The sequence below is a fragment of the Mytilus galloprovincialis genome, chromosome 11 (assembly GCF_965363235.1).
Source record: "Mytilus galloprovincialis chromosome 11, xbMytGall1.hap1.1, whole genome shotgun sequence".
Classification (NCBI taxonomy): domain Eukaryota; kingdom Metazoa; phylum Mollusca; class Bivalvia; order Mytilida; family Mytilidae; genus Mytilus; species Mytilus galloprovincialis.
The window spans coordinates 64,636,593-64,708,681 of record NC_134848.1 but is presented as its reverse complement, the minus strand read 5'-3'; the positions used below and the strand labels follow the sequence as shown (position 1 = coordinate 64,708,681).

General features: G+C 31.5%; 3 protein-coding genes across 5 annotated transcripts; 2 read left to right on the top strand and 1 right to left on the bottom strand.

The window, feature by feature from the left end:
* Positions 1 to 15,472: 15,472 nt before the first annotated feature.
* LOC143051311 (uncharacterized) lies at positions 15,473 to 18,443 on the top strand. Its single transcript, XM_076224255.1, has 2 exons — positions 15,473 to 15,528; positions 16,729 to 18,443. Exon 2 carries the CDS (start codon positions 17,054 to 17,056, stop codon positions 18,383 to 18,385), a length of 1,332 nt encoding a protein of 443 aa, XP_076080370.1. The 5' UTR covers positions 15,473 to 15,528; positions 16,729 to 17,053; the 3' UTR covers positions 18,386 to 18,443.
* Positions 18,444 to 38,998: 20,555 nt separating this feature from the next.
* LOC143051310 (uncharacterized) lies at positions 38,999 to 53,631 on the top strand. The gene is made up of 7 exons (XM_076224254.1): positions 38,999 to 39,125; positions 46,626 to 47,003; positions 50,335 to 50,544; positions 50,992 to 51,066; positions 52,082 to 52,162; positions 52,784 to 52,900; positions 53,449 to 53,631. Exons 2-7 carry the CDS (start codon positions 46,705 to 46,707, stop codon positions 53,477 to 53,479), a joined length of 813 nt encoding a protein of 270 aa, XP_076080369.1. The 5' UTR covers positions 38,999 to 39,125; positions 46,626 to 46,704; the 3' UTR covers positions 53,480 to 53,631.
* A 5,815-nt stretch (positions 53,632 to 59,446) lies between these two features.
* On the bottom strand, positions 59,447 to 70,833 carry LOC143052607 (perlwapin-like protein). Of its 3 annotated transcripts, none has more exons than XR_012971170.1 (4): positions 61,801 to 61,956; positions 61,085 to 61,193; positions 60,254 to 60,322; positions 59,447 to 59,653 (listed from the first exon to the last, which is right to left on the bottom strand). XR_012971170.1 is itself a non-coding variant. In XM_076225675.1 (4 exons), exons 1-4 carry the CDS (start codon positions 70,739 to 70,741, stop codon positions 59,502 to 59,504), a joined length of 387 nt encoding a protein of 128 aa, XP_076081790.1. In that variant the 5' UTR covers positions 70,742 to 70,833; the 3' UTR covers positions 59,447 to 59,501. The 3 variants fall into 3 exon arrangements, 2 of the variants coding, with proteins under 2 accessions (XP_076081790.1, XP_076081791.1); XM_076225675.1 differs by lacking the exons at positions 60,254 to 60,322; positions 61,085 to 61,193; positions 61,801 to 61,956 and adding exons at positions 68,095 to 68,163; positions 68,755 to 68,863; positions 70,685 to 70,833; XM_076225676.1 differs by lacking the exons at positions 59,447 to 59,653; positions 60,254 to 60,322; positions 61,085 to 61,193; positions 61,801 to 61,956 and adding exons at positions 67,246 to 67,500; positions 68,095 to 68,163; positions 68,755 to 68,863; positions 70,685 to 70,831.
* Positions 70,834 to 72,089: the final 1,256 nt, after the last annotated feature.

Below are 72,089 nucleotides of genomic sequence, written 5' to 3'. Positions count from 1 at the left end.
AACACATGGGATCTTTTTATAATATTGCAAGATAACTGCATAATTTTCTTTACATTTTTCAATATCTAAACCTAAGAGGTATATAGAAAAAGGTGACTCTAAAATATCACATAGTTTAAGCTGAAAATTTTATATTATGTTTAAATACGTTTTCAAAAGAGCCAAAAGTAATGAATGCACTTTTTGCATCACGTTTTCTTGTCTTGAAGAAATTACTATCATATTCTTTAAAAAAAAATGTATATTCATATGACTATTTTTCAAAACGAAATGTTGATGCAACTCATAGACAGTAAGACGTGAGGATCCATGGTTTTCTGATTTGAGTAATTATGTCCTCACTTGCTTATAGTTATCAAAGGTACCAGGATTATAATCTAATACGCCATACGCGCGTTTCGTCTACATAAGACTCATCAGTGACGGTCAGATCAAAATATTATAAAGCCAAACAAGCACAAAGTTGAAGAGCATTGAGGACCCAAAATTCCAAAAACTAAGATTTAGGTCAAAGTTTTATATAATGTATTAATTCAAATCGTTGCATGCGTGAGCATGCTAACTTTAATAGATGAGAATAAATGGAAAGTAGCAAGATGACCATTTCTCCGAGTTGCTTTAAATACTTGAAATGTACACAACTGTAACAATTTATAACCATTAGCAAAATATCTTTAAAAATTGGTTCATTTATAAATTATATTAAAATAATTTTGTAAAGGTGAAAATATTTTCACTAAAATCACTTTCTACATCTAAATGTATGAAATGTGCATTAATGTTCTCAAGCTAAAATGCCCATGCACATTAAAAAGCACATTAAAAAAAGGAGGTAATTTTTAAAGGAAATAAATTGATTATCTGACTCATAAGAAGGTGAATACAAATATAGTTAGTAAAAAGAAGATTCTTGCTCGAAGTATTTTCTCTTCTCACCAACAGGACAAAATTGATGCTAAATAATAAGATATTCATTTTTATTTTAGGACGTATTTTAATTAAAATAATGAATAAAAGATGTAACCAGTTGCTGCAACGTTCAATCGTTTACTTCATTACTTCATTTCCTTTTTATCTCGTTATTGATTCATTGAAATGGACATTTCTTAAATAATTTAGGCAAAATTCTGAAATTGATTGTTCGTGTTTTTGAATCTCATAGATAAATGTAAACAGAAACTGTAAAAATAAATAAGGTATTAAAATATAGATAGTTTCGGTATATATAAGTTAAATTCTTTTCACAATTATCCTGTGAGCCAAAGAATATTTTGAGTATAACTTTCAGAATAGTGCATATATCAATCCACAGTTGAACTATTTTTCTCATAACATTGAATACATAGTTCAAGGATATGCTTTCAATGTATGAAAAGGTTTGTGCATGAATTACCCTTATTATTTACTAATTGAATAACACTTCGCTTGAATTAAAGATCCGAGTGTAAACATATCTATATTAAATATAGAAATAACCATACAATATTTCCACAACTTTGACCTGAAACTAGAATTCACACATGTCTGCTACGCTTTGTAAACATAAATATATGTAGACATAGATAAATATGAACATTTGGAGATTATATGGGAACTTGTACTTTTATTTATAAAACTGCTGGCTTCAATTACAAAAATTACGGCAATATCAGTACACCTCTGCTCAGTAGTCATAATTTTATTAAGCAAAAACAAATCCGGGTTTCATTAACCTTGTTAACATTTAAACAACAATTATGAAGAACCTGCGTGTCAAACTAAATTTAAGATTTTCATTGTGATATTTGTAACGTATTGTTTTTGCATGAACCATTTAACCAAAGATAAAATTCCAATTTCGTTAATTTAAATTGTTTGAAGCAATATTTTGAATAATTTATAACATTCAATTTAAAATCAATTAAAGTTATTAGCAATCAGCCAATTGAAATGAATTGTTTGAAGTTTAATGATGTTTTGGAACTTTACACAGTGGAATTAAACTATATTAATTGTAAAGTGCTTTTTCATGCAGATATACAAAACAAATTTATAATTAAACTTGATTAGGCACATTGAAATTAAACATAGTTTTATTTCAGTAGTCAGAACCTCTATATTGACACAATTTATAATTGCCATAGTCATATTTATAAATTTACGTTTTTAATAAATCTATTGAAAATACTCGGGTTTTTTACCTCCAGGAAAATATTACCTTAGCTGTATTTGGAATAACCTTTTGAAATTGTTTCTCCTCAGTGCTCTTCAGTATCGTATTTTTGCCTTTTAACCTTTTTCATAAGAGCGTCACTGATGAGTCGTTTAGAGAAGAAAGGACTTCTGCCATTTACAAGTCAAACCACCTAATCATCATTTAGGTTTTCTTCTGAACCTATTGCAAGTAAAATCGAGCAGATAAAGAAAAAGAAATCTATAAAAGAAATACAGTTTCTGACTTACAGATTATTATTCAATAAACTTCTTACCCATTGCAACTTCTTTATTGTGCAAGTAAAACATTTAAACAAAACTAATGAATGTATTACCATAACAGCGTTATGCTTATGAACAAAAACATTGTTTATTATTACTAGTTGCGTTTTATTTGCATTTTCTCAAAGTGATGAGTCAAAGATGATTTGTGATAATTGTTCTTGTGTTTGGTGATGTTACCAAGCTGTCTTATGTAAGGGGAGGTTTGGATTTCGTAAACATGTTGAATACCGCCGCATGTGCATGTGCTTTTTAATAGTCTAGGGCCTGCAATATAGTGGTTGTAGTGTTTTGCTTAATATTCTATTTGTTTATCAGTAATTTGGTTGTACATACATCATGTTCTTTTTTAATTCGTTTTACAATTGCCATGAGCGATCTTTTATAGCTTGCCATGCGTCCTATGTTTTGCTCAGTGTTTAAGGTCGTACCATGACATTTGGTTGGTAAAATGCATGTCAATTGATCTATGGTTGAAAGTTTTGTAATCAGAGACTAACATACAACAGAGATGTTTATCTAGCTATAAAACCATGTCTGGTCCACCATTTTCTACATTAAACAATGCCTGTACCACGTCAGGAATATGACAATTGTTGTCCATCCGTGTGATTTATTTGCTATTATCATTTTGTAATTTGCTTAAGGACTTCCCGTTTGGTATATAACTCGGAGTTCGGTATTTTTGTTATTTTACTTTTTTCTGATAAATACGAACCGATTTAATTTGGGGACGAAGTCCCCAATAACAGTAGAAAAGTGAATAAAAAAATAATAAAAAAATTGGGAATATTTCATTGTACTAATGAACTCAAAATCGTTCAATTTTTATTATGTCATGTTTTGAATTCTCGCATCTGCACAGAAATCTACAATGTACTTCCTTTTTCCGGTCTCCTTTGTATGAAACTTTGAGTAAAATATATATTTATCAGTCTAGTATAAAATAGGAAGGAACGCAATACCAATTTCATTTTTAATATGAAAAAATGTTACCTGATGATAGCGTTTCTTTGTTTACATTGCATATGACGTCATAACCTTAAATAACGTCACAACTAAAATCACTAAAAACAGAACCAAAATCGGAAACGTTACGGTATTTCCGTTTCTTTTTTTTTAACAAATATTCAAGTTACAAAAAAATAATTCATACATACTTCGTCCCCATTTACAGGTAATGCCTGCCTCATATTACGAATAAGACGTTACAACTGAATTATTTTATCACCTTTAATTAAATCATAAGTTCCCATATCCGATTGAACGATAACACACGCAATTTTAATTCAGTAGATGATTAATTTGTCATATTAAAAAAATAATACCAATTGACCTATGTTGCAAGAAACCAAAACAATTTGAATTGTATAATATAAATAATAATCCTTAGGTAGGTTTTAAGCTGATCAGACATTGTATATTATACTTTGCAAACAACATTGTAACTACTAAATGAAAAAAAAATCTTATCTATTACTAGCATGAAGGTCCTATTCTATATGGCGTTTAACTGATTGTAACGCTCTATAACACAACTACTGAAAGGATAATTTACAAAAACAAATCTGTAAAAGTTAATTTCAATGTCAAAAACAAGGGATAATTATAGATTATCAGTGATCATCTCAACGAGATTGATTTTCTCGCTTGAGCCGGGACGGCGAAAGCGAGAAAGGCAATCGAGTTGAGATGAACAATGATAATCTTTTTATCGCTATTTTACCTTAGACGACGTTGTCAATTTCATGTCAATTTCGTTAGCAACGCCACGTGCATGCTTAGTTTCTATCGATAATTTTCCATCTCAAGCGAGAAGCATGATATGAAAATTATCACAAAAAAAGATCACAGGAAAAATGCACAAAATAGCGATAACAACTTTTAACCAAAATACTGATATAAGAAGTTACTGTCATGAGGGGTTATTTTGCATTGATTGTGATATGATGTCATTGTTCGGACTAAGTTCTATAAAAAATGAAAAAAATGTCATGTTTGTTTTGTAAAAATTGAGCACATTAGTTTTTCAATTATTTGAACTAAAAAAATCTGTAAAAGTTAATTTCAATGTCAAAAACAAGGGATAACACCTTTTAACCAAAATACTGATATAAAAAGTTACTGTCATGAGTGGTTATTTTGCATTGATTGTGATATGATGTCATTGTTCGGACTAAGTTCTATAAAAAATGAAAAAAATATCATGTTTGTTTTGAAAAAAATGAGCACAATTGTTTTTTAAATTTTTGATCTCAAAAAATAAAAAGAGAACAAACGAAACGAAACGAAATTCCAGGGTTTCAAAACGAAGAATTCCTTATCATATGGCAAATCGGAGGCTCAAACACATTAAATAAAGGCAACAGTAGTATACCGCTGTTCAAAACTCGTATATTGATAGAGAAAAAACAAATCCGGGTTAGAACTAAAACTGAGGAAAATGTATCAAATATAAGAGAACTTCGACATAACAGAGACACAACACCGAAATGTAACACACACAGAAACGAACTATAATGTAACAATGGCCATTTTCCTGACTTGGAACTGGGCATTTTATGAAAAAATGGTGGGTTGAACCTGTTTTGTGGCATGCCAAACCTCCCGCTTTAATGACAGTGTTAATTATAACATTAAAATGACAACATTACACGACAGGGTTACAATAAATAAACAGATAAATGGGACAAAATATAAGACAGAGAAACAAACGAATAATAGCCATTAAAAGGTAACAAGTTAAAAAAATATTTTTATACGCCAGACGCGCGCTTCGTCCACACAAAACTATGGTCAGATGTAAAAAGCTTGAAAGCCATAACAACTACAAAGTTGAAGATCGTCGAGGACCCAAAGTTTCAAAAATGTGCGAGGCCAGGGTAATCCGCCTGGGACAAAAATATCATAATTATCAAGAATAATACATAGTTTTGCAAACAGTAAATTTGATAAAATAACTATATATATAATAGATATACATGATTAAACTGAAGTGGTGACTAGCTATAGAATAAAAACGAATACATTACAAAATCACAGCCCTGTTAGCCATAGTTAATGCAACGCCCAAAGTGACGTCACATTTAAATTTCTAAAACGTGTTCCGAAAATGAAGAAAGAATTTGGATGAAATTCAAGATCAGATTTGTATGACTTGTCTTACTTACAATAAATAACAGTGAAAATTATAATACTAATTAATATTTAATTGTAGTAGTAATTAGATAATTAATTTTTTTATCTAGCTTTATTCTAGTATTATTCTAAATGAATGAAAAACAACTGTCATACTTCTATCTTGGAACAGACATTTCCTTATGTAGAAAATGGTGAATTAGCCCTGGCTTTATAACTAGATAAGTCTTTTACAAAATACGTACACATATTTGGTTGTTGAAAAAGCATAGACCTGAATATAAGTCATCCTTATTTTTGTAGGTATTTTAAAATCAACCAAAACTAGTTAACTCAGTCAAACTACATTTTAAGTATAGTGAGAAGTGTCGGAAGCCTGTGTCCAAAACCCAATGCCTCAAAGATTGACTGGAGAGTAAAACTATGGAAAGTATTGTTTAATTACAAATATATAGTACGTGATACGGGATGTAATTATAGATAATATTGCACTTTATTTCATAGTTGTCAAGTCAAATGAATGGATAGAAGTCTCAATATCATGTGATATTGGATACATGCATGAAGTACCCATATTGATGTTCCGTATTTACTTGTACCGTTATGACAGTAAATTCCTACCATACCATGTATTCTATCATACATAGAGAATTATAAATAAATTGAATCAAATTTCACAAAATCAATTTTTTAACTATTAAAACGGATTTAGAATTTAAAATAGTCCACGAAGTAGTCAATGTAAAACATGAAATTAACCATATATATTTAGTATATGTATTGTCCTATAACAGATATTCCATTACATAAAAATAAAGAAACATTTTTTATGGGGTTCAAACTAAATACAAAAAGTATGTTGTGTATATGTTTATGAAAAAAAACAAAAGTCATCATGTTGAACAATATACATATCTATAAGAGCTATGAACAGACCCTTGTCTAGACAATGTATCGTAAAATTTACAGAACGGAGCAATCAAAACTATGCTTTTAAAGATATACACGAGACTACATAAGATAAACACATAAAACCTGGGAAGTAGACACATTATTTTCATACGTTTCTATTGCAACTTGATGTCCGATGTTATTTGACTAAATAAAGTAACTGAAGCAGGTTGGGACGAATCTATAGATTAAAGGAAATGGCATTCAAATTTGCAATTGATTTTAAAGGTAGCGCCAATTACAAAAAAATGAAAGATAACACTTCATAATTTGGTACGCCAGACGCTCTCTTCTTTGACGCAAGACTTATAACATGTATAAGGGACGTACCGCTCGAATCAAAACAGTTGGAAGACTAAATCACATTAAAAGCTAAACTTGAAATAAGGGATAATACATATACAGCAATTCCGTTTCATATCTAAAGTTTTATCCTGCAATTAGGTGTCTTACTATACAGATACAGCCCTACATATATCTCTATGCTGTATCTGAATACTATCCAGATATCGCTTTACAGCTCCGCTCACTTCCGGACCAAGCTTGTGTTTTGCTTTTGACGAGTGTTGTATGAACTTGCGTTACCTCAGAATGTGTATTGCAGTCACATTTCAATGACGTATTGTTTGACTTGATGTGCACTAACGATTAGTTATACGTTTTTTTTTGGTTTCAAACATTAATTTCTTTAGAGCAATAAGTATTAAAACAAATTTCTGATTACAGACAAACATGAACAGCAGTTTTTCCTACTACGACAATCATCGATTTCAAAACTTGAATGTGTACATGTGTAATAAAATCAATCATGTCAATTGCAGCATATATGTTAAGTGAATGTCAAGTTCAGTTCAAAATTCTGAAGCGTAGGACAACTCATACACTTCTGTATCAAATTAGACAATGTTTTGTTATTTGTTTTTACTGTTGAAATAAGTTATTTTGTTAAAATAGATTATTATTCACCTTGAGCGATGTATTATTGTTGACCATTCGAGATTCTGTTTTTGCGAACCCGTCTTCCGTTAAATGTGATTTTAATATTACTACGCGGGCCTCAAGGGATTCTAAATCGGAAAAAAAATTGCAACAAATGTCAGTTTTTGTGACTTTCAAAGCACAAACAATATACAGAATTAAGTGCAGGATAAAGACAATAACTGTTTAGTGTCTTTAGGTATCAGCTGTATTTGTATTCGGCTCGAAACATGAGTAATAGCTCGCTAAAGCTCGCACTACACCTCTTCTTAGCCTTGTACAAATACAGCTGATATTTAAAGACACTAAACAGTTATTGGCTATATAATTTCGATTCTAATATGACGTTCTTCAAATGCGTTGAGTACAGACCCGTGGTAAAATATGAATGTATTGTTTCGGCTTATGCGATATTACACCCACGTTTTTATGAATGAGTTTCACGATGACGTAAGAAAATAAGAATGTAATGCAGGAATGTTAAACCGAAAGTCTTCAAAACAAGAAAACGTAAACAAACGATGAGAAAATGTATCATAAGTAATTTGTTTTTAAATATAATTAAATATTTTTTTTAATTCATCTAAATTCTTTATTGTAAATAGTTGAAGCATGTCACTAGCTGAGTTTGCTCCGTTCTTTCACGTGAATATAAAAGTGCATTTATTTACGGGAACGGCAAATAATTGACTTCAACTGGAGCGCTTTGATCCAAAAGAATTGCAGTATTTGTCATAATACAATAGAAATAATTCATAGGGGCTATTATTATTTCAAAAAAAAATTTAAAAGCAATAAAAGTTGTGAAAAATACGGTAAGGTAATAACCTAGGATACAACTGAAACCACTTTAATTACCTCAGATATTAACTCGACCATTTTAAAGTGGAAATCAGGTTTACAATTTGATTTAAATTGGAAAAGTTAATTATCGTCGATGCTTTATGAAACAGATGAAAAGCAAGAAAATATGTTAATCGATATTATAATTATAGAGGCTAACACAGATGAAGTTTTCAGTGTTTGTTAGCTAAACATCTTGTGGTATAAAAGTTGAACAAATAAAATGAAAATATACGTATAATACCTTAAATACAAATGAATGTCAATGTCTTAAGAAATAACGACCTTCAAAATAAAAATTCAAGGTCATCACACTTTACAAAGCCGGAGTTGCAATTTGTTTAAAACTTTGTATATCATTGCTTTACTTCAAAAGAAATCAGACATAAACATTAAAGATGAAAACGCTACTTTTGCCAAAAATGTTTTTCATGGCTTCTCACATTATTTTTAACGAAATCATTTAAATTATAAAACAAGTATCTATGTAAATAATATTCATTTGTATGTATTTGCACTTGGGTCATTTAATAAACCGAAGAAATCTAAAGTGTTTTAATTTTCGAAAAAATATAAAACGAGTTTGATTTATAGATATACATTTATCTTACTTGAATTGAATCGCTCGACTGCAGTTAGTCTGAATGCGATCACATCCTTACAAATGAGGGAAAAAATAGATTCGGGCCTCAAGGGATTCTAAATCGGAAAAAAAATTGCAACTAATGTCAGTTTTTGTGACTTTCAAAGCACAAACAATATACAGAATTAATTGCAGGATAAAGACAATAACTGTTTAGTGTCTTTAGGTATCAGCTGTATTTGTATTCGGCTCGAAACATGAGTAATAGCTCGCTAAAGCTCGCACTACACCTCTTCTTAGCCTTGTACAAATACAGCTGATATTTAAAGACACTAAACAGTTATTGGCTATATAATTTCGATTCTAATATGACGTTCTTCAAACGCGTTGAGTACATACCCGTGGTAAAATATGAATGTATTGTTTCGGCTTATGCGATATTACACCCACGTTTTTATGAATGAGTTTCACGAAGTCATTGAACGATGACGTAAGAAAATAAGAATGTAATGCAGGAATGTTAAACCGAAAGTCTTCAAAACAAGAAAACGTAAACAAACGATGAGAAAATGTATCATAAGTAATTTCTTTTTAAATATAATTAAATATTTTTTTTAATTCATCTAAATTCTTTATTGTAAATAGTTTAAGCATGTCACTAGCTGAGTTTGCTCCGTTCTTTCACGTGAATATAAAAGTGCATTTATTTACGAGAACGGCAAATAATTGACTTCAACTGGAGCGCTTTGATCCAAAAGAATTGCAGTATTTGTCATAATACAATAGAAATAATTCATAGGGGCTATTATTATTTCTAAAAAAAAATTTAAAAGCAATAAAAGTTGTGAAAAATACGGTAAGGTAATAACCTAGGATACAACTGAAACCACTTTAATTACCTCAGATATTAACTCGACCATTTTATAGTGGAAATCAGGTTTACAATTTGATTTAAATTGGAAAAGTTAATTATCGTCGATGCTTTATGAAACAGATGAAAAGCAAGAAAATATGTTAATCGATATTATAATTATAGAGGCTAACACAAATGAAGTTTTCAGTGTTTGTTAGCTAAACATCTTGTGGTATAAAAGTTGAACAAATTAAATGAAAATATACGTATAATACCTTAAATACAAATGAATGTCAATGTCTTAAGAAATAACGACCTTCAAAATAAAAATTCAAGGTCATCACACTTTACAAAGCCGGAGTTGCAATTTGTTTAAAACTTTGTATATCATTGCTTTACTTCAAAAGAAATCAGACATAAACATTAAAGATGAAAACGCTACTTTTGCCAAAAATGTTTTTCATGGCTTTTCACATTATTTTTAACGAAATCATTTAAATTATAAAACAAGTATCTATGTAAATAATATTCATTTGTATGTATTTGCACTTGGGTCATTTAATAAACCGAAGAAATCTAAAGTGTTTTAATTTTCGAAAAAATATAAAACGAGTTTGATTTATAGATATACATTTATCTTACTTGAATTGAATCGCTCGACTGCAGTTAGGCTGAATGCGATCACATCCTTACAAATGAGGGAAAAAAATAGATTCAAACTTAGAGATCAGTGTGAGAAAAACATATAAAGTACTAGTTATACTTACATTTTAAAATAGAAAATAATAATAAAAAAAAAACACCCATAACCACACCCACACCCACGCACATGAATAACGAAATTACTGACACAAAACCAACTCGATTAAAGGACATATGCACATACGTTTAAAATTTATATAAGATAAAGGTTGGAACAAAGGTTCTCTGAAGATCTATAAATTACCAGCAAAAATGAAATTCATCCATTGTCATCAATTTGTCTAGTTTTATGTTTGTTTTTTGCGTGATTTAAAAAATTGATGAGGCACATCGTAACTGAATATTTGAATTCCGAAAATAAAACCAGGTTTTCATCATATATCTTTATTTCTCTATTTTTTGCAACTTTGTGAACAAAGTTATATTCATAACATTTCAATATATAGGCACTATACATTCTTTTCGAATATAAGCATGAGAAGAAGATATAAGACAGCACTCAGCAAGAGACTTGTGTCACATACATTACATATTCTTGAACACCGTGTGGCCTTCAGCAATGAACAATCTGCATACCGCATATACTTTTGTTCTTTGCATATTGACATGCATAGATAAAGTGATATATGCATTCGAACAGATTATTTCATATCCGCAGTGTTCGACACTGAATATTTGAATTCCGAAAATAAAACCAGGTTTTGATCATGTTTTTTTTTCTCTTTTGTAAACAAAGTTATAATCATAACATTTCAATACAAAAGGACTATACATTCTTTTTGAATATAAACATGAGAAGATATAAGACAACACTCAGCAAGAGACTTGTGTCATAGAAATTAAATACTCTTGGTTAACGTGTGGCCTTCAACAATGAACAATCTGTTTACAACAAGGCCCCAACAAGACAAATATAAAACCATTAAAAGCATAGTATCGTACAACTATTGTAAGTAGATGATTTCAAACAAGAGTATGCTGCTCAGCTACCAGCTTATTGAAAAGCGACAACAATGTGATAATCTATTAATCGGAAATTTTCTAGGCAACCTACGTGACCGAGAAAGACCATATCACTGTAGAATTATGGCAGAATTATGGCATTAGAAATTTTAACACACAGATTTATCAAAGCAAAGTAAAGATAAGTTATTGCTCAACTGTCACGTAATAAATGCCAGCGATGCTAGAATGCAAATCATCCATATGTTTACACGCCCGTTATCAGGGTGTCTTTGTTGTCTTTATCCTTTAATGCTATTTTGAATGTATTGTATTGCTAAACATTGATTATTTACTTGTTTAATTTATTTTCGTATTTCAGATTTTTGTTTCTATCATCAAAGAAAAATCTTCTTCAAATGCATAATGGTTCATATATTAATGTGTCTTTTATTGTAGTTCTTTGTATTTGAATTGAAACTAATACAATACATGTATTCAACCAGCCAATAATCAATAATCTAATGAGCAGGAAGATCATATTAGAATATTTACTCATACGGAAAGTAATTATGTGCAGCAACCATTTCCATCAAAAGGATGAATTATATATGTAAAAGGTGTATGTTATTTATAAAACATTAACATGAATTAACCTTTGTGTTTTCACAATATAAACATTATCATTGATATGTTTGTAAATATGTAACATGTTGCTGGGGAGTTTATATTTTTTTTTTTATTAAATGGATGCAATATAATAATTTAAATTCACTTTTTCTGACGACGTTTCCGCCCAGATACGCAAGATATATTTTCTATTACATATACATTTTACGCCTTGTTTCCAATCGGAAATATATAATTTTCTTTAAGATGATGAAAATTTCGCAGTGATACTTTTCGATAGAAGATGGGTGAGTTACATTTTTACCTTTTCTAGTGTATATGTATTATATTCATTACATATTATTGAAAAGGCTATGTGAAATATGTTCAAAAGTCATTAACAACAAATGGTTGAACTATTATTCATCTTTATTATCTTTTTAAACAAAACTAACGATAGCATTTTTTGTGTTGTTTTCCAAATTATCATGTTTCACTCTAATAGATCTCTACGAAAGACTGCAACTCAGTGAATCATTTTAACATAAATAATTTTCTCACTCTCGAGGGATTTTTCTAGTTATTTATAAGATTCCTAACCTGGAAAGTCCGGGTTTATTTTGTAAAATAATTAGATTGGGAATAGATAACCAGTAAACGACCGCATGCTTTTTGAATCAACATATGTACTATGGCTTTTTTAACCATTTGAAACAATTATAATTCTATATTAAATATTGGATATAGTTAATATTATATCCGCTATATTGTAATTCAGACTTGTAAGTAGAAAAATAGAAAAAGTCTGAAGCGAAAATCCAATAGTGGACACATCAACCGAATCGATAACCACTGAATAAGTCTTGACCTTTTACAGGCATTTTCTAGTGTAGAAAACGGGGTGTTTAAGTTGGTTTTATAGCTAGTTATGTGACACGCGTAGAAAAAACTTCATTTAGCAAGTATATTAATTTACATTTTTTATTTATAGCACGGTTCGACACTAGAGAGGTTGATTGAAATATCACTAATGCTGTCATCTCTATGACTGAAATACACTGACAATACATGGAAAAATGTAACAAACGTTTAAAGAGCAACCAACATTTAAAACAAAAGAGAGACAAACGGAAACCCCATTAAAATCCAGGGTTGTTCTCAAGTTCAAAAACGAGTTAACACACCCTGTATCATATGCAACACCGAAATAGAAATCTTGTCTTTACAAATGTTTGTGTGGCCTGTATCACTGATTGAGTTGCCATAGTAGTAGATAAACGACTTCCGACAAACCGTGTCAGAAATCATACTTTAAAATTCATATTAAAGCAATCAAAAAGGAGAGAATATGAACGTGATGAAAAAGCAAAGTGATTACGAAAACCAACTAAAATATAGAAATTTCACCATAGTTTGTTATATTGAGCAATTTGAAATCAAATCACTGGATATTTACAAAAAACATAGGAAAATTAAAGTACAAGAATTTTATCAAACGCATATTTTAAAACAAAATCTCTTTTCTTTTCAGATTCCCACGGTATAAACATCTTGATTGGCTGCCTTGTTGGTGTTTTCGTAATCGCATTGATAATTATAATAATTGTGGCAGAATTTTGTCTACGACGACGGAAAATACGAAAAGCGAGAGCAAACAACAGAATGGATGTTAATGGCAGGTATAAAGGAAAATAGACAAAATATTACAAGGAAAATTTAAGACAGATACTCCTTTCTCATATGACAAAATCAAAACCTCAAACGCAACAAACAAATGGAAAACAACTGTCATATTTCACACTTGGTATATCCATATCATTATGTAGAAGATATTGGAATTAACCTGTTTTTGTTCAACATACACATCTTTTTTTGTTTTGATTCAACAAAGTTTATTTTTATTTTGTAACAATATTTTATTGTCACTTTCTACTATATAGACACTATTTAGTAAAATATATATATGAATTTAAACTTCGAATGTGTTCATTTTCACCCTAAAGCTTTGTCAAGTTAAACCAACACTCAAAAGAATAATACATATTGATGATTATTTTCAAAATATTGTATAAGAAAAAAAAATTGTTCATTGTACGCACACATTTTGCTCCATTCATTTATGAATATGACACTTTTTTGTAATGAAAATATGCATTTCTTTCAGTACAAATATAAAAGGATATCTTAAAGCACAGAAATTTATTCCTGCTAAAAAGTAAGTAATTTTCGGAAGGGAAGCTAGGGGTTGACATGATCTGAATATATATCATAGAAAGGTATGCAGAATAGGATGCAAACTATGCTCGATGCTTAAGGATGTCTGCTTGTCATGTTTTTGAATTTTTGTCAGATTTTCGGAATCCTCTGGTTTTATCCATTTGAATGCCTTAAAAATTGTTCCCCATGAACCCCCATTTTTCTTTTTATAAATCTTTTACATGTATGATTAAAAGTCATTTGTAAAAGTCTTATAAAATTTTATTTATTTTTTAATAGTACTTGAGATTTTTAACTGGTCAATGATGAAGCTATGAAAAATCAAGAGAGAACATTTTCCCGCCAAAATTCCAATGGTTAATATCTCGAAAACAAGCACATTGACCCCTATATTTTTTTGTTGTTTTGATTCCTCAATTAATTCCCTATCAATACATACTAGTTTTATGAAAAGTTATTTTTTTTTAAACTGAGCAGCAAACATCCTTAATTTGGTTTAGTCTTGACCTATCTACCTCGTTATAAAACTAACTTTAAATGTAACTCTGTCTTTCAAAATTCAAATTACATATGATAATATTCTACTTGTAATAATGAAAGTCTTTAAATAAACTAAAAAAAAACCGATGTGTTATCGTTGAAGACCCCGAAATTAACAGAACTTTAGAACAAACATAAACAAAATAATTTTTCAAGAAAAACCGACATAAAATAAGGTTTTTACCACATAAAACCTTTAGGCAAATAACCAATTTAATTAATTATTAAAAAAATCTAAATTGACTTAAGGCCTCCATTGCTTATCAAGAAATACACACTGTTGTTTTAATTCAATATAACAGAATTGTTAATTGACTACAGCCTAACCTTCACTCATCAATGAATAGTTGTAATCGCACTGTTGTTTTCAATTAATTATAAAGAATTGAACATTGACTTAAGGCGCTCCATCGCCTATCAACGTCTACACACTGATGTTCTTTAGATATAACAATAAGTCTATGATCTATATAAAAGATAATTTGGAATGTGATTGCAACCGATCCCTACGGATTAATGCAACCAAAATTCGGACGTTAATATTGTAGTTATGCATTTACATATCAATTTAAATTAGCGACAGCTTGCACATTCTATATCAATTGAATTATAATCGTCGGTATCTTATTCTTTTTAGACAAAGAAAATACAGACTGTTTCGTTACCTGAATTCCCTGAAAGCGAATCCAGGAAAGCGGTATGAATACCTTATGATTAAATGATTTTTAAGGGATGTGTACAAGTGTCGATGTGAATAAGATAGTACTATATATAAAGTAGATATTCAAAAGAAGATGTGAAATGATTGTAAATAAGACAATGTTATGAAAGAGACCAAATGACACAGAAATTACCATTTATAAGTCACCGTACGGTCTAAAAAAATAATATCTAGATTTTGATTATTTGCAACACATCCTTTTAGAAAAGCTTGATATATTCTTTTTTTTCCATTATTTTTTCTGCTCTGGTTCTGATTTAAATGATTGAATACAATTCCTCACATAGGATATCTTATCTTCCGTGTCAAGACAAAATCGGTCGGTGGAGATGTATGTTGTATAACAATTTCTAATAACATTTGAAAAAGATTCTCTATAACAGAACATTTTTAGTATAAATTTAGAAATAGATACAAAATATGGCTTCATCATTTAAAAACTGAACCTGATGATAGGTAATGGAAATAATTTTCAAACTTTCAATCCTTGATCAAATTTCGTAATCAAAAGAAAAATTAAAATAAATACCGAACTCCGACGTAAAGTACGTAATCAATTGGCAAGATCACATCAAACGAATTGATAAAAACTGTCATATTCCTAACTTTGTGGAGGCATTTTCCCATGTAGAAAATGGTGGATTAAAACTGGTTTTATAGCTAGCTAAAACGCTCAATTGTATGACAGTCGTAAACGGCACTATTACCACAATATGACTGTAAACATTCATTGTTTCGTTTATAGTTATATAATGCAACGTTATGTCCACGAAAGAAAAAAATATTGCACTTACAGTAATGCGTACCTTTGAAAGTACGCACGAAGAAGTAACCTGACAGTATATCAGTTATAGTCTAGGTCACAAATTCTTAAACTTTGTATCCATGCTGAGTTTATTTACGACCAATAAGTGGATGTTACTGCAGGTGGAGGTTTCATTTCTAGAGATATTCTAGAGATACTAATGAGTATTTAATCGATTGTCATTGCAACTTCCTACACTGTATTTAGGAAAATAATTTAATCGAATGCTTCTTTTCATTCTAAACATGATAATGATGTGTAAATAATGTATGTTACATAAACAATGGATTAAGTTCATACACATTGCATATTTAATACTGTATGTGAATTTATTATTGATGGTCTTGCAAATTTTTTGTTTTTATTTCTAGTACTCGTTTTGTTGAAGAGCAAACAGTTTCTACAACATTACAAAGTAGACAACTCAGCCAAAATAGTCTGGATTATCTTGCCACAAAACCAGTTCACACTAAACAGAATGGTATATCCTCCGTACGGTACTATGAAGTCGGAGATGGTAAACCATTGGCTGTTGAATACTATACTGTCAATCCATTGAATGCTGAAAAACTTCTCTATCAACCGGAAGGCCGACTTGTACAACCGAGTGATGAGCGAGATAACATAGAACAGACTATAGCGTACCCAACAAGTGAAATAGATGCTAGTTCTGACGATTCGTCTAATCAAGTGGATATGACTACACAAACACTAGATATTCCTTCTAATGTTTCTAATGAATATTCAATAACAGCGTTAGTTGAGAATAATCCTGTAACGATTATTGAACATGTTCAAAATAAAGTAATCAATTCAAGTTCATGTACACAAACTTTCCAAGCGGAAAATCAGGCTACTCAGACTTTTCAATCTGAATCTCAATTTACACAAACTGTTCCTATAGAAGTTCAGTCTACTCAAACAATACAAACAATACAGGAAGAACCACAACCTGAAAGGAAACCAGAACCAACAGTGACAACAACAAACACTCATACACCCTATTCAGTTTCATATCCATCAGATTCAGACCGTATAAAATCATCAGATAATTATCATCACGAAAAACAATATGAACAATGGATGGATTACTATTACGGCCCACATCAGGAATATCCTTACATGGAACCTTATCCGGCTGATATGATGCCTTTTATGTACCCAACAGACGAAGCATATCCATATTATTACGATCAGGATGTGTATTCAGTAGCATCTTCGGAATCGGAAAAACCTGTGAAGAAACGAAGAGAAAAAGTAGAAAAAACTAAAATTATTGAAAAGTATATCGTTATACAGCAACCTCCTCCCGTACAAACTATCGTGCGAGAAGATAATACTCAAAAGGTTGAAACGAATGTGACAAAATCATCCGCTGTTGATGTATATAAATCTAACAAGTACAAAGATTATTTCGGACAGTTTTCAAATAATGAAATTTCTCTTTCACGAATGAATGCAAAGAATCAATCAAAAGCCAATGGCGGACCTCGATCATCAGCAAATCAAGGACAAAATAAATCAAAATCTAGCGGTATGAAATATGGGAAAGCTCTTATTTCAGAAAAGGACTTGCATAGGATATGGAATACAAGACACCAAACTCGTCAACATGGATCTAATGGGTCCATTAAGTTAGAAGTACCACCTGACTACTTAAAGCAAGTTCGATATGACACTAATGTGCAAGAAATTCCACCAGCCGATTACGATACAAATGAATCAAATATCTACTCTGGTGAAAACGAAACTGGTGTTCTTCAGAGATATCTTAAAGATGTAAGTGACCACTCTGAACAAACAAACGTTAAGAATGGAGGACTATTAAATCAGTCATCGCATAGCCAGCCGAACAACGGAAGCACCCGGTTTTCTGGGATTATTTCTCATATGGGCTCTTACAGACCTGATGCTGATACTATGATGCACAGAAATCAGAGACTCCAACCACAAGTTGTAGATATTTTACCTGATGATGTACCTATGAGACCAGACGAACTTCATCGTTCTACAATGTATCCTAGCTAGTTTTCATGTACATGTATTTAAATTTTTACATTAAAGTCATATACGTCCGATATAAATATAATAATGTTTGTTTTAATATGATATGGCAGTAAAATTCATATACATAAAGTTTCCAAACATAAAAATTCACCAATTTAGAGTTGTTTTATGAATGGGTTACAAATGTTGACCCGGGTCAACATTTGTAACCCATTCATACCCATTCATACGCCGTGTCAATTGGCGTATAGGACATTATCGACCAGCCGGGTTTTTTTTTACGTTATTACTTATAACATTTTATGCCATAGTAAATTCCCGGAACAGTAGTTTACAAAAAATCGGATGCCAAATAGTAATTTGAATTTTTAAGCTAATCAAACAAATCATTATCCAGTTAAAGAAAGAAAACTCCTGATGAATTACTACTTGTAGAATAACATATGTTTTAATGATATGATAATAATGTGTCTTCATCGAGACAATATTGGCCCTACATGGATCAAGCATACATGTAACTGTTAGGTGGAAAAGTCGTTGTTCACTTTTGCAAATAGTATGGGTTTGCACCAGTTTTGTTTTAAGCGTCTCTGAATATTAAAGACAAATTAAAAGCCTACCATATTAAATCATAAGCTAGTATCTTAGATGAGTATATCTTTATTTTAATATGCAATTGATCTGAAAATTGTTTTAAAGGTTCAATATTTAGTATTTGTGTTTTTGTGATGGTAAATCGATACTTTGATAAATTTCACGTCCTAAGACAATTCCTTATTTCCTATTTTTCACTGAGTTTTAAAATCAAATTTCAGGGTAAAATCTTTTAACGAGTTTAGATGTTTACAGTCTTAAATGGTAGAAATATTAGTTCAATGGATATATAAACGAAATTAACTTTGATATTTATCAGTTATGGGCTTCGTCAATATGTTAAATATGAACCTGTTCATATTAAACGAGGACAAAGTCTGAGGTTTGATAGAATATAACATGTCAATATATAACGTATATAGCCTAGGTGGTCAAATAATGAAGCATCAATACAGTTTTCACTAATGAAAACCAACCACAATATATCCATTATAACAAAATCAAATGTAAAAAGGGAACCTTTTTGCATGGGGGAAATGAAAATATAGCCTTACATTTCACAATGAAATCCGTATTAAGTTTTGTACCTAATTGTTATAATTATGTTTTGGTTATGTAAAAACTTATAACACGGTTATATCGCCGTGGTTGAAATAGAGTAAAACATTTGCTGATTTATTCATATACACAGCACTTTACATTCGTATTTCTATGATTCCGTATATCAAAATACATGATTTAAATCCGTATGTTAAATTACATTTCTTTAAATTTATATGTACAAGACATGAATGTTTGTCAAAATATATACTTATTATACACTTACATAGAACATGAGGTTTGATTCCCAATGAAACAACCACCAAAAGACATCAAATAACGTACATGTAGATCTAAGCAACTATAGGTCATCATACGGCCGTCAACAACAAGAAACCATTTAACTTTTAACTTGCACTTAACCCAATGAAAAGTCAATTGACGATTTATGTTTTACATTTTTCATATTGCATTAAACTTCACCATTTAGTGTAGTTTTATGTTCAAAAGTTTTACTGGATATAATGCATCTCCCCTAACTCATTAGAAGCTTGACAGCAGGTGGTTATTTTCGTACTGTCATGATGTTACTGATGGATTTTGTCCTGATGCCTGGATCATTGTAAATCAAGCACTAAATTGTGTAAAGTGCTAGGGCTACAATAATAATACGCGTATATATCAAGGGCTACCTTTTATGGTATGTTTGGCTTGTTGTTATTTCACTTTTTAACGCATGTAGATTTCCACAATGTGGTTTCGAACACTTCCGCGAAATTAAATTGCATAATGACGATGCATATAAAATTTAGATGTGGTATGATTAGAGACTGATCATGCATACCAGTAATTTTTTTTTAATTGCGCCTGCTGCGCGTTTCGTATACAAAAGACTCATCAGTGACGTTTGAATAAAAAACAAGTTAAGAAGGCCAAATAAAGTACGAAGTTGAAGAGCATTGAGAACCAATCAAAATAATTATCATCTATTATCAGAATTCAAATGAAATAGATGTTAGCAACTAAAGTCAATAATACATGTCGGTATCATGTTCTGAAACTTTTATATCAAAATAGTGCAAATATTATCCTTGAAACAATAATATAATCATTAGTCTATTATGCAGGTAATCATATTAGAAACATTTATGCGCAACAACTTTGTTTATCAAATAAATGAATCATAATTTGAAAAAAAGATGTATGCTTTTATTACATAAATTTTTGTGAATTAACCTTTTAACACTCTTGAAAATATATGAATATTATCTACATGTATGGTTGTAAATACAGTCCTGATCAGTTCTAATCTCTCTCCACATCTGTCAGAAAGTTTGTTAAAGCTAAGGTCTTCCAGAGAAATGTTCAAGTTAAGACGGTTCAAGGGAAGAATCGTTAACACATGTATAGGATGGAACACATTGTGTTAGAGACTGTTCTGAAGGTCACAGGGCCATTCTAGATACTGTTTCAAAACAGTTCGATCGTCACATGTGTTAAGAAAGGCTATATTTGATTACAACTGTATATTACATGTTTCTGGTTTGTTTGTATTTTTTTAATAATAGGAAGTTATATTAACATTTAAATTCACTTATCATGTAATTAAGAAGTTTGTATTTCAAATTTTAAATAACACGCGTTTATCTTTCAAACGGAAATAAATAGCTATTTTTAAACGATGAAAATTTCGAAGTGATATTTTTCTAAAGACGATGGGTGAGTGAAAACGACAAATGATTTAAGTGTTACGCATTTTTTTCTACTGTAAATTCAGAAATTATTGCGTGCATTTACTATTGCGTTTTTGTTATTATAGACTTCAATGAGCTTTTAATTTTTACGATTTTGAGAAAAATTCAATTTAAAAAAAATGTAAAAATCACAAAAAATACTAAACTCCGAGGGAAATTCATAACGGAGAGTCCCTAGTCAAATGGCAAAATCGATTGACACATCGAACGAATGGACAACAATTAAGTTATATAAAATATTTCAAAATGCAAGTTTAAATTATTTCGTTTTTAACTCTTTCGCATTTTTCGCAATAATAAATACCTCGCGATAATTTCTAGTTTTACAGTACCTTTTTAAAAGAATAAATTCTGAAAATTTAAGTGTGTGTGTGAGCTTTTTTTGTTTGCATATTATATATTATTACATATATTTAAAACCCGATATATATAGATAATCGTTGATCATCTCAACGATATTGATTTTATCGCTTAAGTTGGTACGGCCGGCGAGAGAGAGAAAAGAAAACGAGTTGAGATGGCCAATGGTAATCCATTTAGCGCTATTTCACCTATCACGACGTTGTTAATTTCATTGGCAACGGACACTTGCTCCCTTAGTTTCTAGGGATAATTTTTGATATCACTCTACTGTGCTAAGAATGGAAATTATCAGTCAGTAAGATTAAGGAAAAAATCCGTAAAATAGCAACTGTACTATATCCTCAAATACTGGAGATCAAAAGAAAATAAATAGGATGTATACTATCATCGAGATTGGAAGAAACAATAGAAAAACTATTTCGCTTATCAATAAAGATAATGTAGAACGGAATCAATTTCAGTCATTTACTGATCATTAGATATGTAAATTCCACAAAACTTTCCATACAAATTTGTTGACTTTAATTGTAATTCAAATATTTGTACAATGCTTTAATTAGTGAGCTTGTTGTGGCGGAATATGTTTTGCATAAATAAATTCGCAGATCTTAACTTTTACAGCAAAAATTGTTTTCTGAAATCATAATTGCTCTGTTTTCTGAAATCATTATTGCTATGTTTTTCATTGTTGAATCATGAGTAAAATTAATTCTCGCAAAATTGTCTGAATTTTAATTTGAAGCTCATTGGCGATCATACGACATCTTCGTATTTTTTGTGTTAAAAATAGTGGTTAAGGACAAAATCATAACAATACTTTTATATTACACAAATTTCCTGCATTGAATTCTTGTTTTACAGATTTTAGCAACATGAAAATCATTGTCGGATGCCTTCTTGCTGTTTTTATACTTGCTTTGGTAGTTATAAAAATTATGACAGACTGTTCATTATGGCGACGGAGAATTAAAACCGATGATTCTGTCAATTGTCAAAAATTAGCGCTGAATCCATTATGTATCGAACAGTGTCGCAATCAGTCGACAGTCAGAAGTGTGAAAATAAGTGATCAGCGTATCAATGTAGAGCATATTCTTGAGTTCCCAACACGTGAGATGGAACACTCCACTTATGTATATCATCTCGTAGATAAATTCACACAGACCCATGAAATTTCTTCTAATGAATATTCAATAACAATTACAGACAACATTGAAAAGAATACAAACTCTACTTTTCAAAACGAGACTCAGTATACGCGTAATTTTCCATTTGTATGTCAATCTACACAAACTGCTACCATAGATATACAGTATACTAGTACCCAAGCAATGCTGGAAGAAACACAATCTGAAAAGAAGCCTGAACTAACAGTAACAGAAATTAACATGCAATCACCCTATTCAGGTTCATCAGAGTTTAGCTCGAGATATTACAAACAAAAAAGGGAATATGAACGGATGGATTACTATTCCCGGTTTAAAACAGAAGATCCATATATGGCACGATATCAGGTAAATATAAAGCCATACATTTTCCCACAAGGCGCAGAATACTCATATTGTTATAACCCATACATTTATTCGATACCTATCGTGAAACAAAATCAAAAAGCGGAAATAAATGTTAAAAATGACGAGAACGGAGTAAATGAAACTATAGAACAGCATATCACAACACAGCAACCTCTTCTGGTACACACTAGCGTGCAGGAAGATCAAATGCAATATGTTGAGACGAACGCAACTTTGTCGTCCTCTATTGATAAACATAAATCAAACAGGTTCAGCAAATATGTCGGACAATTTGCAAATACAAAGATGTCATTGTCTCAAATTGAAAAATCGACAATCATAAATGGACCGCATTCATCATTAAAAATGGGACACAATATATCTGCATCTAGCGGTCAGACACACAAAACAACTAAGTTCTCAGAAAAGGACTTGAACAGAATATGGATGAAAATACATCAAAGTCCGCCACATGGGTCAACAGATACGACTAAGTTTAATCAATATTGGTTTAATTCATACTGCCGACAGAAAAACATTCCACTGACAGATTATAATATAAACTTTTCAAAACTCATCACTGATGATAATGATTATGCTGTCCTTGAGGGGTATTTTGAAGAAGGTAGCAACAACGCTGAACAAACAAACGTAACAGATGAGAGTCTTTTACATCAAATATCACACAAACAAGTGCCAAACAGAAGTTCTCATGTTTCAGAATTTATTTCCTTAATGTCGTCTTCCATGCCTTATTCCTCTACTATCAGACAAAGACACAAGGGACTTCGTCCTAAGTTGTAAATACTTTATAAATAATTTATTTATAAGACCAATTGAAATTTATCGATAAGCAACGTATCAACACTTATCCGGAGAAGATATTTATATGCAATAAAGAAACCAAATAGGAGGAAGAATAGTCAAACGAATTCCAAATGTAATCGTAAAAATATGATTTAGAAATGTGTCTCAACATGAAATGAATTTGTTATTTGAAATTGATGCGCGACTCGGATTTTAATACTAGTACTAAAACAGCATATTACTTTATTAAAGACAGACTAATCTTAATAATAACACCAGTCGAATTAAGCTGTAATTTAGGTCCTTTTCGATTTAAAACACTTGTTTAAACATTTGTCTAGGTATTGTTTTTTGTCTCCGTCAAATAGGTTGATCACAAGCTTCACTTAACGTCCATGTATTGTAAAAAAAAATGTGCGTAAGGTGCACTCAAATTGATTGTTATTTACCAACTTCATCAAATTCAGGATTTTTCAATAGCCAAAGGATTGTGTCTGCAATTGGTTGTTTCTATCCCTAAAATGTTTGAAATGTCAGAATAAATGTCGGAGTTGACATTCAAGTTAATTGTGGTTTAGCTTTATTTTCGAATTGGCTTATCGAATACTAAGAGACATGACATATCAATCTAATTATGTTAAGATATTGTTCCGGTAATTTTATATTTATTCTTTTGCACTAGTTGTCCTTTTTGGTTGATACGTTCTTTGGAAACGTTTTTGATGTGTTTAAATTTCGGCCTCGAGCATCACGGAAGAAACAGTTATTTCGAATTGCGCATTTAGTGAAGTAAAAATGAATACCGTTAATCAGTGTAAAAGAGTGACGAAAGATACCAAAGGGACAGTCAAACTCAGAAATCTAAAATAAACTGACAGCGCCATGGCTAAAAATGAAAAAGACAAACAGACAAACAATAGTACACATGACACAACATAGAAAACTAAAGAATAAACAACACGTACCCCACCAAAAACTAGGGGTGATCTCTGGAAGGGTAAGCAGATCCTGCTCCACATGTGGTACCCGTCGTGTTGCTGTAAATGGTAATTTAAATTCTGAAAAGTTCATAGTGAACCGAGTTAATAGTGCCTGAAAAAAAACAACAGTTTTACAAAAATACAAAGCGAAAGTAAGTTAAAGTATTACAAAAATACAAAGCGAAAGTAAGTTAAAGTATTACAAAAATACAAAGCGAAAGTAATTTAAAGAAAGGGAGTTCCGTTAAATGATTAAACGATTTAAAGTTATCAATCAACATAATGAGTAAAAGTCAATTTGATTATTCCTGTATTAGTACAGACATTTTTCGAAGAAACTGGTGGGTTAAACTTGGTTCAACAGCTTGCTAAACCTCCCAGTTGAATAATTTTGTTTTATTGGCAAAGGTTTGCAATCTGAACAGGCGTAATAGGTTTATTGGACAATACGTGGGATCCAGCAGCCAAAATTGTGTATTTTTTTTTATCGTGTTGAAAGCCTCACTGTGACTTTGAGATACATATCGGCAATAAAATAAGTTCCCTGGCTTCTTATGTTTGTGGTGTTTTTGTTTTGGTGTGCATGTACGGACATTGTGTCATGGATACCCAATATCATCTTTTTTACTATAAAACATACACCACAACTAACTATAAAAAAAATCAAACATATAAAAAAAATTAATAAAAGCGTCAACAAAATATTGATAATACAAGATTCTTTGTTTCTGAATTTATTATTTGTCCTGGAAATTCTTTCAGGTGTAGTGAAAAATATTTTGTCAGTCTATAGATGACCACAGTATCCATAATTCGATATTGCAAGATTTCCTTGGATGATATGGTTATTTATTTATTGATGCAAATTTATTTCTTTCGACATCTATAAAAGAAACAAACTTAGGTATTTTCAGTACGAGATTGCTATTACTGTTAGCTGATCTAATAGATTCAATGCATATGTGTATACAACTAGTTTGTGTTCCGTGATTAATGACAATTGCAAGACCCATTAAAATCATTGTTGACATTTAGTGTAAAACTATGTGAGCGTTCGTCAGATAGACACGAAATGACGAAAGTCTAAAAATATTACATATTGTCAAGTCTGGTTTGTTCGTTGAAATTGCGCCAAATTAACGTAAAACCAGGCAAACTATTCACTTTCATCGACACCATTGTAACAATGTCCGATAAGAAGGACAACTGCTGCATTTGACGTTATTGTTCATCGAAAGATGCCCGTACCAAGTACCTGCCAGGAATATGGCAGTTGTGTTTCCAATCTCTCTCTCTCTCTCTCTCTGTCTCTCTCAAAATGGCAGTTGATACTTGCAGTAACAGGTTTTTTTTCAATCTGTCTCTTTCTCTCACTCCCTCTCTCTGTGTGTCTCTCTCTCACGGAGGCAATTGTTACTGAGCGTACTGTCGATTTGTTACTTAGCGTCAAAATCTTTCTGCTAATTTATCGACTATCTTGTGTGCACTAGTTTATGTATATAAATATGCACATTTTTACTTTTTAAAATATTCTTTAAGCGTACATGTGTTCTGCCATAGAACCAAATCTTATTCTGACATGTCAGAGGGTCCTGATGGGGTTTATTAAAAACATAATGATTGACAAAATGTGCAGAAAGATGGTCAAAATTATAAAGGAGAGAGAAAAATAGGGTTGAATAATTAAGAATGCACAAAGGTCAATAAGGAGATTTATAGGCATAAAAAGAGAAATAAAAGAGGAAAAAGCCTTTAAAAAAAGAAGAATACAAAAATGAAGGAACTCCCATCCAGATATTCATGTCAATCATAACTGGATTGATTACATAATATTGATCAATGACTTAAAACATCGTGTCAGTCTAATTTTGAACCATTTATAAACCTCAATATGAATACAAATGGTAATGGTAAACCAGGAATATCGCAGAAAATGCACATTAGAAATTAAAATACCTTTACATCAATAATGATAACCATTAAACATGTAAATTAATCATTCGCATGCGGTTATGGTTTATATATAACAATAAAAGAAAATATAAATAATACAGTTTAAGAGGAAATAATCCTCATTCGAACGTAAATTTATCATTCATGAGAAATGAAATAAAAAATATGTAGGTTTAGAATATAAAAAGTTGACATTTTTGACAAATGCCATCTGATAAATGCACACGTTCAACAAGTTGCTTAATGAAGGACGAAAGATACCAGAGGGACAGTCAAACAAATAAATCGAAAATAAACTGACAACGACATGGCTAAAGTTGTATGACTTGTATTTGTAAGGAAATAACCTGACCTTTTTTTTTCATCAAAAAAGGTCTATATCCCAGTGCAATATAAAATATATAACATTTCTGTCATTAAAGAGTATGTCATAAAAATGCACCTCAGGCATAGATTACCTTAGCTGTATTTGGCAAAACGTTTAGGAAATTTGGTCCTCAATGCTCTTCAACTTTGTACTTTATTTGGCCTTTTTAACTTTTTTGGATTCGAGCGTCACTGATGAGTCTTTTGTAGACGAAACGCGCGACTGGCGTATATACTAAATTTAGTCCTGATATCTATGATGAGTTTATTGTATTAAAAACGGTAATCGATCCAAACATAGCAAAGAACACAGCCATACCGATTTTGCATCTCCCCATTCTCTTTCGGAATTTACTCGATGTCCATCAACTACAATTTTAAGAAGTAATCAAAGATACACAATCCAAATGCATCGATAAACCATATTACTATTTAGTAAGTCGTTTTAAAATATAGACAACAATTTTCTAACAACAATTATGGAACTTGTATCTGCATCCCAAAATGTCTGAATAAAACGACATGAAAAAATAATAGCAGGATTAAAATTTGCAAGCCCAGCAAAATAGCGTTATAGCGGCAGGTGTTTATAAAACTCCAACCTCGTCAAACTCTACGATAATAGTTATGAATACTAAAGCCAGTTAGTACCGATGCAAACCTTTGAATTTTTAGTGTTTTAGCGCTCTTCTTATCACTTGGCGTCGGTCGTCCGTCATCGTCGTCGTCTCACAATTTGAACTTCTTTCTTCTAGAGAACAACTGAATGGAATGGAACCAAATGTTTCTTATGGGATACTGACCAAGTGTTGTTACCTCTTTGAAGCCAGCCCATCCTTCAAGATAGCCGCTATTGAGGAACTTAGTTTAACATAGGATCCTAAGGATACTACATACAAAAGTCTTCTCTTAGAGAACCATTTGATGAAATGAAACTAAACACGGCATAAATGATCTTTATGAAGTGTTGACCAATTGATGTTACTTTGAAGCCGATTCATGATCCAAAATGACCGCCAGCGGGGGAATAAGCTTAACAGTGGAACCTATGGGAAATACAAACAAATGTTTTCTCCTAGAGAACAACTAGAGGGAATGAAACCAAACATACATAGCATGAATGTTTCTCATGAGATACTAACCAAGTGTTGTTACTTTAAAGCGGAACCATCATCCAAGATGGCAGCTAGAAGGAGACTTGGTTTAAGATAGGACCATAGGGGAAAGACATACAAATGTCTTCTTTTTGAAAACTACTGAATGTAATGAATCCAAACATGGCATCAATGATTTTTATTAAGTTACAGGGCGAATATTTAACCAAAGCTAGCCTAAATCAATTTTTGGATAACTATTATGTTTTTTATCTATTTTTATATGATTTCGAAAACCAAAGTCAGGTGAGCGACACAGGCTCTTGATAGCCTTTAATTTAAATTCTTAAACATGCAACAATTTTAACCAAATAGAATTCAATTTAACCTACCTCGATGTGCTCGTTTCGATTTCGTGATGTTGTGGAATTGATTTTCAGTCAAATTTAGCCAAAAACACGAAAATTTTGTATATTCTGATTCGCGGCCAATCATACAGTATTTATAGTAGTAAAAGCTGTCGTTACTTACCTAGAATGCGAATAATCATGAGTTTGTCTTAACTAGCACGATTAAAATGTAGCTCAGTGTGTCGATGAAACTTCATTTAAAATTTTGATGGGTTCAAATTAATCGTAAGTTATACTCAATGGTTCATGACTTACGACTTTTTTCACGTTTTAGATGTTGTTTTTTTTTTTGGTGGAAATATACGTGTGGGTTTTTGGAAAATATATTATTCAAGGTTTTATATATATGACCGATATGTTACGAAGTATGAAATGGTTTGTCATCATGTATGACAGAAAATCGTTTTAACGACAGATAACTTATAACTTTACGGAAGGCTGGTACGTTTCAGAGTATTTTTTGTTAATTATGAGAAAAACATACCAAAAGTATTTGAGAATGTCCGTTTATTGTTTTTAGGTGACCGAATGAATTATAAGCTAACCACAGTTGAAGTGTCATTAAAAGCAAGTAAATATCTATATATTTGCGTTGAAAACAAATTAATAGTACACATCAAACATGTTAATTGTAAGTTAAACTTTTTTTCTGAAAACATGAACCGGATTGTACACACATTTACTTGGAAACGTAATTATGAGGCTTAACTGCAGATTCCAAAAATACATAACTATTTAGTTTTATTTAATATTTGACAACATTAAAAAGAAAACGGATTTTTTTTTTAAATATAAAAAATATATAGACCTGACAAGTGTATATTTGTACACAAATTCAATATTTTGTAGATTTGCTAATCATACAAAATGGTAAAAATTGAGCTGAAAAGTTCCTGTTAGTTTTCTCTGGGAATGAACTAGTAAAGCGTGACCATCTCTGACTATGACAATTGTCAGATACTGATGGTCATATGTGAATTGTCTGAATATACATTTTAAAGATATTCTTCTCTAAACAATAATAATTTATTCCACCCTGTTTTGTAAGTTTTCAACCCAGTGGCGGATCCAGAAATTTAGAGGCACACAGACTGCCAAATAGTAGGTCCGTTCCGGTCATGCTTTAGTGATTCCCTATGTTATCAACCATTTTCCCCCAGAAAATGGAGAGGCCGGCCCCTCTGCGCACCTCTAAATATGTCACTGTAACCATAGATCAGTCCGTTGGATCACATTACTTCACTCAGTACCACTGTATCAAGTAAGTGTATTACTCATTTTGTCGCAAGAAAAAACTCGTAGCAAGCTACAAAACGCCCAGACATAACAAATATAGAACAATTCAACCAAAAAAGCTTAAGTTGATGCACACAAAAATAAACGAAAAACAGATGTGTTATATGACAAATGTAGATATCATTAAAAAAGCTTCAAATTATCTCCCTTTGGTGCATAAATGCCATTTTTCATTTCATTTTTCTATTAAGTATAAGATGAAGTTCATTTATAGAAAAATATAAAGAAATCCTATATTAATTAAAAATAAACAGCTGCGCCATGAGCGCATGATACGCCCGACGTCTTGTGCGGAAGTTTTATACAACAATCATCAATAGTTTCTTAGAAAGTGTTAAGCTATAACCATTTATTGTTTTTGAGACACGGCGGGACATGTGACCCCCCCCCCCAACCTGTTTAAAAAAAAAACTAAATATCACTAAAATAAAATTTTGAATCAAACCAAAAAGTATACAGATCTTTAGATTAATATAACAAAGAAGTGTGTATAGTTTCAAGCAATAATCATAAATTGTTTTTGAGATACGGCGCAACATGTAAAAAAAAATCCCCTTTTTTACAAAATAATCAGTAACTCAAAAATAAAATTTTGAGTCATCACCAAAAAGTATACAGATCTTTAGATTAATATAACAAAGAAGTGTGTAAAGTTTAAAGCAATAATCATAAATTGTTTTTGAGATACAGCGCGACATGTAAAAAAACCCACCCCCCTTTTTTTACAAAATACTCAATAACTCAAAAATTGAATTTTGAATCATCACCAAAAAGTATACAGATATTAAGATTAATATAACTAAGAAGTGTGTAAAGTTTTAAGCAATAGTCAAGAACAGTTTTGGAGATACGGTGCGACATGTGAAAAAAAACACACCCCTGTTTTAGTTACAAAGTGCCGTAACTCAAAAAGTTTAAATCTTATTTTCACCAAAAAGTATACAGATCATTTGACTATTATAAGAAACAACTATATTAAGTTTCATGAAATTCGGATAAGAGGTTCTCAAGTTACGGTGCGACATGTTTACGCCGGACAGACAGACGGACAGACGGACGGACACCGGACATTTGTATACCATAATACGTCCCGTCAAAATTTTGACGGGCGTATAAAAATAACGATTTAAACCCGCGAGCTCCCTTGAGTGTTTCTGTTGTGTCGTTGTTTTCTTCTTACAGTTGATGTGTTTCCCTCGTTTTCAGTTTGTAACCAGGATTTGTTTCCTCTCTATCGATTTATGACTTTTGAACAGCGGTATACTATTGTTGCCTTTATAGATTTCAAAAAGGTGAATATTTTTTTCTTTGGTATAAAACAAATAATCTTAAAACTTTATAAAAGAAACTACTATCCCTTGAAAGACGTAAAACCTGTCACTTCAATAAAAGCTTGATTTGTTTTTAAGAAAACTTTTAATTACTAGTAAAACATACTTAAAATTTTTTCAATTATTTCCTTTACTTGTTTTAAGGTGGCCCACTCATTGCTAAATTAACCACACTTTTAAGTATGATCAAAAAAATCAAATAATCATTTATATTTTTTTTGGAAACAAATAAATAGCGAAAATCAAACGCAATACAATACAAATAGGAACAAACAAATATATGGACATGTTTTTACCATATGCTTAACTGCAGATTAAAATTTTTTAGATATCTTGTTTCATTTAATATTTGACTTAGCACAAATAAGATAAGATAGTAATTTTGTTTAATATAAACTTTCTGAAAAGTACAATAAAAGTCAAACACAGATGAAAATCTGTACACAAATAGTTTCTATCTATTTTATTAATCTTACAATATATTGATCATTTGGCTGACAAGTTTAATATGGTAGTTTTCTTTCAAAATTATTCGATAGAGACACCAATTTCTAGTAATATCAACAGGAAGGATTAATTTGTTATCTGTAGAAAATTCAAATATAGATTTCACTACGAAAAATCTTTCCTTCAGTATGAAAAAAAAAATAGTATAGCAATTATCTAAGATATTGAGATTCTTGAATTGTTCAGTAGTATACGTATTATAAAAATTGGCTGCAGCTTGAAAAAGTGATTGCTGTCTTGATTTTTCTGTCATGCACTTACTGTGTTTTGACTTCTCTAAACGTTTTCTACGTTACATCCTGATTTTTATGATGACGGTCAATTCCCCGGATCACATTTCGACCTGAAGAGACTCGACCTGTTTTATTTAGTTTTGTGCATAAAAGCAGTAAACAATCTTTAAATAAATGCAACACCAAACGTAAGAATCGTTATGCATGAAGAGAGAGAGAGAGAGAGAGAGAGAGAGAGAGAGAGAATAATATGCAAAAAAAAAGCAAGAGTTCAAAAGATACACGGAAAAACGTGGTGCGCTTATACAAATATAATAAGTGATTTCCTACAAACTATTATATTAACGTAAATTAAGATATCTGTATTTCTATTTTTACACGGGCGTGTTATTTTTGACAACACAATATATATCAATTAGTTTTATGAATCATAATCAATAGATTTATCTTAACCTTTATTTGTTATGATTAATAATGTATTTTGTATGAAATCTACACTATAAGGCGTGGTGCCCTGCGTTTAACAAGATGTCAAACCAACGTGATCAGAGTTTTAAAAGTCAAAATGTTCAAAGAAAAATGTTAATGATTTAATAATTATAAAAATATCAGTCTTAGATTTAGATGGAGGAGTTGACGTTTATGATTCGGTATGCATATTGAAATGCCTTTTTAATACATAAATGCAACATTAAAAATGCAATATAGTTCAAATGAAGTAAGACTTATAAAACACAAGTTACTATTGAGTTAATGTGTCGCTCCAACGTAGTCAAATCTTACATGCGACCTGTATGGTGATTGGGCTCCGATGTTGACCTTTTCGAACTGGCGTTTTTTCAAAAGAACCTGTGATATTTTTATTTCACTTTAGTTTATTAATGTTTGATTTGCTCAAAAGAGGCCTAGTGATCTGAGGCACTTGTTAAATGAGACCTTTCTGATGTAAGGTGACTCCCCACTGCAGCCCCTATAGCCCCGAATGTTTCAGCAATCTTAAAAATTATGTAGACATACTGGAGTAACTGCGATTTTCAACCATTATCGGAAAAATTGTTTAAAGCTTCTCAAAGTTTTTTTAATTTAAATATCAATATATCATTTTGTAAATAAAAATTTTTGAGGACTTAAATACGTTATAAATAGTTGCAAATTAAGTTTAATACTAAATTATGATTGGTGCCATTTTACGGATGCTATAATACGTCTTTTCAAATGCAAATATAGCGCTTGGAATTCGTCAAAAACAATCTTACTTGAATTGAAATATAACCGTATAATCATATGTAAATTGTATAATTCAAACCATTTTATGACGTGTGTTTGTGTGCACAATTTATGACGTTTAACATTAATTATAAAATCGATGCACTGTTTGTGGCTTTATCAAATCAAAACTGAACTTTAAGAACGAAGTTACAACAAAATAAATATCTATGATTATATAATTACATTTCGACAGTCCAAATGCAGTGAAAATCTTGTTGATGTTTTATTTTTGCAGATGTCATGCGAAACGTATATCTTGTTAACAGTAAGGTAACTTTAAATTGTGAACTTTCCATTTCTAAGTAGCAACATTCCAGCAGCACCTGCATACGGGGTATATATCTCCCAATTGATACGATATTCCCGTGCTTGCATTTCCTATCATGATTTTCTTGATAGAGGGTTGCTGCTCACAAGGAAGCTATTAAACCAAGAGTTCCAAATGGTGAAGTTGAAATCATCCCTTCGTAAATTTTACGGACGCCATCACGAGTTGGTTGACCGTTATGGAATAACCGTTTCACAAGCGATATCGTATATGTTCCTTACGTCGTAACAACAATTCCCTTCCCTTTCATGAATGTGACCTACCGAATTAGACTATTTACCGGATTTGTTATCACATAAGCAACACGACGGATGGCGCATGTGGAGCAGGATCTGCTTACCCTTCCGGAGCACCTGAGATCACCCCTAGTTTTTTGGTGGGGTTCGTGTTGTTTATTCTTTAGTTTTCTATGTTGTGTCGTGTGTACTGTTGTTTGTTTGTCTTTTTCATTTTTAGACATGGCGTTGTCAGTTTATTTTAGATTTATGAGTTTGACTGTCCCTTTGGTATCTTTTGTCCCTCTTTCAGAGGTTTCTACTATTAAACGGAAACACCTTGTTAAATGTCTTTCTGCTTAGTATCAATCTTATGAGTTAAGCCTTTTAAACTGATTTGTATGGCTCGCTCTTATGTAAGGTTATACCACTGTCCCAGGTACGTGTGATGGTTAAATTCTCCAAACAAGTTACCCCCCCCCCCCCCCGCCACATGCTGTATGTGCCTGTCCAAAGTAAGTAGTCTGTAATTCAGTAGTTGCTTTAAGTTGCTGCATTTTTTTCCCTTATTTTGTTCATATATCTGGCCGTTAGTTTTCCTCGAGTCTTGCAAAATTTATGATTTGTTTAGATAATGACAAACAGAGCCTTTCTATGAGCTACATTCGACACCAATTCCCCAAATAAAATGAAAAATAACATTTATAAATTACTAAAGACAATCACTGATAATGTTTCTGACTTCGGGCAGGCACACTTATATTGCAGGGTTTATATAGGTTTCCATAGGAGTCTGATTTTTCTTAATATGATATCGGTTTCTTCTGAAAGCCTTTAAATGATCCTCATCTAGACGAATTCACAGTCATTAGATGTCAAACTAACGTGATCAGGATTTTTAAAGTAAGAATGTTTAAGGAAAAAATGTCATTGATCAAATAGTTATAAAAATATCAGGCTTTAGTTTAGATGGAGGAGTTAACGTTTATAATTCGATATTAATATGTCTTCCCAAGGTGAAAAAAAAAAGACAGGATCACAATATATGTAAAAAAGTCAGAAAAAACTAATAAAAAACAGTACCGAAAAGAGTGGAAAATTAAAAGGCAGGACAGAGATTACAAGAAAATAACAAAAAAAAAAAAAGCAGGACGACATTTTTCATCATAGCCCCATAAATGAAATGGTAGCTCCCTAAATATTGAAAACATGAAAAATGCAATGTAGTTCTAATAAAGCAAGAGGTAAATTTTAATGTGTCGCTCCAGCGTCATCAAATCCTACATGCTATCTTTATGGGATTTTTAGGGTGATTTTGCGAACTGACTACTCATTTAAGGGGGGTCCTGGGTATAAATCATTTTTTTTTCTAATATAGGATTTCGCTATATTTTTTTATAAATGAACTTTATCATATACTTAAAAGAAAAATGAAATAAAAAGATGGGGTCACCGTTCATTTAAGCTCACAATCTGCCTCTGGAAGAAGCATCCATTTTTGTTAATGTCCTATTTTTTCTGTTGAACTAATAGGAGAAATAGATGTAATATCGAAATAAAAAAATAACCTAATTACAGAAATTGCTTAAATTTTACAATTATTTAGTTTATGTACAGTTTATTTGAAAACAATAATAAAAAATATAGGTCACCGATGAGTTAAAAAAGATATTTCAAATTTAATGCCAAAAAATGGCATTTTTGCACCAAAGGTAGATAATTTGGAGCTTTTTCAATGATATAAACATTTTAAAAGTCATCTGGGGCCAAACTGAATCATTTTTTGGGGTTGATTTTTGTACCATAGCATAATGTAATAACTAATAGTGTAATAAATAAAACTTGTAATAAAAAACATAAAGGTTTAATTTTTCGCTGAAATTTTTGTACCCAGGAGCCACCTTAAAAGGTTCTGTGACCTTTATGTCTTTCGATCAATTTGACATGTTTAGCTTTTCCGATACTCAAAAGAGGTCTGGTTATCTGAGGCAATTGTTGAATGGTACTTTGTGGGGCTACCCAAGTACAGTCTTGTGTTACAGCAATCCTAAAAGTCATATAGACATATAGAGTCCCAGTACGATTTTCGAACTTTAACGGAAGATTTATTTACATTTTTTCAACGTATGTACATGTTCTTAAATGTCAATATATCAACACGTACATGTATATTTTGTAAATAACATTATTGTTGTTGTTGACTTGCGATCAAATGCAATACTGACGTATGATTGGTGCCATTATACGGATTTTTATTTTTGCGTCTTTTTACGTCTTTCAAATAAAAACATAACGCTTTCAATTTGTCAAATACATTCCGAATTGAATTAAAATAAAAACGTATACTCATTTTAAATTTACATAATTTAAATGTAATGACGTTCGCGTTTGTGGGCACAATTAATGACGTTCAATAACAATTATGAAATCGATGCACTTATTTTTTGGCTTCATCAAAATTAACTTTACAATTTAAGTTACAACAAAATTAGTATTTCTGATGATATTATTACATTAGACCTTCCAATTGCGAATCCTGATGATGATTTTTTGTTGCAAATGACACGCAAAACGTATACTGTCCCAAGTTAGCTATAGGGTTGGTGCATTCATAAAAGTTTAGTCCTGACACATTATGTATATGTCTGTCCCAAATCAGGAGCATGTAACTCATTGTTTGCCTTCAGTTGCTGTATTTCATTGTTTTTATTGTTTTGTTTTAACATCAGGTCGTTAATTTCTCGTTTGATTTGTTTTTACATTTGTCATTACGGGGCCTTCTATTGCTCACTATGCCGTATGAGTTTTGCTCATTTATGAATACCGTACGATGATCTGTATTTGTTAAATTCTGTCATTGGTATCTTTGTTGGCAATCATAATTATATTCATTTCTATTTCTATGTTATTTCCCTTACATAATGACTTCCTGAGTAAAACATCAAACTAGATAATTATTGAAGAGAAACTTGTATCACCTGGTGAAAAAAGTTTTGTTAAAATACTAATAACTTTTTGTAAACGAAACATAATATCACGGTCATTGCTAATATTGAAATGCTATCTAATTCAAAATTATCCTTCAAAAAGAGAGATATATGCTATATCAATACACGTTTTTTTTTTAGCTTATGCTGATTATTTTACATTTCAGCAAAATATAGATATTCTAAGAAAATAATATCCTATTTCATAATTACACAAAGATTCAGAGCATATACACTTCAATCCAGACCAGTCTCTTTTGATATTTCATTGTAATATGTTTTTTTTTTATTTCTTTGTTTTACTAACAATCATTTTTATTTTCAACATTATCCTTATTATTGTGTTTATATTTGTAAAGGAGGAGTACGTCACTTATTTTGCTATTATTTATGTGCAATCCTTTTTGCTACTTTTGCAAATAAAACATGTTTAATCTAAACTGAACTAAGGCAGCAACCATATTACACATAAAACTGAAATCAACATGCAGTCTTCAACATACATCTATATAGGATAACAACCCTACATATCCAAGAGTATGAACATTTCATTTATGTGAATAAATAATTGCAAACAGAGGAATGCAACAATAGATTCCCTAATAAATTTAAAACTAACATTCATATATATCTAAGGAAAATCATTGACGACGCTTCTGACTTTGAACAAGCACATTTATATCGCAGAGATAAATGACTTTCTCTAACACACCGTCTTTCCCCATAGTATGCCATTGGTTTAATTCTTCTTAAAGCCATTCAACTGATCATAGTTCGGACAACTGTGCGATTGCTGGTCACAATCCTTGAGTCAGACTTAGTGCTGGCAGTTTACTAACGATAACAATATACGTGCATAAATTGAGGTTAATGTTGCGTCCACCCATTCAGTCTATCCCTTCGGAATTTCCTTTGCAAGCTGACTTTGTTTACCCAAACATTATAACACATGCAGTTAGAAGACTGCTAATTGAAAGTACATAACTTAGATTTATATTCATACAAGTCACGTGACTCCAAGATGAATGATTATCATAAGGTCTCTGTATTTCTATATGTGTTATTTAGTGAAGTGACATTGTAATTCTATTCCAAAGGTATGTTTTAAAGTTTCATAAATAAGACATTTCCTCATTTTTGAAATTATACTAAACGTATGTACATTTATCATTTTTTTGGGAAATTTATATGACATGATTTAACATCTACATTGATTGTGACTTGTTATTTTTTAGACCAAAAAATAGGCCAATTAAATATAGTAATTTTATGTTAAAGGGAGAGCTTGCATTGGCCGGTAATATATGAAGAATTATTATAGTTCAAAGTTAAGAAATCTTCTGACTTCCAAACAAAAACAAAAGAAAACATATTTATAAAGATAGTAAACCAGTGCCTCTGCTGAACTTAACTGTGACCAATTGTAGATAAACTCATCATAGATACCAGGACTAAAGTTAGTATATACGCCAGACGCGCGTTTCGTCCACAAAAGACTCATCAGTGACGCTCGAATCCAAAAAATTTTAAAAGGCCAAATAAAGTGAGAAATTCACGAACGGGGTTTTCTCCATTGCAACATACGGGTATCTGAGCAAACCTTATTGTCTGTCAGGGCCAAACAGATAAATGGCAGAGAACCAGTCTATATCAACTGCCAATTGCTGACACAAAGAATCTTTCATAAATCGTAGAAAATATTCAATTTTTTTTAATTTTTTTTACTTGGACATTTCATAATTTTACATTTCTAATCGTTTATGGATAAAACAAATATTTAGTTATTCAATACTAATCCAGACTTTACTGTTATCACCTATTGACCAGTTTACATGCCTTGAACTCATAAAACATTCCAGCCAAAAACTATTTCTATTTTTAATCATTTTGGCCGTAGTAATTCTTTATTTTTACCTGAAATAACCCTCGATAGCATTGTTTTCTATTATATATTTATTATTCATAAATTATTGATGACATTAATCGCCTCTCAATCAGACAATTACAAATGTTTCCGTGTAATAGTGACAACCTCAGTCTGAAATGCCTCCCACGAAATTCCAAAGCTTTGTAGGGCGGGAATATGTCGTATTGTGGTCTGTGACGGACTGGAACCGCTCGTGATGTCATCAATATTTAATTTAAATTAGAGTGTCTAAATTGTCAATAAGTTATTCGACGGATTACATAACGGAATATACACTTACTTTCAAATTACAGGTAATACATTACTAAGCACCTAATTAGATAATTAGAAGTTAATGCTAGTATGTTAAGATAATTAGAAGTTAATGTTTGCATGTAATAATTACCAGATAATGTTTGTATGTAAATAGTTTTGTATATATTTTGCATACGAGAATAGGGCGAAATAATCAGCAGCAAATGTTTCTTTTATTTTCTTGACGATTTGTTTTCCTGAGGTGTATGTTTTGGAGACTTTATACGAGACAACTTAACCGTTATTTAAAAAAAAATCGTACATACTTGAACATCAAATTTTTACTTTTTATTTATTTTTCGATAGGTGTTTGTCTTATTGGAAGATATTCAACTTTAAGTTAGAGAACTTAATAATGTTTTTGAATTTAATATAAAAAAAAGTGTCTATAATTATGATTGTCAATGAGACAAAATCATGTAAATGTTATCAACTATCGGTCAATGTAATGCCATCAACAATATATTAAACTCATGGCTTATAATATACTTAATGTTCGATTATAGTTTAGGCTTAAAACCCACTAGGAAATATTATGGTGTTTAAATTCTTAACAGGGGAAACGTTATCTGAATTTACTGCTATCTTTATGGACATGTTGCATACGTGCTGTTTATATATTAATACTAAATTAAAACTTTACATATTCACATAATGTACCTTAAAGAAATTAAGCAAGGCGTTGGCTTTTTTTGGTAACATCATAAACAATGTACACCATAAAGAAGGACACTTAAAGAACAATATATTTCAAAACTTGATTAAAAATTCGAGCATTTGATGTTTCGTTAATATGGATAAGCAGAGTTTTGTTTGAATTGATCTTAAGTTTCATAATTTGGTGTTTATAAGGAGGGCAATTCAGGAGAGAAAATACGTTCTTATTCTGTCGTTCTGTACCATGTCAGGAATATGATAGTTGTAATCCATGTGTTTGAGCTTTTAATTTTGCCCTTTTGTTTAGAGACTTTCCGTTTTGAATTTTCCTCGGAGTGCAATAGTGTTGTCATTTTACTTTTTTTTATTACTTATTATTATAAATCGTATACGAACTAATGCCGAACTGCAATCATGCAAAAGCACTTCAAACCAGATACTTGGATAGCAAGATGAAGTTTAAAAAGTGCAAGTTATTATTATAGAGAAGCGATCGTGTTATGAAACATTGCATGTTGTCTCCGATAATGGAACTTGTATTGGAAATATAATAACATAAGCTAAACATTATTCTTAAAACGGACGATACACCTTGCCTACAGCATGCGTTGTCTAAATTGTCTAAAAGTGTAACATTGTGGCACTGAAAAATGCTTCTAGTATTATGATAATGTATTCAAGTGCATTAGCATTGATTTCAGGGACAGTAATACACTACAGGGGACTAGCGAAACATTACTGGCTTACTAGCTAGTTAGACAAAAAAGGCCTAAGGGATTAAAAAAAAAGCAAAAAAAAAAAATACCAGTAGTGAATTGTATAAAATGAAACACCACTGGCTTCGTGACTAGTAATGCACTAAAGTGGCTTTAATTGAAAACGTATTGAAGTGAAATCAAACAAGTGTGACCTAACGTGCTTCCTGACTAGATATATCCCAATATAAAAAAATAAATTATTCCTTTGGTTTCCGTAGATAATAGTACCTCAACCTTACTCATTTGGTTTCTGTAGAATAAGAGTATTTTAACTTCATTCATTTGATTTGTGTGAGATAATGATCCCTTTACTTTATTCGTGTTTGGTTTCCGTAGGATAATAGAACATTTACCCTATTCATTTGATTTGTATGGGATAATGATCCCTTTACTTTATTCGTGTTTGGTTTCCGTAGGATAATAGAACATTTACCCTATTCATTTGGTTTCCGTAGAATAATATTGGCTTAACTTAGTTCGTTTGGTTTCTTCACGATAAAAGTATCTTATTCATAAGGTTTTGGTATGGTAATAGTATCTAAACTTTATTCAGTTTCTTTCAGTAGAATAATAGCTCCTTAAGTTTATTCATTTAGTTTCAGTTGAAAAATAGTACCTTAACTTTATTCATTTAATTTCCGTAGCATATTACTACCGTAACTTTATTCATTGAATATAACCTAGAGATTTGTGTGTCACCGTTTCCGACATAAACTATTACTATAATTATAATATTTTATAGTACTTTAACTTTATTCTTTGTTTTATGTGGGATTATAGTCTCTTAACTTTATTCATTTGATTTCCGTTGCATAGCAAAACCGTAACTTTATTCATGGTATATAACCGATAGATTTTTATGTCACCGTTTCAGACAAAATTATTACTATGATTATATTACTGTTACGTGTTGTTTTTATTAATGTCAACTAACATGGTCATAAAATATATATTCTGTCCATACAATTATGTAAACAAGTCTATCATTAATAAATAACGAGAGCTCATTATGGAATATAAGAAATACATTTGTTTATTTGGATGTGTTTAATACATGCCACTTTGACTGACGATCAATGTAATTGTTGAAGTATGCGTTTCATTTTTCCTATGTCTATCGTATACCAACGGAAATAAGACGAAACTACTTTAAGAAATATATCAAAATTTAAGTAGGTCCTATTTATACTTGACTAATTTGTTACATTGTATCTACAATGTATGTTGTAATACGAAATGGAGAACCTCGCGGATATAGTCTAAGATCTCGAAACTCGTCTATACCGACTGCAATTGGTATCTGAAACTAGTCGGGATATATGGATCATATGTTGTTCCTTGTTGGTAATCTTTAATAAGGTCTGAACGGGGTTTGCAGACTTAAAAATACATAACCACATCTACAGAATTTAGGCAAATAAATTAATGAATTGAGAGTAATGGTGTAATAAGGTAAAACGAATAGAGAAAAAATACATAAATGTTAAGAAAACAGAAATGGATGACCACCATTCATAGATACTCTCTCTTCGTGTATGTCTGGTTTTGTACATTTTTGCAGGAGATTGATGTAGGGTCTGTTTTAATGTGCAGCATAATTTAGAATCTGGTTATCCCTTCTAATCCAATAGCCCTTGTAATATTCGAGCTAAATCAAGTAGGGTTTATCATAAATGTGTTAGTTTTCTCATTTGCCAATGAGACAAGTGTCCATAAGAGACCAAAATGAGCTTGGTTTTAGTCAAGTAGACGAGTTTCTGGATAGTGTTTTACAAAAATGGACACACAAATGAAGAAAGAGTAAAGTGGACAAAAAATATAAAGAATAGAGAAAAATATACATGGTACAAATTAAACAATAGAGAATAATGAGCTAAAGAAAAGTAAACAAAGAGATGAAAAATAACAATGACAGAATACCGAAATTAAAAAAAGAAAAACATTATTAACATCATGGTTCATATCAGTCATATAAAACAGTACTACCTTTACCTTTTAGTTTCATTGTAAAAAGTGCAGGTACATGTATACTAATGATTGGGGAAAAAACTTTTACATGTTAACGAATTGTTAAATAAGTTGATCATCAAGATAAACGGAGTGCCTAAAGGATGTTTTTATTGTGGTCTGTCTTTTTTTTCATTAACTAATCGTTAAAGTGATATAAAAATTCCAGTTGTAGTATAAAACAATACTAGAATGGAATACACACAATAACCGATCCCTTTATGTAAATTATAAAGAAAAATGATTTGGTTGTAACCGCATTTAATTACAAAAAAATCCTGTATGAATTGATACTGTCAAAACGAAATATCAGCATTGTCAAACAATGAATTGTTGTTAGTTTTAATTGATATGGTAAAGCTGCATATTTCGTACTTTAGATTAACACCTACAACTTTTTATTTTTATTTCCCGGAAATTAATTCACTTCTCTTAACTTATAAATTAACTGTACTTTGGAAAGTCACTTTAGTATCTGGTCTACTAGGTTGGAGAGCAGAGGTAGGAATATAATATTTTCATCAGTTTGTTAAATTTTAATTTTGTAATTTACCGTTAGATTAATAAAAGTCCTAGCAACGTTTGCTAACGAATCGAGTTAGCCTGCACTTCTTTCGACTTATTAAATAAATAAGTAACATACATTAAAATCAAAATGTCTTGAACATATAAACTGGTCTGAAACACACAGATTGCTTGTAACAAAGGGTCTTCCAATATTGAGATATTTAAAAAAATATATCAAAGTATTAAAGTTTTCCAATTGACACTGTCGTTCGTCTCGGAAGAACATGACATATTTGCCACTGGACATTAAGCAAATTACAATCAATTGATGTAAACAACATCTTTTTTTATTATGAATTATACAAGTACATTTTAGTTACACATTCACTAAATGGAGCAAGAAGCAAGCATAAAGTGCTTATATTAATCCGTCTCCTTGCAATCGATTATTGATATGATACTATCTGTGTATTTGCTTTCTTTAAAAGCATATTTATGATGGTCCGTACGTGTACATGTGTGCTTTAATTGAAAAAAGGGTATATCGAATGCCAATTGGCTACTCTACAAAAGACTCGTCAGTTACGCTCGAATCAAAAATTGTTAAAAGGCCAAATAAAGTACGATGTTGAAAAGCATTGAGGACCAAACATTCCTAAAAGTTTTGCCAAATACAGCTAAGGTAATAGTAACATTGTAACAATTCTTTTTAAGCACGACAACTAAATCATTCCATATACAGAATTCAAGGAGTCTCAACTTGTAAATTGTATATATACATATAAAAAAGAAGAAGAGGTATGATTGCCAATGAGACAACTGTTCACAAGATGACACAGACGTTAACAATTATAGGTCACAGTGTGGCCTTCAACAATGAGCAAAGCCCATACCGCATAGTCAGCTATGAAAGGCCCCGATATGACAATGTAAAACAATTCAAACAAGAAAACTAACGGCATTATTTATGTAAAAAAATGAACGAAAAACAAATATGTAACACATAAACAAACGACAACCACTGAATTACAGGCTCCTAACTTTCGAAAGGCACATACATAAATAATGTGGCGGGGTTAAACATGTTAGCATACTTTACTGTGAAGCGGTATTGCTCCAAGTAATAACAAATTGAACTGAACTCTTAACCTAAAAACGATATTGTGTTTCAATGCTTTCTTGTGCAAAGCGTAGACGTCCCCCTTTAATTAATCAATCAACGCCCTATCTTATTTATGTTGACGAATTATTACATGTGCACCTGTTATGTTTTATAAGTCGTAATTTTCAAAAAGTTGGTGAACCCTTTGTTATATGTTATCATTTGTCAAAAACTTAAATCGTCCATTACTCTTTTTAAACTTTCAACTAAACTAAATCAATTAAACAGCTAAGTGTACATGTCGTACTTGCCTGTAGCAAATATGAATTAGATCGGTGATTGATAGTGAAAACTTTAGAGCAATCAACAACTTAATTTCAATTGCCTCCAAATTATACTTTATGGAACTAAGCAAAATTTGTGGTCAACGATATTTCGTACATGCAGTAAGACTATATATCTATTTTTATGTTTTCTATTTTGTGTTATGTCGACTGGTGTTTGGTTTTTGATCATTTTAACTAGTTTGCCCTATCATTGAAAAATAACTACAGCTAGAGAAATGTGCTTCTTGTACATAGGTTATGCTTCGAGGTTAGTTTTATTGATGTTTTACTATCTTTGACTTCGTCTTGTTTGATGTATGTCCTTGAACAAGATGTATTTCCTTGTTTATTTTAACTTATATTTTTTCATCCTGTATGCATAATTAATGCATGCGCATCAGTTCCATTTGAAATGTCGATTTCTGATATTTTGTTGTTTATTCATTTCTCAAATTTCTCATTTTTTAAAACAAATTGAATGACTTCGTCAGGGAAATGAATAATTATTAAAATTTGTGTTCAAAACTTTTAAAAATTATAGAGTTACGTCAGGTGACTTAATAACTTTTTCAATTTTTCTCATAATAGTTATACAGTTTACACTCTAAAACAACATCCCATGTATCATATAATACGTCAAATTATTTTGGTGCAATAAATTGTACTTAAACATGCAGGGCAATAAATCAAAATTACAAAATTTTATAATTTTTATTCCTGATTTTTTAAAATTGTAATAACGTCATTTAACAAAATAATTATTTCAACTTTTTCTGATAATAGATATGAAGTTTATATACGTTCAAAAACATCTCATGCATCATAAAATACGTCAGTTTATTTTGATCCAATAAATTGTACCTGAATGTACAGGTAAACGACTTTATTATGTTAAAAACATGTCAGTCTAACACAAAGTTTTACATAAAAATGTTATTTCTTACAAGTCACAAATTGTTCTTTTAAACGCCTTTTATAGATAAAAATATTAAAATGATATATCTATAATGTAATTGTATATAATGTGGATTTGGTCTCCCCGAACATGCTAGTTAGACCTATAATCATTTCCTGTCAAGTTATAAGGTACTAAAATATGAATATAAGGGGATGTTGGATATAAGTCAACGAGTCAGCAACCCAACAAAAACTTTTAAATTTCATCTTGCTGTTTTCAACAAAAGTGTGGCCTCTATAACATATATCATTCCCTGGTCTAGAAACATTGGATTGATTGTTATTTGCTTTGCGTTCAGTGGCAAATATATCATGCATGTTCAGGACGGCTGGACTTCCTTAATTAATTGACGAGGCTAAATTTGAACTAATGTAGATTAATATATTCAGGCTTTTTATTCTAACACTCTGCATAATCAGTTAAGATTCTATACTCAGTATAAGTAGGAAATAATTTGAAATAGTCAATTTAATTTGTAACAAGTACAATGATTCTTGATACATGTAGTGGCTGTATGTTAAAATCATCGCCATTTGTTGTCTAACTTAAATCTCAAATTTGATCTTGTCAATTTGTTGTCCCATATATCCATGTACTTTTAAATGGCATAAATGGAAACTATATCGTTATTTTGGTTATTTATTAATAATTGGTGTACTAATAAAAACCTCCTTTAAACCAAGAAATACAATTGAGAATGAAAATTGTTCTTGTTGTAGATCTGTTTTATTTCAGAATATCACACAGTTTTTCTTGTACTACATTGTATCTTATACATGTATGTAGAACCATTCCGATATTTAATTTTAGTTGATGTTTTGTCATTTACATATATATCTGATTAAAAAAAATGTAGCACCTTTAATTTCCTTTTATTGATTTAATGAGTGATGTCTTAAAAATGCCTGAAATATTTGCCACTGCAGAATTTGTATTCCTAGATCTGCGATTTTGAATCCGTTTTTTACCCGTTCACACTACAGATTTGCCAACTATGTTGACCGTTAACATATACATCCATATCGGTTCATTTACTTGTTTGTTTTTTTTTTTATTATTGCAAGCCATAAACAAATCATCCACTTCATTGATTTTATAAACAAGTAAATATCGATAGCTAATTATTCACCAATTATCTGTTTTATACTATGTTTGTTAATTGTTATATATTTCTGTTTTTTCAGGTACCTGTCTGGAATGTTATTGCATGAATAAACACCAATTACACTGATATAAACATACATTTACAACATAAAGTTCAAAATGGGAACGAACAACATTGTTTTGCTAACAGAATCACCATCAGAGACACGCTTGAATGATTCGAACATCCATAATGGGATTTTAAACGGAACAGTGACCGGTCAAGATGATTTAATGATAAAAACTGAGTTGTCAATCCAAGAACTAGTTATAATAGGGGCATGTGCGACTGTAGCGTTCTTATCAATTATTGCCGTTATTCTTAGAATTTGTATGCCAATGATTAGAAAACAAAATAAAGTGCTTCAAACGGAGTGTAAATATACAGAACAAATAGTTAGCAAAGAAAAACGATATGGGTAAGTACAATCTTCACTTATATCGAGCAGCTTTGTAGTATCATTCTGGGGATGAAGCTTTATGGGATCCCCTGGCTTTGCTCTTAAAAAAATGCTAAACACTTGTTTTTGTTTTTAATTCATTCGAACCTTAATTCAGAACTATCAAACAATCAACTACAACATTTCTTCTATTGTTTTAAATGCCGACAAAAAGCTTAGAAGACAAACTAATTGAGAATAGAGAAAGTTGATAGATTTAAGAAGAGAATAATCAAATGTATTTTCCAAAACATTAAAAAATAATGGCAAAAAACAAAAATGAAAATCATCGTTTTCTGGCTTTTACTATGATTTTCTATTAATTCTGGGGGCCTCGGTGGGCAAGTGGTCAAAGTATTTACTACTGCAATGACTAGTCAGTCAACACTGAGGTTGCACTCGACTCCAATATTAATTGACTAGGTTTGTCAGTTTTCCTATCGAAGGTCGGTTGTTTTCTCCGGGCACTCCTACTTCCTCCACCAATAAAAACTGACGGCCACGAAAAAGCCCAAAATGCGGTGTTTAAAAGTGGCTTTAAAACACCAAAAATCAAAATCAATCAAATATTAATTCTTGAGAAAACGCTATTTAACATGTTCAAAATCACTTTTTGTGAAACATTCCATAATTTTGAATGATTAATATTGTACGTAAATAGTCAATTGGTTGTCATTATCTCAATAAATAATAGGAAAACGTAGTGTATTGTCAATCATGACGGTTATGTAACAACGCCCTGAAATCTTGGAAACATTTGAGAGAATATTCATATAATATCGGAATCAAATGTGCACGCACAAGTTCCAATATGACACCTTGCTAATTGTGGTTTTAGAAAATTGTGTAAAAGTAGAGACATGTAGTACGATACTGATTTTTTTTCGAAATGCCCTTTTCTTTAGATAGAAGGTACAGACGCGTAATGTTTGTTAAAGCATCATATCCGAATAATAACATTGAAAGATTTTACTCATCAATTTTTGTTGTTTTTTTTTCGTGCATGTGCAGTATTTGCGAGGAATTCTCTCGATTCGCATTCATTTGTTGTTAGCTGATATCTTGCCAGTAGGAGCAACTGATATCTACAAATGTACCGTGGTGCTTTATGTTTTATGTATTTTTTTTATAGATTGATGTTTATCTTTTCGTTGTTTTTTTTTTGTTGTCATGATTGTCCTTTTGGTCAATTTTCAAAAATAAAATAAATGATATATTTTCCTTTGGTATCTTCCACTTTTTCCCGTACTTTTTTCTTCTTCTTCAAACCCTGAACAACTAAATGCGGGGCGTTCTATACACACACTTGTCTACTATCAAGGGCGGTAGGTAGCTATCTCGATGTCTCATTCAGATTGTACAGTTTGGATAGAACTTTTTAATTTTAATTCATAATCTACAAGCATCTGTTGTTGATTGATTGATTGATAATTTATCTAATGGTATCTGACAGTCACATTAAGTCGGTGTCATCTTTGAAATATGATGACATTTGAAAACGCATACCAATAATTTATTAAACAAATGATTTGGAATTTTAATTCAAAATTATTCTAATTAAAAACGAAATCCGAAATTCCTTAACAATATAATTTATCAACGGGAACGATGTGACATCTCGCATTCATAAAACAAAAGATAAATGCGAAAAAATACATTTTTCAAATTTTCAAATTCATTGGTAAATATTTTACCGTCTGTAATATTACTATAAATGATTCATTGCTCTGTGCTTAACGTCAAGCTATACCATGATCGACATGAAGAAAAAAATCCACCCAAAAAGAGGTTGGGGACCTTTTTGAACTTGCAGGGAGTTGAGAGTTTTTGCACTATGTTGAAGTCCTCACAATAAATTAAATATGAATAACAACAATCAAATGTTGGGGTTTTAATGTACGTGTAGCGATTTTGTGTCATGAATTGCTTCAACATATTATTATCCTTCCCTTTACATTTTTCCAAATTGCCAAATTGTTCTCGTTCTCAATATGCATACAATGCATGTTATATGACTTGTAGAAAAAACCAACCAGAAGCTTAGATTTGGTACGATCGTGTTCATTTTATAATAGATGGGATTTGTCCGATCCCTAAAAATTAATTTCTCGACTAGATGCAAAATGGTATGTCCTGTGGGTATAACCGAGTGTAAAGACAACGTTAAAGGATATTTTTCAACTTCGGTCTATTAAAATTCCGAGTGGCAATAACTCCACCTGTCTTTATTAAAATTAACAACTATTTTAGCTGATAAATAATTGAGGGATAGATATAGGAAGATGTGATGTGAGTGCCAATGTGTGATAGTCTATTAAAGCTGTTTAATTCAACAAATTCACAAAATGCTATTTCAATAATGGCACCATTTGGCGTTTTTTTTTTATATAAAAAAGGGGGAAAAAATCAAATGCCAGATTCGGGATATTTAAACAAATATTATACTATGTGTCAAATAGTTTGATTTACTTGTGGTAAAAATTTTAATTTTTTTGGTTTTTGTTTTCTTGGTGTCAAATATAATTTTAATGATTTTGTAATTGTTTATTAAAATTGTTTACATGAATGAAAGATCTTATCTATAAAAATGCTGCTGGCTGTTTTGATAATTCAATAATGTAATTGAATGTGTAGTAGCCAAAGGGTTGTCGTAAAATATATCTGTGACTTTTAACCTTGAAAAAAAAAAAAAAAAAACAACATAAAAAACAGTGGAATAGATTCACCATTAGAAAGTTTATAATTTGAAAAACATGAAAATGAAACAAAAGTATTAATGCATCTCATTGGTAGAAAATAAGTAGACAAAGGTCAGGAAATAATACAAACAAGTTTAAGGGAGGGCAAAAGCTTGCATCCTATTCATAATTGTAATGTACAATAACTGTTACAGTTACTGTAGTAAAACACGTACGAAAACAACTATGTTTTCCAACTGTTTTGATTCGAGCTTTACTCACGAGTCTTATGAAGAGTCTGGTTTACAAATTAATAAGTCCAATATCTTTGTTGAGTTCTGATAGCTATTCCATTTTTAAAATTGGTGTCCAAACGTATGTCCTTATTCAAAATTATTTATCGTTAAAAATGGGGATCCAAACCGTGGACTCTTCCTGGATCCGCAACTGCCATAACATAGATTTTAAAGGTTATTTTTATGTACTTTATACTCTAATGTTTGAACCTTTTTGTTTCAGACAAGTTCTATACACAGTTTTATAATATTTTTCACTTATTCCATCACACCTTTACACATTTAAAAGGTTATTTTAATCGACTTTATACTTTAATGTTTATCATTTTATTTCAGACAATTACCATACAAAGGTTTATCATCATCTAGCTCATCACAGTCTTCCTCCTGGTCATCTAATAGCCAGCTTGATTGGTCAGATTCTTCAAGTAACAACACTAGAAGTACATACTACACATCAGAAAGTAAAAATATGTCCCGTCCATTATCAAATTACAACTTTCGAGGATCGACGTCGTCACTTCCGTTATACATTGCCGATAATAGGTAAGATTTATAAGTTGAAGTATCTTCTAGGGCTAATAGCTTTGAGTTCCTGATACATTTATTGTTTATACCTTATCTTTTTCAATATTTTGGTTTCGAGACATTGATTGTCCATATGCGCATCTGGTGCAGCAAAATTGGTACCGTTTATACTATAATAGTTGTGATCAATGTTATAATCTAATTAGCTCCTAGTATTTCATTGAGTTTGATTCATATTGCGGTGATGCCACACACATAGTAAGACACTATAAACCTTGTCGGCACATATGGGCTACTTGCTCATTTTGAACTTTTTTTAGTATTCCTTGAAAAGTTAATGTTTTAAATTTTTTTTCTAATGTTATATATTTTACACTATTTACATGTAGGGAAATGCGAGTTTCGTTCCTAAGCAATAAGTTAAAAACAGTACCTTGTGTTAATATACATATTTTTGTATTTTAGGTCATTGCAAAGCAATGCATCATCCTATCTAAAGTATATTAATGAAGATCCCACGTATATTTTAAACAATAAATCGTAAGTATTTCTTTTTGTATATTTGTGATTATTCAAATTGTACATTTTAGTACCAAAAGTTCACTATGCTTGCAACATTTATTTCGAAGTTCAAAGAATAACATGCAATTTGAATGATTACATTTCGAAATGTTAGACAAACTTTTAATCGGTGTACACCTTAGTATTTCTTTTTTAAGCCATAATTAACATACAAAGACACGTTTTCTTACATGACCTCCACGAAGCCAAATAAATACATTTAACCTGAAAGTTTACGTTTACTTTCGTTTTGAGCCTTGGCAATAACCAAAACCGTAACAAAATAATTACACTGATATAGTTTACTAGGACTAGTACAATGAATGGTATATTGATACTATTTAATTATTGAGAGAAGGTTTGATGCATCCTTTGATGCAACAGCAAAACATCGACAATAACAAAAACTAGAGGGCAACAGAAGACAATTACAATCAAAACCAAGGAGTAAACAAAGACTCATAAAACCAAAAGACTTTTACATCAACAGTTATAAATAATAAATACGAACAACACGAACTCCACTAAAAACCGGGAGTGAAATCAGGTGCTCCGGAAGGGTAAGCATTTTCTGCACCATATACGGCACCACTTCTTTTTCAGCTTGCATCTTTACAAAGTATACATATATTACCCTAGGTTTTCCTTTGGACATTAAGCGCACCCCAGTCAATTGAAAATCTGTCTACGTGCTAGATGTAACACGTATTGTTACAGCACGTTTTTGGAGCAAATCGTGTTACCTTCATTTATATTGGATTCGGTTGATGTCAAACATTTGGTTCAAACCTTGGCCTATTTTAATTTTTGATTAATTTAAAATTTTCTCTCAATCTGAATATACGTGCAATATTTGCCATTTTAATGAATAAAAACTTACAGCAATCAATCACTCAATCAAAAATATTTTTCACGTGCATAATGATGACTAATTTTAATGATTATATAAGTTATCGATTCTGTCAAGATATATAAATGACTTTTTCTTTTTTAGACTGGAACCTTTAAAATTAGACGATGTATATCGAGGCCGGTGGGATGAGGAATTTGACCCTTTACAGGTCACACCCTCAGGGTACGTTGTCTTAAAGTTCAAATATTAAGATATTGCACGTCTATAGATGGGTCATTTACATATTATGTATTACACTCTTTAAGCTATAAATTAAGAGTGATACCTTCTTCCTGTGGTTCGAAATTGGCGGTCAGAAAAATATGATTTTAGTGGTTTCATTGTCTAGACAATGTCAATTGTTCATACAAAAAGTGATGATTTTAAATTACTTTGTCAATCATTTTGACACCAAAGCGATTGATTATTTAGAATAGGCATATCACAATTTTTTGAAAATATTTATTTAAGCTTAAAAGCAGTATTTAATATGTAAATTTGTGTCACCAAAAGGTTTGTCTTTACCCCACGGGGTAAGCATCAATATAAAGGCTGTTTCTTTGCTCTTTGTGTTTGCTGTGCATGAACGGACCTTGTGTCAATGGTTAGTACCATTCTACTTTGACATCGTGGCATGAACTGTTTCAATTGTCGTCACTCATTAGGTCAACTAGCTTACATTTGCATCTGTTTTCAAGATAAGAACATTATATTTCGCCTTATTATCAAGACACGATTTTATGATTGAATTTACAAAAAAGACTCACGACATAAAATAATGCTATTATATTATATTTTTTATAGGTCATTAGCCTCGTTTTCACATCCATCTGAAGACAGAAATGTTCCAAGCAATGTTCCTGACTTCTCAGCTTATAAACAAATTCCACATAATCCATCTCTTGCAAGAGTACATTCAGGGTAAGTTATTTTAATCATTGGTGTAGTGTTAAACAGTAAAAATGCAATCCTTTTCCGTATTTGACTCTCTCACAAACTAGCAATATATAGGCCTCATAGAGCAGAGGAGTATAACGACCCAATTTTGCTGGCTAGTCCTATCTTTTTCTGTTGGACTTGCCCATAACACGAGATTTCAAAGACACATGCTGTTGTCGTATGTAAGTTATTTTTAAAGTATCGTTACTAAATGACACATAGTCAAAGAAATAAAAAGCATGGTTTTGAGAAAAAAACCTCTTATAAGTAAAATAAAAAAGTTAAGAATCCCCAAAATATTGGATAGACCATATCAACCATCAACATTATTTTGTAAACAAGCAAACTAATAACAATAGAAAATGAAGTATAATTCAGGTGAGACAGAGTTAAAGAGAAAATAAAACATTAAAGCATTATATAGGAACACATATAAAAAACCCTGTGAAGGTACCTAGGGGTCAAATGAGTAAATTTTGCTTTTAATACTTTGACATAGAGATCTTATATATTTCATTCCTTTTTTGCAGGTCAAAGAAAGTACAGTCATATCGAATGTGAAAAGATCTGTTAGTGCTGAGATATCGGATCTTTGAAATTACTTGTGTTCAATAACTACAAACAGACTATTAGTGCTAATGTATTAAACTTTTATATGAATATAGTTTACATTGTACATATCATCAGATAAATCATTTCTAACTTGAATTATAGTTTTATAATAAAATAATTTTACATACAGATTGTACTTTCTTACATGAAGATGACTTTGGAATAGACTCTAAGTAATTTTGGTCTTGTAATGACTGACATAAATAAACCCTTGCCAAAGATGGGCGTCCGTTTGACTGTGTGGGATGCGTTAGTCGAAGCAACGTCTTGTTAGAATGGGGACGTTATCGTAACTATTTGAGATCGATGATTCACCATCGTAACTTTTTAAGCGGTTCGTTGGTGACATTTAAAGGCAAATTGCTGTCCCTGTCAAATATATCCAGTGGCAGTCCAACATTGCCCGACCTTCATCCTGACCGATCCCCTTTATACGACCTACTCAAGGTATTTATTGTTAATCTGTTATCGTGATGAACACTCATGGAATATTTGCCACTAGACGTGAGGCCGACATTTATTAAGCACCTTTACAAACGTATTCGTTTTCGATTAAATATGAGCAGTATGAGATGAGTGCACATCTCCGATCCTCCACGTTTAACTTTCCAATCGAGAATGTGCATACATGTAGCTCATTGAAAGGTTACATAAAATCCAAACATTACAACTGAATTCGACTGGTGTCTAGGTTTTAGTAACACGAGCATCATGACGGGGGACACATGTGGAGCAAGATCTGCCTACCCTTCTAGATCATCTGAGGTTAACCCCAGTTTTTGATGGGGTTCGTGTTGCTCATTCTTCAGCTTTTTTTTTTAGATATGTTTGGGTTTGATTGTTTGTCTATTGGTCTTTTTTTCCTTTTTAACCATGGTGTTGTCAGTTTATTTTTCACCTATGAGTTTAACTTACTCCAGTATCTTTCGCACAAATTATATCAATATCCTTGACTTCGTTAAATTTATATATTGCTAATGTATTTTTCTTTTTATATTTGTTATATTTCACCCATGCACAAGCGCATATCTTTCGTACTTTCTTTGTCGTTGAATGTGTCAATGCTTCATAAATAAACATAAAAAAGAAGATGTGGTATGATTGCCAATGAGACAACTGTCCACAAGAGACCAAAATGACACAGAGATTAACAACTATAGGTCACCGTATGGCCTTCAACAATGAGCCCATACCGAATAGTCACCTATGCTTGTTTTATCATTTACGGGCAAGCTTGGTAATTTATTGACTATTTCAAATGCGTTTTGTTTTCTAACGTCTTCAGACAAAAGATATCCTAGGTATAATGTATCCATATATATTGGTATTCTTCGATTCTCTGCAGGTTTCAAATGTACAAACTTTTCTTTGATATGATTTATATTGAATATATACAAAATTTTATAAAAAAGTACTTCTAGTATATCTATCAGTCTATATTTTATTGATTTAAGGACTGTCAGAAATCACAAAAAACTTGATATTATTTGCAAATATAATTAGGTTTTATGTAATAACCGTGTCTCAATTAAGTAATGAATGTCATTAGTGATTTCTTTTGGCTTGTTTTGTCTACATTTTTTTGGTTTTTGTATGGAATACCGATCTGCGCACGTGACTTATAAATGGCGTACACATACATTGTAAGAGACTTATTGTCAATCCTTAAACTTTTATACATTGTAAGAGACTTTTGTCAATCCGTAAATCCGTATACTAAATAGATATAGGAGATATGTGGTATGAGTGCCAATGAAATAACTCTCCATTGAAGTTACAATTTGTAAAATTAAATAATAATAGGTCAAAGTACGGTGTTCTTCTAGTTGCTCACACCAAACATCAAGCAACAAAGGGCCTGCGAAAAGTAACGACCTGATTTATGAAAACAATAATGAAATAAAAAAGAAATATGATATACAGCAACAAACGACACCCCTTGAATACACGCTCCTGGCTTCGACAGGCACATACAGTGGAGATCACTTCTTACGTATTGTCAAATCTGTCAGATCTATAACAGATCTATCATAACGGTGAGCCAACTCGTGATGGCGTCCGTACAATTAACGAAGTGATGACTTCAGCTTCCCCAAGCTTCACTATTGGAAAGCCGAAATCATCTCATTCGTCGTAAAGTTTTGATTTCAACCGACCCTCAGAGACAATTTCTAGATGTAAATCCTATCAAGTGACAAAATCAAATTCTCAAACACATCAAAGGCATAACAACTATCATATTCCTGACTTGGTACAGGCATGTTCTATGTAGAAAATAGTGGATTGAACCTGGTTTAATTGCGCTTAACCCCTCACTTGTACGACAGTCTAATCAAATTCCGTTATATTTACAACGATGCGTGAACAAAAGAGATATAATAAATAACATAGTCAAAATATGGGTACAGCCGTCATCACTGTGTTACAATTTAAAAAAAAAAACAATTTTAAAAGAAACATTTTTACAAAAATACGCAAAAGCATCCATCGAATTAAAAACACATTCATTGCTTCACGTGTCTGACGTCAGAAAATGTATACCACACATAGGAAGAAATTTTGTCGTTCAATGTTTAAACAAAACAATTTTATAATTTCACACGGGAATGTTGGCATACAGGGTTAAAAAGACAAAAGTATGTCAGAATTAATTTCAGAAATATAGACCGAGACTTAAAATTGTCCAGAAGTTCTTTAAAATTTCTAAGAATCCACAAATGGGTAATACCACTACGCATTAAAAAATTTTTGACGTATTTTCTAATTTATAATAGAACTATAACATAATGATATATATATTAGAACAATAACATAATGACGGGATCTTTTACACTACAGAGTTACATTATAAGAACCAAAGAAACACAAAAAGTTGCATATACAAAACACATTAGCAAAATGAAAGAAAATACAAACACATTGACGGAATGTATAAGTACCGAGCCACGTCAAATGAATATCACACTAAAACAGTTAAAGTAATATTAATGATAGAACAAAGACAAATAAAAGAACAATATAACACGTTGTTAAGAAGGTAAACAACGTCAGTACGCAGAATATATACACCAAGACCATCATGTACTATTTGTGAAGTTGATACGGAATATTTATCAACAAGGTCTTGGTACCTTCCGATGAACATTTTTAGAAAAAGGACAAGACGTTCTTTGACATACGCCTGGTTAATCAACTTTCTGTTCAGCCACTGGTGACGATTTACAAAGTCTTGAGTAGGAGCTGCAAGCTCTAAAATATCAAATAAGTTGGGAAATGTATATCCCATATGCAGGTGAAGTTGGTATATTGCTACTAAGGTTGGGGGAGAGGGGATTTATAATTTCTAAATTAAAATCCTCTCGTTTGTCATAGATTCTGGTACTGACATGACTGTGTATGTCAAATTCGAGATATAGGTCTAAAAATGAGTCGGAGGAAGCCGTGTCTGTTCTTTAATTTCTTGTTCTGGGGGATATTAATGGAACCCAATTAGAAAAGTTCGGATTGTTTATGGAAAGAACATCATCAATATATCTGAAAGTGAAATTAAATAATCTGGCTTCTTCTTTGCTCTTCTTGTTTTTGACAAGTGTCTGAAGGAACTCCGATTCATAGGAAAATAAGAAGAGGTAGGCAAGGAGAGGCGCGCACAGTTCGTTCCCATAGGAATGCCGACAATTTTTTGAAAAAGTCTGCCTCAAAATTCAACAAATATGTTGACGATAAGAAACTCCAGCATTCTGATTACTTGTTCTTCTGTGTAGCATGTTTTACCCTTTTGTTTTTCACTTTTAACAAAATATGCCTTATGATATCCCAAAGTAATAAATGTATAGTGTATGCTACCATTTTTATGTTGAAAGGCATTGTGGATTATTTCTGTAAGCGAATTTTCAATTTCACTTGAGGAATGGTGGTATACAGAGTTGAGAACTAATTTCAGAAAAAAGACCGAGATTTAAAAGTATCTAGAAGTTCTTTAGAATTATAAGAATCCACATATGGTTGATACCACTACGCGAGTAAACAGTTTCACAGTATTCCTGAAGACCCTCCTTCACTGCGGACAGAATTTTAGTCTATAGTGGAACATGAAGATAGCCAGCAATGTACCGTTGTTTGTACGGAAATTTATGAAGCTTAGGTAAGGTAATTCCGCCGATTTGGTGTTCAATTTACTGTTCATTGAAGCCATGAAGGACTTACGATTTGTTAAAATCTCATCCTTGTCAAATGATATGGGTTTGTACGTGGGATTACCTGAGTGCTCATTTATTCCTAATTCTTTTACAAGACATTCGTAGTAAAACGATTTACATACAAAGACAATATTATTTGAAGCTTTGTCTGCAGAAGAACAGCATACTTATCGTGAAGATATAATAGACATTTCACGGCCTCTTTGTCTCTGAAAACGAACTTTGGTCGATAATTCACACTGTTTTGCAACTTATGAATGCAACGTTTTATCGGCGACCTGATAGTTTTGACGAGGCATTGGTTTTACGTCCCTATTCTGACTGGACGTGAATTAGGAAATTTGACACAGCCAAACGGACGTCACACTCTGACAAGTACTATGGATCTGTTCCAAGTGTCTTTTTATTGCTGGGATGTACACGTACCCGGCCATGTCCACTCTGTGTTTTTGTACGGTGTAATATATGTTTTTCCAAGTGATGAGTTCAGCCTTTTTCAACCGATTTTTATAGTCTGTTCTTATGTTGTATTGTCAGAGGTTTAGGAAAGGGGTTGGGTTGTTGGTGCAATCAAACATAATTAACCTTGTTACATTATATATGTGCATGTGCTATGTCATGAGCCTGTAATATATAGGTTGTCGTCTGGTGCTGTTTCTCATATTCGTTTTTCATAGTTTGTTGTTTTGTTTTGCATGTTTTGCCTTTACTCCACTATCCCAGGTTAGAGGGAGACTTTGGTGCCTATAAACTTTCAACCCGTTTTTTCCTGTATGTGCCTTTCCCGGTTGGAGCCTGTGATTCAGTGGTTGCCATTTGTCTCTTTGTAACATATTCGTTTTTCGTTCATTAATTCGTATGCAAATTGGGCCGGTAGTTTTCACGTTTGGCTTGTTTATCATTTGCCATTTCGGGGACTTTAATAGCAATCTATGCAATATGGGATTTGGTCATTTTTGAAGGCCGGACGATAAGTTGTTAATTTCTTTGTCATTTGCTCTATTGGGGAGAGTTGTCTCATCGGCAATCATACCACATCTTCCCATTTTTTTTTTCTTATCAGGAAGTTTCGTTTAGGACAAACACTTATTAATAACTAAATGTTACTAACTAATGCTCAGTGTCCTATTGTGAATATAAAACCAGAGTAAACAATTATTAGCACCATATTCTCCAAATAACCCTTTCAGTTTCATTTTTAAAGGTGCATTATTTAAAAATGAATATTTTAGACAGGTATAGTCCTATTTTCTATTGTTACCTATTCTGACATCGGACTCGGACTTCTATTAAACTGAGTTTTACTGTGCGTATTTTTTTTTCTACATTGGCTAGAGGGAGGTTAACCACGCCGCATTATTGCGCCTGTCCCAAGTAAGGAGCCTCTTGCCTTTGTTAGTCTTGTATGATTTTTAATTTTAGTTTCTTGTGTATAATTCGGAGTTTAGTATAACGTCCGTTATCACTGAACTAGTATACGATGATACAATTTTTTTCAGGAGCCACATGAAGGACGCCTCCGGGTGCGGGAGTCCCACGCTGCATTGAAAAGCCATTGGTGGCCTTCGGCTGTTGTCTGCTCTATGGTCGGGTTGTTGTCTCTTTGACACATTCCCCATTGCCATTCTCAATTTTATAGATAGATATTTGTCGTAAAAAACTAATGTTAGCTCCATTTAACCTTGTTAATGTCTTTATAATATATAGGTTTACACAATTAATTGTACATGAATTTTATATAACAGTCACATGACAAAGCTGCTGGTCTTTTATTACTGATTTGTAATTGGGTTCAGAACGTTTACAGAGAACTTCCGAACAGCAACGCAATGACCACTGCAACATTTCTCGTTGGTCTGACATGCTTGATCGTGTCCACATGATTTAGCTCCCAATGTTCCTGTCATATGGGCATTGCAAGACCCTATAAAACACAATAGATACTGAATATTATAACTTGCCGACTATTACTTCAAGCTATAAAATAATTATGCATGATTACTTTATTGGCGTACCTTTTACCGGACAGACATTCCACTTCCTTTGAACTTTTGTGGATATATCATTCACTTGCTACATCTTCAGATTGTTTCATATTACCGGACAGACAGACGAACGTGTGTAATACTATTGGACACAATAAGTATGTAAATTGAAAAATGGATAACCTAATAATCCTTCAGCCATCAATGGTTGAATATATGGTAAAATTAGCTAATGAAGGGTTGCGAGATCAGATGCGTTCAAAGGTAAACAACCAAATCGAGAATATTCATACATGCCAGGAATAGTTTTTTGTCGAAAATTAAATTGAAATTGGTGCATAATTTAGAGAGCATGATCAACATTTTCATAATAAATTTAAAATCAGGAGTACTACCGTTGTTATGTTCATTTTCAAAACTCACACTGTCTGATCAAAATTCCACAGCTGATATGCAATACATGCAATACAATTTACAAGTAAATAAATAGAAAATACTCAACAAACATAGAATTGTTTGCGAGTAAAAATTAAACATACCAAGATGCTGGAAATTAACAGTAACAGCTAAGCATTGAGAACCACATCCATACGGACAACATTTATATCCTGAAAATGTAATACAAATGTCGTGTTAACTCAATCCATTTAAAAAAAGTGCAAATCGGATGAAATTCATAATTGCTATCGGATAAGTTAACACCATTCTATACTAAGGGTTATTTAAATCTTGCTAAAAGGTGTAAAAAAACTTCACGAATGGGTGTTTCGTGAATTTCTGGTGGGATTATAAGTTAAATGGATCATACCGTCCAATTAAAGTAATGTTTTACAATGTTTTGGAACCAGACTTTCCCGATCACATTACATTGCTGAAATGTCAACATAATCAACAATTATCCTGCTAACTTTTTACATTATAATGTATGGTTTAAAAATAGGTTTTTAAAATGCACTACACTACTCTTTAGTAGGTTTGTCGTGTCTTTAACACATAAGGCAAAACAAATAATGCGTGATTTTCCTATTATAACTTTAAAAAAAAATAATAAGGTAGGTAGGTTGATTTTTTTTTATTATATCTTATTTTTTACATTGAGTGTAAGGGAGGGACATTTTTACGTTAACAGTGCTAAGGGCGTAATGAAAAATAACCCCAAAAAAAAAAACACACAAAAAAAGCACGTAAGGGTATGCTTTTTTTTTTAGCTTAAATATAGGGAGAGTAGGGTAAAATGAAACACATCTTTTTTATTTGGCCTAATAATTCCCCGTTTCTATTCTTTATTCTAATATACATGCAGTAGGACCAGTATTTCATAAACAATGTATTTCAATACGTAATAAAAAAAAAAAAAATACAAAACTTACCAGATGGACACTGGTCTTGATTAACACAGTTCCTAGATGGGTCAAATACACATATTCCAACGATCCCGTCGGTATTTGGGCAGCTATCAGTACTTGCTAGTTTAAAAGCCTAAGATAGATATGTTTGCAATTAGTTAATACACTTTGGATTTTAGTTCTCTGAATACCGCACGATCATAATAGATAAATAATCTGTATTTAACTTCCAGTGGCAAATAGTACATGCATATCTTGATGCGAAAATATTATTGTGATGTGTCGATCCCAATTTTTTAACTTGACCGTTCTTGTCGATAACGTTGCGTTATTATGTCTCATATCAATTATAAATCGTATATACTGCATCTTCTTTTTTTCAAGTAGGTCGCGGGACAATATATAGTCGGCATGTGAACCTACCCGGTCACATTCTGACTCGGAGCGACCATTCATAGGTATAAACTCTACATGCTGCAAATAAATTCATTTTATTGAGGGTTGCTCTAGTAAAAAGAGATTTCCAAATTTTGACGATCCGTTCAGTATTGCTTTAAAATGCTGTTTATGTACAGTGTACAGTGCTTGTTCTTGCATAATACATGTCAACCGTTTATTTACCAATAAATGATATAATTAAATTACTAAATGGTCTTCAAAATGGCAAGGAGATCCCGCACCCGAAGTCTTGCTTCAGCTGACCCCTTCAATATAAATGATCAGTTATATTGTATACTTACGCTTGAGAAGGCAATCACACTCAATACACATAGGATTTGAACAACTTCCATTGCTATTCTTAACTATATCTCGTCTGAAATGATGTTCGTAGTTTCCACCTTATCTTTGTTTGATTCAAGATAAGCACACCTCGTGAAATAAACCGATTGAAATCTTCACCGAACGACCGTTGACCATACGAGGGACACGTTTATATTGCATTTATAAATGTTCGTCATTGCAACTAATACGTCAGAATAATGATGGAGAAAACAAAACAATCACTTACAGGATAAAGGTCCGGTCTAATTTATGGTTTTAATTGGTTGTAAAAGTAAAAGTAAAAATTTACTTGTTTTCCAATCCTAATAAACTGTCATATTTATATTGTTATGTTTATGTTATTATTGTCAATAAAAGTAATTATAAACAAAATTGTTTACACTAATATAGTATTTTGGCTGTGCAATGTGTATAAACACGCAGGAAAGCCAATGTACCGAATCAACATATTCATTATATTTTGTCGGTTATTTCTTAATCATTCTCATTGTATATTCATTTAATATCTTCTCATTTAAAACAATATTAACATGTATCACAGAAAACATCAAGCTCTTTGACGCATAGTTCCCCTCATTCATTATTTTGTTACAATTTTAAATACATGACCATCGATTCATCTTGATTTGCCCCTTTTAATTATGATCCTTTTATTTGTTAGTGTTGAAATATTTAGTTAATTAGGAAATATTGCCACAAAAAATTAGACGTCGAGCTTTTCGACTTAGTAATTTATCCGGTAGTTTGAAACAAGAATATCATATATAAATAAATAATATGTAGTTTTAATAATTGGAAATTCCACAATCATCCTAAACCTGAATGACACATTCAAAAGTTGTTCGTAATATAACAATTAGAATTAATTTTCGTACTTTTTACCTTCAAAGTTAAACAAATAATCTCTTCATATTTATGCAACAAATATTTAAACTGACTATTCTCTTTCTTGTCACTTGACTTTATTAATCCAGTTTTTCATATAAATCATATAAATCTGTGTAATGTCTATGAAGATGTGTAGTAGAATAAGCAAGGAGACATGTGATATGATTAAAATGAAACAACTATCCATCCAATATCAAATGAAGATTTTAAAAACTAGTAGTCTACATGCACAATCGATGAGTGTATGTCATCCACGATCATCAAAACCCATGCAGCATAGCAGGTCGATAAATATTATCACATGAAACGAACAGTCCACACATAAATCATGTAAAAAAATAGTTTTTATACCAAATTTGAAGTTAAAACATAAAAGTAAAGAGGTGTGGTATGATTGTCGATCGAATGAGACAGCTCAGATCACCAAAGTTCAAATGATGTTGATGTCCTGGTAAGCAATTATTCAATCAATCGTTATTTCTGATCTTGATAGACAAAAGTAGGTGTTTTACTTGTATATTTGTAATTGTGCGCTATAAAGTCAATACAAGGCAAAATTGTACAAAAAGTATCTACTGTTAGACATTAAACATTTTAGTTATGTTTATAAAGACATTTATTGATAAATATTTAGACGCCACAGTTAAGGCCTAGCAAACATTTATAAACAGAAAAGTAAGACTTTTGTTTTAATTCTTGATGTAAACTGCTGTTACTTACCTCCTATGTAAAGTCAGAAAAAGATGAAAAAAGTCTTCTTTGATATATGACAAGAAGCTCTTTTCAAGTTAATTTCTGTATTATACTACATGTATAATACATAACCAGGAATAATTCCATGAGTGGCTACTTGAGTGGCCGTTATGACAGAGAGCTGACACTATAAGCATGATAAGGTTGCCCTATTTAATTCATGCACAAATTGATTTAAGTGCCCTAACAAGAAAGAAAAGTGCATTTTAAGATGTAATGGAATTTATTTAATAGTACAATTAAAAAACAAATGCTTGCAGTACACACTGGCTAACGTTTCTTTAATGCCTTTAGGGTTTACCACTGGGCCCCCTCTTTAACAGTACTTGTCCGAACCTTATGAAAATGATCAGCCACTGACATGTATATAAAACGCAATGCAGTGAATCGTCCTGAAATGTGTTGTCAATTCTTTTTTGCCACAAAAAATGTTTTTGCACCTTTTTTTCTCCGTGATTTGTTTCCAAAGATGCTAATTCGCAAATAGCTATAATGACATCATTTACAAGAATGAGATTTTGTTTGTATTTCTTTAGCAATTGACTGAATTTTTTTTTTACAGAAATTACATACAAACACATAGTCAACTGTCGTTATACATATTGCATTACAATGTCCATTGTCATGTTGTCATTTTAATGTTATATTTCACATGGCCAAAAAAAAGAGGGAGGTTTGGCATGCCACAAAACCAGGTTCAACCCACCATTTTTCCTTTAAACCTGTCCTGTACCAAGTCAGGAATATGGCCATTGTTATATTGTACTACGTTTCTGTGTGTGTTACATTTTAACGTTGTGTTTCCGATGTGTCGTTTGTTTTCTCTTATTTTTGAGTGTGAATTGACATAGTCCGTTTCTTTGTGTGTGTGTGTGTGTGTGTGTTACATTTTAATATTGTGTCGTTGTTCTACTCTTATATTTAATGCGTTTCCCTCAGTTTTAGTGTGTTACCCCGATTTTGTTTTTTGTCCATGGATTTATGAGTTTTGAACAGCGGTATACTACTGTTGGCTTTATCCATCAAATAAAACACTTGAATTACGCTTTTTCGTCAATTGGAAATTGAGTGGTAATCAATAATAATTACATTTAAGAATGAATAAAGTCCGTTACCATTACAATATTGTCTATATGTGACAAAAATAAGAAAACAACTCGATACATGTGTACAAAAAAATCACGTTCCGATATCGTAAGTGACGAGTACAAAATGTAGAAGTTGTGGTGATCAGCGAAGTCTCGCCGCGGAAGAAATTACGATAAACCGCGAGATTCTAATCCTTCTTACTATAAACATGCTTGATTCAGGCAGAGAAATATAATTTGATAGTGTTTTTTATGCACATGGCAGATGCAACTTGTATGATCTAACTTTTTCAGAGGTCTGTGAAATATTGAAAATAAGACGTTCCGGAAAACACAAGTAGCTATATAAAATGCTTGTAAAATTCCGTTACATGTGGTACGCTCATATTTAAATACCTTTTAGTTTAATAAGAAAGTGTAAAAACAGTTATTTAAATTCACCTGAAAAAGAGAAAAGAATAGTGACTAACTTATTTTTCAAATATTAAATACACAAATAAATCGCTAATTTATCCACACTTGCAATTTGTTTTTACTGACAAGTGTCTGCTGGTATTCCATTGGACATCAATATCAATGTGGCCGTAACAATCTATCACACTAATCCAATCAGCTATCTTGTTTGCGATGATATACGGTCCACACAGTCTAGCTTTTTTTAAATTGATTGCAATAACAGTTATTCATACACTATAAAACAAATAATATCCTGCCCAAAAATTACTTACAAGACACTATATTATACTTAGTTATACTTATAACTATTTACAAAATAAGACAGTGTAAAAATAAAATAATAACATTGAATAACAATTACTATTTAAAGGTAGAGCTTTGATTTAAATGGGACTATTATGTTATTAGTATGATAGTCCCAGCAATTTAACAAAATGATCATCAACAAGTCGGTGTTGCTATTGTTGGCCAGGGACTTGCCGGTACTTGTTGCAAAAACATGACAATTTGAATCTCTTTTCATATTTTAGAAATATATATGAGCTGAGCATTTTTTAAATATATAAAAATAAGCATGATTGCTGAATACCTGAGTTTCTTTTGTTTACGAAAAACTGTATGCTGTTTTCATAAAATATATAACTAAACGGTTAATGCACACAGGAAAATGAAACTGCAACAAAGGTCAACGCCACAAAAAGTAAATGATGGATTGAATAACTGATTATTTGTTGCTTAACCCACAGTGGGAAATACTTCATGCATGGTTAGCACGAGAACAACTCAAGACTGCCACTTGAACATGAGGATAGATTAAATTGTACAGAAAGTTTTGCTTTGCAACATGTCTCATACAGATCCATTCATAAATTTTGTAAGGGTTTTAAAAAAGTGCAATGAGCTAAGCAATATCTCTACACAAAAAGTAAATTCACAAAAATACTGAATTCCGAGGAAATTCAATCGGAAAGTCCCTAATCACATGGCAAAATCAAATGACGAAACACTTCAAAAACAAATGGACACCAACTGTCATATTCGGAGACATCTATGAGATATGGGCTTTGGTCATTGTTGAAGGTCGAACAATAACCCAAAGTTGTTAGTTTGTGTGCCATTTGTTTTCTTGTGGAAAGTTGTCTCATTGGAAATCATACCACATCTTCTTCTTTTTTTTGTATGTTTCGTTTAGGACGAACACTTAAGTTAACGTTACTAACTATAGTCTCCTATTGTGAATGTAAAACCAAAATAAACAATTATAAGCACCATATTCTTCAAATAACACTAAGGCTTTCAGTTTCATTCATAGGATGCAATTTCCAATAGGAACTCCTTTTACGGCTGAAACTGTACCACTTTTACTATCAAGTTTTGAAAAAATCTTATCCTAGAATTGAAAGTTCATATGCACCACAATTTTTTTCAAAGATCAAAATATAGGACTGTGCGGCATATTTTCAACGTTTATATGTCCTGAACTTCTCAGAGTTCAAACTAACACTAATTTTCTTAACTAACCCTACCTCGAATGAAAAGTTACCACAATGTAAACAATATGCACATGTATATTTACTGGTAACATTCCTAAGTTATGTCTCTGTAAGATGGAACACAGAGAGCATAACTGGGAACCAGTATGTAAACAAAATTAATTGTCTATGAATATTCAAGATCTCCCCAAAAGAGGCGTGTTTTGAGAAACAGCTGTATTTACAAAGTGCAACCTTTAAATGTGCATTGTTTAAAAATAAATATTTTAGACAGGTATAGTTTTATTTTCTTTTGTTACCTATTCTGACATCGGACTCGGACTTCTCTTAAACTGAGTTTTACTGTGCGTATTGTTTTTTTTTTAACATTGGCTAGAGGGAGGGTTGAGATCTTACAAATATGCTTAACCCCGCCGCATTATTGCGCCTGTCCCAAGTAAAGAGCCTCTTGCCTTTGTTAGTCTTGTATGGTTTTTAATTTTAGTTTCTTGTGTATAATTCGGAGTTTAGTATAACGTCCATTATCACTGATCTAGTATACAATAATACATATTAGTTCAGTAGCCACCTGAAAGACGCCTCCAGTTGCGGTAGTCCCACGCTGCATTGAAAAGCCATTGGTGGCCTTCGACTGTTGTGTGCTCTATGGTCGGGTTGTTGTCTCTTTGACACAGTCCCTTTTGCCATTCTCAATTATATAGATAAATATTTGTCGTAAAAACTGTTGTTAACTACATTTATTCATGATAATATCTTTATAATATAAATGTTTGCACAATTAACTGTATAGGAATTTTATATAACAGTCACATGACAAAGTTGTTGGTCTTTTATTACTGATTCGTAATTGGGTTCAGAACGTTTACAGAGAACTTCCGAACAGCAACACAATGACCACTGCAACATTTCTCGTTTGTCTGACATGCTTGATCGTGTCCACATGATTTAGAATTGCCTGTCATATGGGCATGGCAAGACCCTATAAAACACAATAGATACTCAATATTATAACTATGCCGACTATTACTTTAAGCTATAAAAAAAATTAAGCATGATTACTTTATTGGCGTACTTTTTTCCGGATAGACATTTCACTTCCTTTGAACTTTTGTGGATATATCATTCATTGGCTACATCTTCAGATTGTTTCATATTACCGGACAGACAGACGAACGTGTGTAATACTATTGGCCACAATATGTAAATTGAAAAATGGATAACCTAATAATCCTTTAACCATCAATGGTTGAATATATGTTAAAATTAGCCAATGAAGGGTTGCGAGATCAGATGCGTTCAAAGGTAAACAACCCAATCGAGAAGATTCATACATGGAATAGTTTTTGTCGAAAGTTAAATTGAAATTGGTGCATACTTTAGAGAGTATGATCAACATTTTCATAATAAATGTAAAATCAGCAGTACTAGCGTTGTTATGTTCATTTTTAAAACTCATACTGTCTGATCAAAATTCTACAGCTGATATGCAATACAGGCAATACAATTTACAAGTAAAAAAATAGAAAATATTCAAACAAACATAGAATTGTTTGCGAGTAAAAATTAAACGTACCAAGATGCTGGAAGTTAACAGTAACAGCTAAGCACTGAGATCCACATCCATACGGACAACATTTATATCCTGAAAATGTAATAAAAATGTCATGTTATTTCAAATCATTCGAAAAATAAGTGCAAACGGGATAAAATAAAATTCATAATAATGATTGCTATGCGAGTAAATGAAGGGTTAATTAAATCTTGCTGAAAGGTGTGAGACCTCGGCATTTTCAGCGAAAAACTTTGTGAAGGTTTTTTTGGTGAATATCTGGTTAGATTATAAGATAAATGGATCAGATCGTCAAATATTTTGGAACCAGACTTTTCCGATCTCATTACATTGCTTTCATGTCAACATAATCATCAATTATCATGCTCACCTTTTACTAAATAGTTAAGTCTAATATTTATCTTTTTTTTTTCATTGAGTCTAAGGGAGGAACATTCTGACTTCGATCGTGCTCAATGAAAAATGACAACCAAAAAACCGTTAGAGTATGTTTTCTTTTAGCTTAAGAAATAGGGAGGGTAGGGTAATAGGAAACACCCATTTGTTTTGATTTTGCCTAATCATTCCCAGTTTCTATTCTTTATTCAACTATTCATGCAATTGGACCAGTATTTCATAAACAATATATTTTAATATGTTATAAAAAATAAATACAAAACTTACCAGATGGACACTGGTCTTGATTAACACAATTCCTAGATGGATCAAATACACATATTCCAACGATCCCGTCGGTATTTGGGCAGCTATCAGTACTTGCTAGTTTGAAAGCCTAAGATAGAACATTATGTGATCAGTTAATACTCTTGAATTTTGTTCTACGAAAACAGTACCTTCAAATTAGATAACAAATTCCATGTTTAACTTTCATTGGCAAAGTGAAAAGGAATTAATATAAGTTGCCAAACTTGTTTCCCAATCCACTATAATAAATAAATATGTTTAAACTAAACAGTGGTAAATACTACATGCATGTCTTGATGAGAAAATGTTATGGTGATAGTATTTAATCCAATTGTTTACTAGACCTTTCTAGTCGTTAACGTTTGGGCCAGTATTTTTCACTGGCAATTATTACTTTTAAATATATACTGCATCTTATTTTTAAATATGTCACGGGGCAATCGTCGACATGTTAACCTACCCGGTCACATTCTGACTCTGAGTGACAAGTCTAAACTATACTGACAGGAATCTGATTAGTTTTCGTTTGTTTATGTAATTTATACGTGTTTCTCGTTTTTTAAATAGATTAGACTGTTGGTTTTCCCGTTTGGATGGTTTGACACTAGTAATTTTGGGGCCCTTTATAGCTTGTTGCATGTTCTGTGTGAGCCAAGGCTCCATGTTGAAGGCCGTACATTGACCTATAATGGTTTACTTTTATAAATTGTTATTTGGATGGAGATTTGTCTCATTGGCACCCATACCACATCTTCCTACATGTATATCTAAATGATGCCACATGCTGTGAATTAATTAATTTTAAAAGGGATTGCTCTGGTAAAAAGTCACCTCCCAACTGGTCCGTTCAGTATTGCTTCAAAACGCTGTCTGTGTACTGTTATACTATTAAAAGGCATATATGCCTTGTGTACAGTGCTTGTTCTGTATCTAAACCATTCAGTTACAAGTATAAATGATTGTTATTGCAAATGTTGTAACTCATTGATATAAGTTCATATTATTTTGTTTTGATTTATCTGTGTATGCCAAACAACAATTATGGATTAACACTGAAAGCTATTCCCTACCTTGTGACAATTTATGTATCCTTCAATATTCGAATTATTTTACGACTTCTTTGCTTAAAATCAATTATTAAAAGCTGCTTCATATAACTTTAGTTTCTTTACATTTGTTTAATAATGCAGTGTTATAGAGCAATGATTTGCAGTAGATTTTAAATGTTCTTAAAATTATTTGCACCGTAGTCTTATAAAACATCTAACTTCTAAACAGTGACAAATGTTCTTAAAATTATTTGTACCGTAGTCTTATAAAACGTCTAACTTCTAAACAGTGGCAAATGTTCTTAAAATTATTTGTATCGTAGGCTTATAAAACGTCTAACTTCTAAACAGTAGCAACTTCATCTACATTTCCGAACGCTGAGTTTAGAACAGCTTTGTGGTGAGCTTCCTCGAATTTTTTTATGCGCCATGAATGAATAAAATCTTTTCATAACCAATACATGTACGGCATTAATATTCCTTTCACTCAGTTCTCATAAGGTATGAAATAAGGATTGGGAACTTCTATAATCAGGTCCGCTAGTAATATAAGATTTAATAATATGACCAAATTATAACCTTTAAGACGAAACCACCTCAATTTCAAAGTTAAAATCGTTAATGAATTTTCATATCAATTCATTGTTTAAATTGCCATTTAATTCACTGTATGCACAATAATAAAATCGAGAGTCAAAACGTGGATCTGTCACAGAAGACAACAACAACCAATCAAAGAGCTAAAAACAGCACAAGGCAACCAATGGGTCTTCAACACAGCAAGAAGATCCCGCACCCGAAGGCTTGCTTCATCTGGCTCTTAAAAAATGTGTACAAGTTCAGTTTAAATGTATACTTACGCCTGAGAAGGCAATCACACATAATACACATACATGTAAGATTTGAACAACTCCCATTGCTATTTTTGTCTATATCTGGTCTGAAATGATGTTCGTAGTTTCCACCTTATCTTTGTTTAATTTAAGATAAGTACACCTCGTGACCTAAACCGATTGAAATCTACACGAAATTACCGTTCACCATATGAGGGACACGTTTTTATTGCAATTATAAATGTTCGTCATTGCAAAAAAACACGTCAGAATAATGATGGAGAAAACAAAACAATCAATTACAGGATAAAGGTCCGGTCTAATTTATGGTTTTAATTGGTTGTAAAAGTAAAAGTAAAACTTCATTTGTTTTCCCAATCCTAAATAAACTGGCATATTTATATTGTTATGTTTATGTTATTATTGTTAATAGATATAATTATTAACAAAATTGTTTACACTAATATATTATTTTGGCTGTGCAATGTGTATAAACACGCAAGAAAGCCAATGTACCGAATCAACATATTCATTATATTTTGTCGGTTATTTCTTAATCATTCTCATTGTGTATTCATTTAAGGTAGCACAATACAAAGATTTTTTTACTTCCAATCACTAACCTTTGAAATGCTGTAACTTTATTATGAATGCATAGAAAATAATAAAAGAGGTATATAAAGATAGATAAAAAATTAATCTTTTAAACGAATGCAATATTTTTATTATGCAATCATTATGTAATCAATTATAATGTAATTAGTGGCAAAATCTGGGTAAGTTCACTTGAATGAATTTAGCTCTATCATCTCTTTAACTATACAGAAAATTTTAACGAAATCTTAATCAACACATCATGGGCTTCAAAAGGGTGTCTCAGATTGTCTCTATGGTATTTCATTCTCTTATCAATCTCGAATTAGTGTAAACATCCTAACCACATAAAAGAAGATAATGAATTAGGTGTAAAATTTGTTCTATACATTCTATCTGAAATCTGAGACACCCTTTTGTAGATAATGGCCAGAGGAACAACATATAATAAAATCAACTCTCTAGGGATACCTATGCAGAAGCTAATTTCATTTGAAAGTGGAAATTTGGTGAAAAATATTTTAGGCACAGTTAACATTATAATTGGTTACATAATTGTTGCATAATACAAACATTGGATTTATTTGAAAGAGTAATCTGTTAGCTATCCAAAACTACCACTTTTATAAATTTTCAAGCATTATAAAGAAAGTTACAGCATTTTAAAACTTGGGAGTTCGAGTAATAAAATCTTTGTATTGTGCTACCTTAATATCTTCTCATTTTAAACAATATTGTAATGTGCAGGGTGTACCCCCTGACATTTATGAGAAGAACAGTACTGCTGTTTGTTGTACAGAGGTTTCTCCAGATGAAAATCCAGGAGAATCTAATTTAC

What these genes read in the sequence shown, in the direction of transcription:
- LOC143052607 (XM_076225675.1), bottom strand. Translation starts at nt 70,741, where the DNA reads ATGGGAGTTGTTCAAATCTTACATGTATGTGTATTATGTGTGATTGCC. An exon ending in GTGTGATTGCCTTCTCAGGC is followed by an intron (nt 68,864 to 70,684) that starts GTAAGTATACAT and finishes GTTCTATCTTAG; the next exon opens with GCTTTCAAACTAGCAAGTAC. An exon ending in TGTTAACTTCCAGCATCTTG is followed by an intron (nt 59,654 to 68,094) that starts GTACGTTTAATT and finishes TGTGTTTTATAG; the next exon opens with GGTCTTGCAATGCCCATATG.
- LOC143051310 (XM_076224254.1), top strand. Translation starts at nt 46,705, where the DNA reads ATGGGAACGAACAACATTGTTTTGCTAACAGAATCACCATCAGAGACA. An exon ending in TTACAGGTCACACCCTCAGG is followed by an intron (nt 52,163 to 52,783) that starts GTACGTTGTCTT and finishes TATTTTTTATAG; the next exon opens with GTCATTAGCCTCGTTTTCAC. An exon ending in CTTGCAAGAGTACATTCAGG is followed by an intron (nt 52,901 to 53,448) that starts GTAAGTTATTTT and finishes CCTTTTTTGCAG; the next exon opens with GTCAAAGAAAGTACAGTCAT.
- LOC143051311 (XM_076224255.1), top strand. Translation starts at nt 17,054, where the DNA reads ATGACTACACAAACACTAGATATTCCTTCTAATGTTTCTAATGAATAT.